This window comes from Pelecanus crispus, chromosome 9, assembly GCF_030463565.1.
Source record: "Pelecanus crispus isolate bPelCri1 chromosome 9, bPelCri1.pri, whole genome shotgun sequence".
NCBI classification, from domain to species: domain Eukaryota; kingdom Metazoa; phylum Chordata; class Aves; order Pelecaniformes; family Pelecanidae; genus Pelecanus; species Pelecanus crispus.
This window is the reverse complement of record NC_134651.1, coordinates 6,700,259-6,770,203: the sequence shown is the minus strand read 5'-3', so window position 1 is coordinate 6,770,203 and position 69,945 is coordinate 6,700,259. Positions and strand designations below refer to the sequence as shown.

At 47.9% G+C, this 69,945-nt stretch overlaps 1 protein-coding gene across 10 annotated transcripts; it reads left to right on the top strand.

Annotated features, from left to right (window-relative positions):
• The first annotated feature begins 17,425 nt into the window (after positions 1-17,425).
• On the top strand, positions 17,426-61,294 carry PLD1 (phospholipase D1). Of its 10 annotated transcripts, none has more exons than XM_009492352.2 (27): positions 17,426-17,579; positions 17,919-18,046; positions 18,342-18,487; positions 19,315-19,423; positions 21,002-21,067; positions 27,234-27,292; positions 27,822-27,914; positions 30,547-30,699; positions 31,473-31,622; positions 32,921-33,004; positions 34,761-34,842; positions 37,518-37,628; positions 38,979-39,152; positions 39,487-39,523; positions 39,884-40,093; positions 41,054-41,167; positions 43,233-43,361; positions 43,703-43,821; positions 43,980-44,093; positions 50,411-50,521; positions 51,187-51,275; positions 54,422-54,535; positions 55,945-55,994; positions 57,030-57,164; positions 59,586-59,739; positions 60,392-60,506; positions 61,070-61,294. In XM_009492352.2, exons 1-27 carry the CDS (start codon positions 17,426-17,428, stop codon positions 61,292-61,294), a joined length of 3,225 nt encoding a protein of 1,074 aa, XP_009490627.2. The 10 variants fall into 10 exon arrangements, with proteins under 10 accessions (XP_009490627.2, XP_009490631.1, XP_009490630.1 ...); XM_009492356.2 differs by lacking the exons at positions 39,487-39,523; positions 41,054-41,167 and adding exons at positions 17,708-17,710; positions 39,706-39,742 and having other exon boundaries at positions 38,979-39,197; positions 39,932-40,093; XM_009492355.2 differs by lacking the exon at positions 41,054-41,167.
• Positions 61,295-69,945: the final 8,651 nt, after the last annotated feature.

Below are 69,945 nucleotides of genomic sequence, written 5' to 3'. Positions count from 1 at the left end.
GAGGGAACTCTGTTTCCAGTGTCTTTAATTGCTCAAGAATGTGTGTTTTCCCTCCCGTGCCGTCTCTGGCATTTGATAGCGCGAGCTCATGCCAGAGGCTCGCAGGTAACTGGGGAGCTGAATTCCTGACCACCTCTTCTCATGGTGCTCGCAGGAGTGTTAGCTCTGCGGCTTGGGTCTCGTGGCCAAATCCTGCCCGGCTTTGCCAAAAGTTGGGAAGCCTCAAGTTTAAGCCCTTGGGCCTGGGCTACCCTTCCTTTTCAGCTTGCCATCAGTCTGCACTGTGTTTACTGTGAATATGCAGAAAGTCCCTTGCTTCGGGGTGAGTGTCACCATGTGATGCGGAGTGCCTGCCCAAGGGGTGCTGGGATCCCTGCTCAGGGGATGGGTGCTGAGCACCGGTGCGGTATGGCGTCCGCCAGCCCCCCTTCTGCCACTGCCCTGCGCTCACCTGCGGCTGAAAAGGGCCCTTCCTTCCGTCCTTTTGCTGTGAAATACCACCAAACCTGTAACATCAGGCGGGTTTTGGTTTTTTGTTTTGTGGTAGGAAAGTGTGCCTGGCCTTCCCCAGGGCTGAGGGTGCAGCGCGTGGGAGACCTGCAGTGCCTGCACCTCCACGGCGTCCCTGTCACCCATCTTTGGGCAGGGTTTAGCTGGCCGGGGGGGCTGAGCCCCGGTGCTGCCCTCCCCTCGGGAGAGGGGGCCAGCCAGAGCTTCCTGGGGGAGAGGGTCGAGGTTTATCAAAACAGCCTGGGGAAAACCCCAGATCCCTCTGAAAAAACAGAGATTCCTCTAGGTTGTGGTTCAGCTGTTTAAATGAAAGTTTGAGAGGTACATCTGTTTAATTTTTTTTTTTTTTTGCCAAGATTTAACTTTCCTACTTAGAGAATATCAAAGGGTCTCACTTAAATACCCATTAGCACATTTAATTTTGCCCAGATACATACCATCCTCCTTCTCAGGATTATTGGAAATTAATGCTGAGTCTCCGGTCTTACTGGAAAAGACTTAATAAAGTGATTGCTCCTGGGGGCCGCGATGCTTTTTTTATTTTGAGAGGCTTGAACTTCTGCCACAAATAACACTGTTGCTGGCAGGTGTCTCCTGAGCTCTCACAGCTGAGGAAGAGTTTGCTGGGATCAGAATTGCAGCTTCTTTAAACTGCTGAAGGCACTGTTTTACATACATATAAATAAAATTGTAAGCGCTAGGTAGGTAATCTTTGCTGGTGAAATCATTCTTTCACCAAGCGGGCTGAAATCCCATGCCTCACCTAGACATTTTTACTACTTTTCCTAACAGTAACAAAGCATAAAGGCTTGTGTCAGCTTGACACTGTTATCCCCTGAAATTTATGAAGTGCTCTTTAGACTGCAGGTGTGTCTGCAATAAAGGAAAGATCCCGTGTTTTACAGTGGGTCTGCTCTCCAGCAGTGATTTGAGAAATCTCTTCCTTGATAAACCACGCAGAGAAGTGCAGTTGTGTCTCCTCTGTTATGAACTGAACTTGGGTTTTTACAGTTATTACTTCTCTGGTAATTGGTTTAAAGCAAGTTAGCAAATCTTCAGGGAAAGAAATGTCAGGGGAATGCATTTAACTGCCAGTGTTGTCACAAATCTTATTCCCTTGAAATGAAATCATAAAGAAGGTTATCAGTTACTAATGTTCATACAGGCTTCTAGATTCATCTTGCCGATCTCTACCTAATGAACATACCGAAGGAGAAACTCGGTCTCTGAAATAACCGAAGCCCTGCAGCACTGCAGCAAGGCATACGTGCTGTTACGAGAAGCTGCCTGCCTTTGTTGCAAACAGGTGGTTCCTTAATTTCACATTGAAACAGCTATTTTGTAGCAAGACATGTAAAAAATAATAGTAAAAAAGTTTGGGTGGGAACGAAGATTGTACAGTGGCCCTAAATCTGTGTATAATGGAGCTGAGGAAGCAACTTGATTTTTCTTCTGGGTGTTGGGTTGATGGAGTGTCTGATGTGAGTAAGCTGAGGCTTGGAAGGGAGGGGGGTGAGAGCAAACACTTCATGCCTTTTCCTGCTATTGTCTGGCTGACAATTGATGATGTGTTTTTTAACTTGCTCTCGCATGCCCTGCACCCTGCAAACTCTCCTGCAGGGATGGAGAGAGATTCAATCCTGGCTATGTTGTCTGATTGAAGTTGCAGTTGGGTTCTTTTTTTCTTTCCCTTCACAAAACCTTGGCCAGTGTCCCATCCTCCTCCCCCACCCCCCTACCCCCCCACCCCCCCCAAAAAAAAAAAAAAAAAGGATTTTTTTGGTCCTTATTCAGGTGCTGCTTGCCATGCTTTTTCTGCACTCTGAGATGTGGGATGTGTGAGCAGCTGGCACGCAGCCTGGCTTCTTTGCAGCCGCCTATGCAGGGCCAGACCTCAGCCCTGCTGAGCTGCAGGATGGCGATACGTGTATAATATATTATCAATTTAATTCTTCTGTTTATATATAGCTATAAAAATAATTTTTTTAACAGATATTTAGCCAGATGCCCCTGCCCTGCCACTCACTTTCATGGACTCGTGAGCATCTGCCAGATGCACGCACCAGCTCCACATGTGCAGACACCCTGCAAAGCGGAGGGTGGTGGAGAGATCAAGGCAGGGAAAAAAACAAGAAGCTCTGCTTGCCAGCTTTTCTTCCCAAAATATTTGCCATGCTGCTTCCCCACCTGCTTGGCACAGGGTGTGCAGGGTGGCAGGAGGCAGCTGTGGCCCTTGGGGCAGGGGACATGCACCTTACCCTGGCTCCTGTGCCTGGGGTGAGCAAACAGGAGGGAAACACGTGGATTTGCAGATTATGAATTTTTTACATATATATATATATATATTTGTGTCTTCAGGGTTCAGAGTTTTCTCTGTTTCCATGCTGTATTAGTAGGAGGTATCTTATCGCTGGGGCCAGCATCGCGTGCCATCGCCACTGCCCTCAGCGCTGCATGCACCCCTCGCTGCTCCTGCCCATGCGCTTGGGTGGTATTGAATGCTTTTTTAGATCCTTAAAGCAGATAAACACAGCCGCAACCCTGGGGGTTTACATAATGAAGCGGGAGCGGGGCTGGTGTCTGTCAGACAGCTCGCCTGCGCCGGGGTGCCGCGTCCCCCGGGCACCCATCTGCTGGCGCGGGGACGGGGGGGAGAAGCCGTCTGGTGGGTGCTGCTCCCAAACTGGAGAGCCGGGACCCCAAGAGGAGCTGGGATGGTGCCGGGCACCCCCCCGGCACATGCTGCCTCCTCGCCAGGGGGGGAGAGGAAGCCACGTGCCCCGGCAGGGAAGCGGGTTTTGCCTCTGAGAATGAAAACTTGCAATTTAAAACCAGCTCCGGCTCGCAGGAGGCTAAATAGACACCCATGAGGCAAAACTTCCTAAAAAGAGGTCAGGGAGGGGAATGGAGCAACTACCAGAAGGACCCGCCGCTGCTCCGGCCAGCGAGCGTGGCGTGCCAGCACGGCAGGGAGGGTGACAGTGCAGCACATGGTCAAGGTTTATTGCCAAAAAGGCACGCAAGATTATAATATCAAGATAATCATCTCGAGATAGCACTCTTAGCAGGCTAATGTGCTTGCTTTGTTGCCAGGAAAACGTGTCTGAGAGTGGGGCTGGGTGGGAATGAACCCGGCCGCAGCCATTTGCGGTGCTTACACCTCCGTGCTCTTTGCCTGGTCGCGTTTCTGCAACTATTTTCCCTTAAAACTTCCCCTTTGTGCTCTGGGGATGCAGCGCTGACCATACTGAGCTCCAGCAAATAAAATTGTGTTACACCTCTAGTAGGATTCGACAGCGAAGTAGCCAGTCTGCGTGAGTTATCTTAGTGTAAGAACATTGTCTCTTCCTCCTCTATCCCCTTTTTTTCTGGCTGAGAAGACGCAAATAGAAATAGAAATGGTCCTCTGCCCTAAGGAATGACTCAGTAAGGAGAAAGGATGTAATAAGGCGATGTGAATAGTGATGGGGTGGGCATTTTGCAGAAGAGAAAGACCATCGCTCCGTTGCCTACCTGGGCAAGCTGGGGTGGGGTGTGGAAAGCCTCTGAGAGAGGAGGTGCAGAGCTGAGGATGAAAAACCTCGTCACTATTTGCAGGTTTACTCAACCAGAAGAGACTTTTTCCCTGGGTGTGGAGTCCTGTTTATCCTGACAGCAGTGAATATTCAGAATATTCATGGTGTTGGGAGTTATTTTGCTGGTTTACACCTCTGTTGGTGGAAGAAGGTTATTTCCTTGATTGCATTTTGCAGGGCAAGCTGTGAGTGGACCTGACTCCTCTCTTAGATTTTTATTTCTGCCAGTGCAATGAGCCCTCAGGTGTGCCCCCCTCACATGAGGGCTCTTTTTTTGGGGGGGGGGGCGGGGGTGTCAAATAGGATAAACCCGCTGATAAATGCTTGGTGCTTTCCAGGGCAGGGGTGGGAGGATCCCGGTGCTGCTCCCCAGCTCTGGGGGCTGTTTACAGCTCCCTCCCCGTGGCTGGGGACGGTGGTCCGGGCACAGAGGGACGGTGGTCCGGGCACAGAGGGGCTGCTCTTCTCCGGGACGAGCGTTCCAGTGCGCAGAGACGTCGGGCAGTACCGGGCAGGCAATATCCCACAGAGCACAGAATCATAGAATCGTTTAGGTTGGAAAAGACCTTGAAGATCATCCAGTCCAACCATTAACCTAACACTGCCAAGTCCACCACTAAACCAATTAAGGGTAGAGTAGCAATTTCATGTTTCCTGGCTTGGTGGCTGGATTATTTTTTAATGAAAGTAAAAACTAGGAATCATTAAGGTTGGAAAGGACCTCTAAGATCATCAGTCCAACCATCGACCCAACACCACCATGCCCACTAAACCATGTCCCCAAGTGCCACGTCTGCCCGTTTTTTGAACCCCTCCAGGGATGGTGACTCCACCGCCTCTCTGGGCAGCCTGTTCCAATGCTTGACCACCCTTTCAGTAAAGAAATTTTTCCCAATATCCAATCTAAACCTCCCCTGTTGCAGCTTGAGCCCCTTTCCTCTCGTCCTATCGCTAACTACTTGGGAGAAGAGACCAACACCCCCCTCGCTACACCCTCCTGTCAGGGAGCTGTAGAGAGCGATCAGGTCTCCCCTCAGCCTCCTCTTCTCCAGGCTGAACACCCCCAGCTCCCTCAGCCGCTCCCCATCAGCCCTGTGCTCCAGACCCTTCTCCAGCTTCGCTGCCCTTCTCTGGACACGCTCCAGCACCTCAATGTCCTTCTTGTATTGAGGGCCCCAAAACTGGACACAGCATTCCAGGTGTGGCCCCGCCAGCGCCGAGCGCTCCGTCAGAGCAGTGCTCCGACAGCCCCGTGCAGGCCTGCGCGGGCGGGCGATCCCCAGCCAGCTGGGGTTCCGGGTTGTCTTGCCATGCGGGAACTTGCCTCTTGGCTCTCCTCCCATCAGGGTCCCGCCGGTGGCATGTCCCGGGGCTCCTCCCTGCCACCGGCACTGGCACATCACCGAGCTGCTTCCCAGAAACTTCTCCCGTTTTACCGGCCGGACTTTTTGGGAGGACTTTTTTTTTTTTTTTAAATCAGAAATCCTCATTTCTTGCTCTTCCCCCTGGTCTTTATTTCCCTGCCCAGAACACGGCCCTCTCGTGAACATGCGCTGCTAGCTGCATTGCTCTCGATCAGATGCGCCTCGGCACGGCTTCGCGCCATCAGCCGGGCTGAGTCCTGCTCGCAGCCTCCGGAGATCCCCGGGGTAGAAATAAACCAGCAATAGTAATTAATTGCACGTTTCCGACGCTTTCAGTAACCTGGGATGTTGTGGCCGTGGCAGTACCTCATAACTGCACCCCACTACCTGGCTAAAGGCAACCTCACTGCCTTTTTTAATCTTAATTTAGAGGGGAGGAAAAAAAAAAAGTTTTCTCCCCCTCCCTCAACAAACTTTGAATGTGACACACGAGGTAAAAACAAGTGGATATTTTGGGCCTTCGTTTTCTCTTTTAATTCAAGTAAAATGCAGTTACATGATGCAGTTGGCTTTTCTGCGTGAAAAATGCAAATCTGCCTTGTTTGGTGTTTTCTTGGGGGCGGTGAGAAGCACCCGTGGGTGCTGGGGTCTCCCGGGAAGCTCAGCTCTGTCCTCTCTGTCACAGCTAAAGGGCTGCAGAAACAATTCGGAGAGCAGGCAGTGCATCATAGAGTCTTTTCAGAAAGAAATGCTTTGGTCTCTCATTCCTTTTTTTCTAAATGGCTATTTATGTAGTCCCCATGAGATGTTCTGAAGTGTATTTTTCCGTGACAGAGGTTTCCTGCAAATTGATATTTTCGCTTTTTTTTTTTTTTTTTCCAAGGGTCCCACCCAGCGTTAAGTCTTAGCAAGAAAGAATAGTAGATGACTCACGGTGCCTTTGAAATTTCTGCGGTTAGACCTGATTCTGCTGAGTTTTGGCAGCAATTATGGCAAACGAGCCATTTTGTTCACTGGGAGAAAGAACTAGTGAGATGGGAACTGCGTCTGAGCCTGTTCAGGTTTTTTCTTTCCCAGAGCTATCACTTTTCTTTCTGCCAAACAGCTTTTTTTTGTAGATGTAGAAAACTGTCTGCAGACACCTTTCTGAGCAGCAATTGCTTCAGAAGGTCGTGGCACTTGAGGGAAAAGTAATATTTAATTTTTGGCTCACTGTGTGCAGCTGCCCATCTCGCGCTGAGGTTGGGAGGGTTAGGCTCGTAAGTTGTAACCTTCACGCTCTGATTCCCTCTAGGAACGTGTGGAAAAATGCTGTACTGGAGTTTTCACAAAATGAGAAAGAGCTGCAGGGCGTCTCTGGCTTGTCCAGCCACCCGCGTTGCTTGTAAGGCGCTGGAGGTCTGGGTGCATGGGGAGGGGAGAGGAGCGCGGAGGCAGCTGAGGCTCGATTTGGGTTCAGACGTGAGCATCATCTGCCGCTGCCTGCCATCAGCGTGCTTCTGTGCTGGCTTGATGGCGGCATCTTTTCTTCCCCCCCGGGAGAGGAGGGGGGAAAAAAAATATATCCAAGGCATCTATTTTGTTCTAAGGAAGCTGTCAGTATTGTCAATGTGTGTAAATGAGCTATTTTGCATAAATTTGCAGGTGTTAAGTTGTATTTAAGCAAGAAACATAGGAGAGCTAATCTGTTTCTGCAAGTTACTTCTTTATAATGAGCAATTTTCTATTGAATTTACTTGGGTTTGATCCAATCTGAAACCTCAGTCCTTGTTGCAGAGTTGCTTGTGAAATCAGAACCAAACTTCCGTAATTATTCGCTCATCCTTAATTCTGATAATGAATCAAACACTTCTGGGTATAGAAAAATTAATTTTTCAGTAAATTGAGTAGCCTGTGTCCTGAGTGCTGTTACGATCCCATGGAGGGTCATACGGAGATCCCGTGGAGGGTCTCCATGGGAGGGGCTGATTCGCAAAGCCACCTGCAGCGCTCTGTAAAGTCTTGGGGACAAAGTCACCTTTGCCCTCTGAGCTCAGCTCATAGCTTCTCTTAAAATTACCTCTGGGACTTCCTCAAGCCAACCATTTTCTTGTATACTAGAAGTTCTCAATTATTTGTTTTAGCTGGCCAGGGAGAAGGAAAATGCAGTTCTTGGGAGGTCTTAATATTATCCTAGATCCACAGATGAAGCTGGTCGTGAGCTGGTGGGAGATTCCTGCACATGAGAGGGAGGCTGAGGGCTGATGTTTGCCCGTGTCGGTGCTTGCTGTTGGCCGTGGCTGAGGATAGGCAGCCGCTTTTGGAAATGCAGGACGGTAGCAGGCATGTGCCTGCCTGTCATCTCCTCTGGCACCTGTGGCTGCTGGCTCTTTGGGCACGATGCCGTACTCCACGATGGGCACGTGGTGCTGGGTGTCCCGGCTCGATGGTGGGAGCTGAGGCCAGTGAGCGCTGTAGCTTTACGGGTAGACTAAAGAATGGAAGTTGGCTGAGGAAGGAGATGTCAAATTCTTGCGGAGTTTATTAGTCAGAATGCATGAAACATCTTTAAAAGCATTGCTCAAAAAAACCCCAACCAACCAAAAAAAAACCCTCAAAACAACAAAAAAAGGCCACCAAAATCCCAAACCAACACCCTACTCCCCCTGCCCTCAAAGAAAAAAAAACAGTAAAACAAAACCAAACCCAAACAACAAAACATTAGGGAGCTTCAGTTTGGAAAGGTGCTAAAGCCAGGTTTGCAGGCAGGGGTATGGGAGCATTTCGGGGCGATGTGTGAGGCTGCACCATGTCATGGAGCTTTGCACCCATGGCTCCAGCCTGTCCCTGCCCTGGGCAGTGGGTGATGGTACTCTCGAGGTGGTGCAGGGTCCCATTTGGGATGGGGGGGCAGCGGGTGCTGGCCGAGGAGCAGAGAGAGGAGCTGCAACATACCCTCGCTGGGATGGCTGGAAGTGCATGGTGTCCCCAGGGTGCTGCAGCTCTTCCCACTCCCGTGAACCGGAGGTTCATCCCGTGTTTTGAGCTTACCAAGGTACGTCCCTGACACACTGCACACGCAGTAAGCAAACAGTTTGGCAGAGGTTAATGTTCAGCATGTGCGGTGGCAGGAAGCCACCTTCATGCCACCAGGAAGCATCCACATGGGACGGCACCGTGCAATCACCTGCAGGGCCCCGGGGGCTGCCCCGGGTGGGGTGGGCGTGCAGCGGCCGTCAGTACTGTGTGTGGGTCCCAGCTACGCACCCTGCACGCGGGGGGCTTTCTGTGAGAGGGACAAAAGCGGCAGCAGAGCCTAAGTGGTGGTCACCCTGCAGTGGTTGTCCTTGAAGCTGGTGGTGGCGCGGGGAAGCCACCCTGGGAGATGAGCCTGTGCCTTGAACCCCCCAAGCAGGGGACAGAGCTGGGCTTGGCTGCTGCTCGCACGGGAGCACTCCGAGTCTTGCTCTGCGGTGCTGCCTTCCTGCTCTGCCGTGGCCTTCTGCTCGTGCCAGCTGTTTTTATCCAATGAAAATTATTTGCGGAATTACATTAAAACTTTAAAAAAAAAAAAAAGGACAACAGAAACTGCATTTTATTAAAGCAATAAACTATTAGTAAAAATACGTGGTTTCAATCTGCTACTCCTTGTTGCTGCGATACCCACAGAAATTTCTCATTTCTTTGAGCAAGTCACATAAAGGGTCAACAGAAAGCACCTTTGTGTGCTTTCACATGCGGCTTTTAACAGCAGGAGGAGAAAAGAAAAATTGTGTTCCCACTTAATGGAAACTTGGCAATAAGCAGCAGTGTTGCATCTGGAGGGGAGATGGTGACCTCCTGACACGTACCTGTGCTCTCTGCCTTGATGTCGAGCAGCAGCCGCCGGGAGCGAGTGCCTGCGCAGGGAGATGAGAGCGGGAGAGGCTGGGGAGCGATGCCTGAGAGATCCTGCTTTCGGCGCCCAAATCCCTCCCCGAGCGCGGGCTGCAGTGCACTCCCCGGGTTTAGCTTGGCTGGCGGGAGTTATGTGAAGATCCGTAAGTGTTTGCATTTATCAGCTGCCACCTAGCCCCGCTGCGGGACGGAGGTGCCGGGCTGCCTTCCAGCGTGCCCGCTCGGCTCCGAGCCGCTAGAATTCCCTGCGGGAATGTGGCTTGGCAGGTGGCGGTCGCCGGAGCAGACGTGGCAGCGGGAGACACCAGAATAGCATTGAGTGATGTACAGGACATCAGCCGCGTAGGCATCTATACGTTTCGATCATGAAAATATGTCCTGTATTTATATGACGTGTTCAACTATATATAAGAGCGAGCAGCTTACCATCCCGCGGGCACCGCGGTGGTCCCTGTCACCTCCGATCGCTGTGGGGATGGTCACTCCAAGCGTTTGCATTACACTATCACCCTGGCAAGCTGCTTGGTTTTAAGATTTTATATAAAGCTTTTTCGGCCAAGCTCTGCGTGCCTGCCAGCACGCTGAAGCGCTGCATCCCTTGACCTTCCTACTGTTTGTGCTTTTTGAAGCAGGGACTTTTTCCAGCCCCCTTTTTTCCCCTCAGCTCAGGGCTCCCTTTGCCACCCTCTGCCGTGGGGTTTGGTGACGCTGCGGTGGTGCTGGTATCCAAGGTGTTGTCAACCGGTTCCCTTCTCCCGCTCGCGGGTCTCTGGGGGTAGATAACCGGGTGCTGGGGGCTCTGGGCTCTGGTCCTGGCTTTCAGGGGCGTAACGCGCAGTGCTCCTGGGTTTCGGAGTGCGGAGCGTGTGCGTGGCCACGTTAGAGAGCGGAGGGTTCGTGGTGAGCCAGGGGTGGAGCACGGCTCCCCGGAGGGTGCGCGGCACGAAGTGCGAGCGCTGTACTTCAACGCTCTGTGCCCGAGGAATCCAGAACATGGTGATGAGTACGTACGTCAAGGGCCGGCATTAATCACTGATAAATACCTAATGATCGGCTTCCCGGGGGAGTGGGGGCTGTGCTCCGGGTGTGCTGCCGGGCCGGGGAGAGCGGGAGCCGGAACAACCAGCACATCGGCGTGAGATCAGCAGCTGATGCTCATCTGTGGATGTTTGTGTTTTTCCTTTTGTGTCACGGTTCCGTAAAGCAAATAAAATGAGTCCTTGGGAAAGGCCTGGCACTTAGGCTGGTCCTGGGCGTGGGGAAGCGCGCAGCACGGAGGGGTTTTCTGCCTGCAGCGGTGGGTTAGTCACCGCGTAGTGACAGCGCTGCCCGTCACGATGGCCAGCGCCAGCGCCTTACCTCATCGTTTCCCTTGACCTGCCTGGTGTTTCTCTTGTCTCTTCTCCAGCACGAACGCTGTGGGACGGGAGCTGCGGGACCCGCTACGGGGGCAGAAGGGGCTCTGCCCCAGCGCAGGCAGCGCAGCGGGGAACTCCGTAGATTTCCCTCTTATTTCCAGGCAATCCCGGTCTTGAAGCATCTCATCCCCTATTGCAAACGGGCCGTGCGGATTCCCGTGACTTAGCTTTTCCTCCAGGCAGGCTGGTGGCTTCGCAGCGAGCCTGGCTTGGGAAGGACTGTGGAAGCCAATAAAGCAGAACCAGGGAACTCTGCTGCAGTCATTAAAGTGGGAAGTGCTAATTGGTTCCTGCATTTAGAGGTATTACTTTAAATGTAGGAACTTTGTGAGAATAATTGTTTTGGAAACAGTTTTTTAAAATGTTTTGGTTTTTATCAGGATTGGGCCAAAGATAAGAAATGTAGGTCAGGATGATGTCTGAACATGATGTTTATTGTTGATTTGGAATCGTATTTCAGTTCTTCTTCAGCTCTGGATCTTTCCAGGATGGGAGCAATGCCTTATTTATTATTCAAGGGTGGTTTTGTGGGTTTTTAAAAAATAAACCCTAATCCTCTTGGGCTGTCCCTGTAGTGTGAGCATCCAGAAGGGCAGATTTTCAGGAGGCGTCTCCATGTGCCATGCTGGCTGCTCGCTCATCTGGCTAAATGGCTTCCATGTACTGAACTTTAAGAGCGAGGTTAAGTCACTGCTGAGCATTTTTGAACCACCTTGACTTTTAATTTCTTACTTAGGGAATGTCACATGCCACCTGCCATCTACAAGAGCTCTTGGGTTTTGATTAAGTAGTGGAGGAGGTTATACCAAGAAATAAAAAAAGCGAGTGTCTTTTTTGCTTTGTATGGGTGCGTGGATTTTCTGGGCTGGAAAAGCAGGATCCTCTTCACAGGTGGGGACCCTGAGCCCGGGGGCCATTTCCCGTCTGTTTGATGGAGGTCTGATACCTGCCAAGGACTGTGGAAGGGAGGTGTGCCAGGGTGTAAATCTGGGGCCGGTGACAAGCCCGGCTCCTCCTGGGGAATGCAAATAACTCCTCAGAAAGGGCTCTTGTCAGTCAAGGGTATTTCTCCATGAGGGAGCGGTCCAAAGCTAATTTTAGGTTTAAAATGTGAGGAATCGGGGGAAATATTTACATGGAAAAGCTTCATCACCACCAGGCAGGGCAGATAGCTGTGGAGGGCATCGTGCGCAGGATTTCCTTGGCATCTCGTCTGGGCTCTCAGTGCCTGTGTGGCACCCGGGCTCCTGGCAGCAGCAGGAGGAGAGAGGAAATTCATGGCTCAAGTCATCTGGGTTTTGTTTTGGGTTTTCTTTTCTTTTCTTTTTAAAAACGCCGTCTCATTACCGTGTTTTAGCCCGAGCCCATCTGCTTTGAACAGTGGGGCCAGGGAGGCTGTCGTGGGTCCCGCCACCGGTGCTGCCTGCGGGACAAAACCAAGTATGGGAACAGAGGTTGCTTGTCACAGCCCTTGCCAAAAGGTCGCTGTACTGGGAGAGATGTCATGAGAACTGGAATGAGGGTAATTTTTCAGGGATTAAACTCAGGATAAATTTCAGTGTTTCTTGCCGTGGGGATGGGAGTTGATGTAGAGCATCAAAACCCTGGGAGGCATTAGCAGGAAATGCTTGTTTGTACTGGATGCAATTTCTCTTCCATCCTCCCCTCGTTCCCAAATGAAGGCTTTCTCGGTTTCATAGCTCTGCATGGTGCTTGTTGGCATCGTACCCTCGTTAAGGAGCAATGATTATCTGAGCTTGTTGCAGATCTGCCACGATACGTGCGAGAGAATAAACTTGGGCTGACCAAATTGTAGGTAGTCTGTGCTATTACCAGCTGCATACATTTTCACACCAGGACTTAAATGTCTTCAAAACACAGAACTGTTCATGAATATTTACTAAAATATGCATCTTGTGCTTTCCAGTTTCCATGCCTTTAAAGCCGTGCTTTTGTTGTCCTATGCAACAAGTAGAAAAACACAGTTTCTTTAGCGAAGGCTGAGTTTGTCATATGATCCATATGATCCCCTGAGTAATAACTTGGGGTTAAAGCATAACCAAAATGGCAAATAACAAAAATAGATATTGGGCTTGCAAAGTTCCAGGATTGAGCTAGGGGTTTGCAGTACATTCACAAGGGCTCAGGGATTAATGCAGTTAATTTTGATTTTTATAGCCATTTTTCCTGTAGTTGAAACCTTGATTGTTGGTGCAGTCACTGTTTCCAATGTATGCATTTTGCTAGTTCAAGAGGTTCGGGGCCCGTGTGCTGTGGGGACGGCCAGGCAAAGGGAGGCAGAGAGCTTAAGTTGTGCTTGGAAGAGGAAATAATTAATCTGAAAACTGGGCTGGACAAACATGGGTGTCAGCAGTGTTTGTGGGGTGGTTTTAGTATGTTTTTTCCCTTTTTCAATTTTTTACTGTCTCTCTTTTTCCTTGTTTGTTCATTCTTTCCAAAGTTTTCCTTCACTGCTGACTTTTTTAATTGTTTTTTTCCTCCTCGCTGCTTTTGCCCAGGCAGACTTTGAGCCGGATAAAGCCGGAGCAGCGCCTTCCCTCTGTTAATAGCAGGTCGCCGTGCCAGCTCCTGGCCGCCCAGGGCAGGTTTGGGTGCCGGGGGTCTCCAGGGGGAGCGGGGGTGACTGTTCCTCCTTCCCTGCCCCGGGAAGGTCAACAAGGGCAGCCTGCCCTTGCAGACCCCAGCCCTGGGGCCTCTGCAGACCCCTCCTCGGACAGTCCCGTGCCTTCGCCATTAGACGGGGTTTTTCTCCCTAGTCTCTGCTTTAAACGTGCAATTCAGAGCAATTATCTCTTGGCTGTCCTGCTCACAGCAGTCTTCTCCACGCTTGCAGACTGCTGTCATGTTTCATCCGAGTCTCTTCCTTCTCTCGGTCCTGACGCTGTGTTCTCATCAAGTGCTTTAGATCTGACTCTTCCTGTTTTCTGCACCCTCTCTTCCTTTTTTGGCTGGCAGGCAGTAACCCTGTTTGTGCATCTTGGCATATTTTGTGCCTTTGTTCGGATTGCTGGTTCTTGACCCACTGAAACCCTGGTCTTTGTTTTTCTTTCTCTTTTTTTTTTTTTTTCCCCCCTCTAACAAACTGCTTATTTTCTACCCTGGACGGCAACAGTCAAATACTGCAATGTAGCACTTGTTTCTAATAAATTTCATCCTATTATTTCCACCCTCCTGCAATTTGCCAGTATCATTTGGGTTCTCTCTCTGTCCTTCACGTAATTGCAGCCTCCGAAGCTGGCAACATCAGCAAGTTTTATAAGCCCGTCCTCTAGTCCATCGTTAGCGCAAGCAGTGAGTGGCACTGGATAGACGGGGCCTTCTTGATGCAGCCCTAATATTTTGCTGCTGCACCGCAGATAACTGCGCTTGGCACGTATTTGCACGCAGCCTGTTGCAGATTAACGCGGGCACATTCCTCAGCTTGCCTGTGGGAACGCAGACAGTATCCACATGGAGAGCTCTGGCCAAGAGGTTAAATAGCTCTTACTGAGCAGAGCCGTATAAAGCAATTTGGAGAAGCTTTGAGGGACGTGGTATGTCCCGTCTTTCCAGCCGACCTCCGTGCTGTCCTCCCTGCCCGGGGCTGCGTTTGCCGCGTGCCCTCCGGCTCTGCAGGAGCCGGCTGTGACGGGGATGCTCAGCCACTGCCCGGGTTCCTGGGGCTTCTGGCTGGGCGTAGGCAAGGCACGTTTTCCCCTCTCAAAGCCACAATCTGGCTCTAATCTTAATGGGGGGAATCTTGCTGCTGGGACTGACTCGGGTTCAACTGCATTCGGAGTCTGCTTTATCCCAGGACCTGTCTGTGCCAGCTGTGAAAACAGCTGTAGCTTAAAAAAAAAAAAGAAATAATAATAATAAAAAAATCCTGAGTTATGCAGCCCTGCTGTGGTCCTCAGCAAATAATCATTGCATACACTGGTTAATTGTTTATCCGTTAACCGACTGTGTCAATTAATGTGGCAAGAGGAGCCCGGCCGTACCTGGCACGGCGGGGTGGGGAGGAGGGAGGATGCGCATCCTTTCCGCCTTGGCCTCGGCCCGCCTGCTCGTCCTCCAGCCCTGCAGATGTGCTGTTTGTCTGCTGGTTTCCTTCAAGTGTAATTGCTGGCATGGCACGTAAAAAGTGTGTTTGGGCTTGTGTTCCCTTTGACCGTGCAAGCCTCCTGTTTTGGAAGGTGCATTACGTTTCCATGAAGCAAGAGCATCTCTTCAGACTAAAAAAAAACAAGCTGTGTTTTGTTTCTAAATGGGAATACAGACAGAAGAAATACAAAGCAAGATGCTGCTTTATTTCCAGCTAGAGTTGGCCAAAAAAAATTCTTTATGTGGAGTGGCAAGTGGGAAATAAAACAGGATTTTATTCTACGTGTCGGTGCAGAGCTGGGAAGCGCTGCTGCCCGGCGTGGGGCAGCTCTGGGCTCTGTGCTTTCCCCCGGAGTTATTTGGGAAAGCCTGGTGGCGTGGCCTCCCTCCCGGGAATGCTATTTATTTATGCCTGCTTTCTAGGGAGAAAATGAGAAAATCGAATATCCGAAGCCAACCTATATCTGGTGGAATGACTACACTGCTAAAAGAAAATAAAAATGAACCTCATGCTCTCTGAGTGATTGAAGTCCCTTGCAGTGTGTTGTTAGTAAAAGGTAAAGAGTAAAGCTTCTGGCACGGACAACTGGCTTTCCATCGAGCTCTGATGAAGGTGGTGTAGGGCAGTGCCAGTGCCGAATTCCCACTGCAGGGAGGCTGTGTAAACTGGGTAGAGGAGTGGGTAACGTCCGTGGCTTGATCGTCCCACGTTTCGGTGTATCTCCATCCACAAGGATTAGTGCAAATTCCTTTTTTGCCCTCCCTGGACAGAAGGGGAGTGAGGTCCCCGGGGGTGTACATGTGTGGGTTTGTGTTTGAATTATTCAGGTGGGTCTCTTGAAGCGACAGGCTGCTCCAGCGAGCCTCCACTCTGGTCCTGAAGCCTTCCGTGCTGTGGTGGCATTCCCAGCCACTGGTGGAAGGTGGCAGAGCCACCAAGACCCTTGGAGCCCTCGCTTCCGCAATGAAGCTGTTGTTTCTGCATTTACTTTGGTATAAGAGAAGAGATTGACCCAGTTTTTCTTGATTCAAGTCTGTGTGCAAATGGATTTTTTCTTTTTTTCCTGAAGGCAACTGATTTTAACATGTTTTTGGGCTTACATGATATCAGCCTTATGCGGTAATAAAATTATGTACTTATTTCAAGAGGAAACGATAATAAAGAACGTTCTTTCAAAAGCAGCTAAACACATGAATTACTGAAATGTTAAATTATTTCCAAATTACGGCATACCCAGCTTTTTCTATGGAGCTTGCTCAAGAATAATTGCACAGTGTTCTTTGCCGACCTTAACATCAGAAATGTTGCACTTTTTCTCTTCTTTTTTTTTTTTTTAAAAAAAAATCATTCTTGCGCACAGTGTAAGAGCTTCCATGGGTATAAATGGGCATCCTTGTGTTGGCTTCTGTAAAATATGGCCAGTTTGTCCTGTCCATATTTTTTCAGCATAGCTATCAAGCCGTGACATTTATAGCAGAGCAGAACAAAGATTGAAGGGACTTTTTATCATGTAGATGCTCAGGAGCTGGAGCTTGGCTGCGGGCAGGGACCAGCAGCCGGGTCTGCAGCCCCATGATGAGTTGCAGAGCGTGGAGGAGGGGGAAGGAGCAGCTTTGCAAGTACTCACAAGCCCTGAAGGATTGCACCAGCATTAGTGGATATGCCTTGCATCTTGATTTTTTTTTTTTTTTTAATACTTTTTTTTTCTTTTCTCCTTCCTTCCACGTTTTTGTCCTGACTCAGGCTCCTGGTATGGGTGGGTGGGGATAAAGGTGGGAAGTGCTGTAGTCGTCAGTGCCCAAACATCTCCAAGTGCTGCTGCCTGACCGCCCTGAGCAGACAACAGCCTTCCCCGTGCTCGCTGCCTACTGTTCCCATCATGGAGGGGCGGTGGGCTGCTCCCCTGCCCTCCCCAGGGCTGTATTAGGGGTACGAGCTCCCTGAGGGGCTGCTGGAGGGGTGAGGACAAGGTGCAGCATCCACCCGTGTTGCTCCCAGGCTTTCTGTGGGCATCGGGATGCCCTGACCCCGCTCTGCTCCCCAGACAGGAGCCCTCGCGGCTGTGACTTTTGAGGCTTCTGAGAGGATGGAGCCGTGGGAGAGCACGAGACACGCAGATACCATGGGCGATCGTGTAAGGTGTGTAGAAATAGAGGAAATATTAATAATGCCAGGAGTTCAATCAAAGAAAGAACACTTAACGAAGTGCTTACTGATTTTCTGAGTGAGCTTTTCCTCTGTCCAGACTAACCTGGGAAACAGCGTCATGTGAATTAGGTCTGGGATTTGGCCAGGCATTAATACAGTTTGTGCTTTTTTTCTGGTGTATCGTCATTATTACGGAGATAGCTGAGGTGACCAGCCGAGCTGATGGCAGAAGCTTCCTTGCTTTTCCTTTGTGTGTAGGATGGGGGTAGTTGGGATGAATGTGGGTAAGGGGCTGGAGGGAAGACGGGGCCACACGCTGCCAGGGGTTTCCCTCAGCCCCGCTGCGCCGGTGTTGCGGAGGGAGTGATGACAGCCCCGCTTCTTCCTCCCCCCACAGCGCCCCGTGGCTCTGGCGCGCAGGTCCGTGAGATGTCACTGAGAGCTGAAAGCCATGCAGCTACGTCGGCGCTGAAGAAGATCGCTGCAGACATGAGCAACATCATCGAGAGCCTGGACACCAGGGAGCTCCACTTCGAGGGGGAGGAGGTCGACTCAGAGGTGCTAAGTGACCCAAAAGGCACCGGTGAGTTGACACCCGTACATTCTCACCTTGCGTTGTGCCTGGATTTAATAACTGGTAATCTGTTGACAGATAGTGTACAACCTCAGTGGTTTTAGTAAGCCCAGCTGTTAGCCCTGTTTTAGGACCAGGAGGTCCTAAAGCACCTGAGCTCTTCAAGTCAAGTTCCTTCTGTGAAAGCTTGACTTTTAAGCTCCTTTAAAGAAAACTGGTACGTTTTAGTGGAATTACTGCTGCTGCATAAATGCTCCCATGTTAAAGTATTGCAACTGTCTGCTGACTTTCATGCCCTCGTTGATGGGTACAAGGCTGTTGAGCTAACGGGGTTTGTGGTCCTTCCAGCGTGCATTCCCTTCTCTGCCATCTATCACACCTGTGGGTTCAAAGAGCCGGGCACGCAGACGTACCTCACGGGATGTCCTGTTCAAGTGCGTGTGTTGGAAGTTGAACGCTTTACTTCCACAAAGAAGGTCAGAACTTCCAGAAATTTCATTTAATTTCCATAGAACCGTATTAAAATGCTGTTTGTGGGTTGATTTTGCTCATGCTTGTTCATGGGCTGAGGAAGCAGGAATGCCTGTGTCTCAGAAAACGCTTAAGAGAGAAGGTTACCTGTCTGTTTATAAAACCTAACAAAGCAGAACAAGAAATTGTGAGATGGAATGATCCTTAAGTAAAATCGAATGAGGGCTCTTTTGCTGAGCAGCTGCAGGAAAATGGCTTCTTTCAAAACTGCATCCCATGTGGTGATGTTCTCCTCTCCAGGTGCCAAGCCCCAATGTTTACACCATCGAGCTGACCCATGGAGAGTTCACATGGCAGGTGAAAAGGAAGTTCAAGCACTTCCAGGAATTACACAGGGAGCTGCTGAGGTACAAAGCCTTCGTGCACATCCCGATCCCTACCAGGAGGTGAGTGTGCAGCCCTGCGGGCATGGTGGGCTTTGGGAAGATGTGATCTTCTTTTCTTACTTAGTAGCATATTGGTTTGGCTTCACCGATCCCATTTACTTCGCTGTAAGGAGGAGAGGGCAGAAGAATTTAGACTCTACAAATATTTAGCAGCTAAAATAAAAAATACTTAATCTCCATGTATTTAGCAGCTGTAATCTAATTGGTGCAAGCATCTCTCTGCTGATGCAGAAAGCACATTGGGTCCCAGGTCATCAACTTTTGAGCTGAATTTGCCTTGAACTTGGGGAAAAGTTATGCTAATGGAAATCGTTGGTGCGCTGTGGCTTTCTGCCGGCATGGGCTGGATGTGGGAGGTACGGGTGTCCCTGGCATGGGTGGTCAGCCCTGCCTAGGCTGGCCTTGGCTGAAAGCATAAGGGGAAACAGAAAAGTGGTGTAGGTCAGCAAAAGCCACCTGATGTGGAGAAATGTGGGGAGATGATATTAGGAAAGGTGAAGTTATGAGGGGGTAAGGGCTGGGGGAGCATAATGCCCTAAAAATAGGGTTTAGGCTCCCTTTCTTTGTAAGGGCAAAAGGCGACTGTCAAAAACCAAACTCTGATATTTCTGTGTTGTATTTTTGTTTGTGAGCCAGTTGGAGCACGCTGGCCTCTTAAATGAATCCATGCTTGCTTTTTTTTTTTTTTTGCTTTCCTGCCCACCCATCTCAGTTTTTAAGAGCTTGGATAGGAAAAATAAAAGCATTATAGAAGAAGGGTTACGTATCGAGGCACGCATGCACTCGCAGCACTTGGACTCGACGTTGGGGTTTGTTTTTCCTTCCAGTCACACGGTGAGAAGACAATCCATCAAAAGGGGAGAACCGAGGCAGGTGCCGAGTCTGCCGCACACCGCGGAGAGCACGGTGCGGGAAGAGCACTTCTCCAGCAGGAGGGTAAGCGCCTGGCTCGGTGTGCAGGGGCCGGAGGGATGCTTTGGGGGGGGCTTCTGCGGTGCAGAGATGCCAGCCAAGTTGCTTGCAAAGCCACACGCTATCAAAGCCCTTGTTTTATTACCATTAAAGTCTTTTGCTTGACAAACTTGGCTTTGACAAGTCCAGCTTTAACGCCAAATTCTCCTCTGTGCAAAGAGGAGGATGCTGCTCTCGGGGTTCATACAGGCGAAGTTTTCCTCTGCGGTTGAGGAAAACCATGATGCCGAGAGTGGCGATTCCCCTCCTCCCACCTGCTCCAATTTAAAGATAGAAGAGGCAGTTCGCAGAGTCAAGTTGCGTGATGGAGGCAGCCCCGCGGCCATCAAAATCCGAGAGATTTCAGTCCTGTCCCCCTCTGAAAGAGGAGATGACAGTCAGGCTCTTGGTGCTGAAGTGGGTAATTTTAGCCGAGGCACATGTGTTCTGTGTAACTTCATCAGATGTTAACAGATGGGCCCTTCTATGAAGAGGGTGGATGTCTTCCTACCTCTTCATTGCAGCTTTGGTGTTTGCAAAAAAAAAAAAGTGTCTGTAAAAATCCATGTTTGTTCACCCTGTGCTTATCATTCTCTTTCTGCTCTTCACTCCCTCCCTGGGCTTTCTGCTGCTGAAGCCTCAAGTCCCAAAAGGTTGTGTCTTGTGGCTGTGCACTGCAGATAACCCTCCCTCCTTGTGCATGGCTTTGATGCTGTGCAGCAAGTTTCAGGAGAGAGATGTTCGTTTAAAAGAGGAAGAAGAATGTTTTCTGCATCCGTTTTTTTTCCCCACCCTTGGTTTCCTTGTGGTAATCCCACAGCTGTCAGCGTGGGGATGTATACCCCCGCTGCCCAGCTGGGTAGCTCAGTGCTGTGATGCTAACACTGAGAAGGGCAAAAGTCCCAGTGGCGTTTGGTTTTGGTTTATTTTCTGTCCTATAGGACTCTGCCCATTTTCCTATGCCCAAGCAGTTTAATCTCTTCTTTGCCCAGTTACCATGAGGATGGGAAGAGAGTCTTTCTCCTGTAATGGTTTCTTCTCTTCCCTGCTCCTGGCTGGGCAGGAGAGGCTCTCCAGCGCCCGGTGGCCCGGCCACTGCCCTCTCCGTGGCTTTGGGACAGGGCAGCGTGGTCACCGTGCTCCTCACCCCGTGAGCCTGCTGTTTTGGTTAAATAGGCTCTCTCGGTTGAGCCTGAGGCTGTGTTTTCTCACAAAGCTAATTCGTGTGGGTCAGAAACAGCGGGGGCTGATTTTTGTATTTAAAACTGTTCTGAAACTTGGGCTCAGTAAAGAAAGTTGACCTCTAAAATGACAGTGCCAAGCAACAGGTCTGCTGGTGGAAGGTACAAACACAGATCTGTGAACAGTAAACAACCTGTGAACTGTTTATGCTGCTGAGCTATAATCTTCTGCGAGCACATAATAATGTATTTATTTATCCATTCAAGCTGAAAACGTGTCTCATTTCTTGATTGCTTCCTTATGCCAAACAGTTGGATTGTGTTGGGTTTTTTTCTTGAAAATTCCTGCATCTTGTCTAAACTTTCGATGTTTTAATTGTAGAAACAGCTGGAAGACTACTTGACAAAGATCCTAAAAATGCCGATGTACAGGAACTACCATGGAACAGTAAGTAGAAATTAATTTGCTTAAATGCCTAAAGAATATTTGCTTTACAAACGTTGAATTAATTGGAAGAAGACATACAACTTATATAAGAAACATTTTACAGCTGTTTTGCAAGCATTTTGGCTTAGCTGATTTCTCCAACACGGATGGAATGTGATTAAAACCAAAGAAAGAGAGTGCATGGCTCACTCTTGCTGGTCACTATTGTAACACAGTGGTAACCTCCTCAAGGTAGTCCAGTCCAGACAGCTGATTGTACATGTATCATGTGCTGCGTTTCTGTTTAATTCCAGGGAGTGTCTAAGATGGTAAGTTGAATTTTTAAATACTTAAACAATTGGAGTCCAAACCATACCCCTTCAGTTTGGGTTTTGTTTGTGGTCCTGGGTGCAAATTTGTCTCAGGTTCCTATTCTGTGCAATTTCACTGGGCTTCGGTGACGTTGAGTTTGTGTGAGTGATACCCATTCACCTCTGCAGGTATTTGGTCACTCCCAAAGGGAGATGGTAATTGGCTTATTTCCCCAAGTTGACAGTCTTTTTGAAATGAGGAGAAATGTCAAATCCAACTTCAGGCCTATTTTAAGCAAAAATATTTCCTTTGAAAGCCATCCTTGAATGTTTCTTCAGTAGTCCTCTCCTGTCAGCTGCAGCTGTAACATCTCCCTGGGATGGTAATTTATTTCCCCCTTTTTTGGCTGCATAATGACTGTGTTACTCCATCTTTTGTATTATCAGCAAAACCTGATGCCTGGATTGAGTAGCTGCAGAGGTTAGTGACATTTCTGAGAAAGGGGTGATAACTGGGAACACTTGGTTTTCAAACAGCGCAGAAAGGTAGACTAAACTTAGGGGATCTGTAGCAGCCAGTTCTCTTCTTTGGCTTTTGTTGTTGTTGTTTGGTAGGAATTCTGCTCTTTTGCACGATTTCAGTTGTGTAGAGACGGTGGGCAGCTCGGAGCTGGATGTAATGCCCAAAAGCAGTGTGTGCTCTTGTTGCAGAGCTTGGTGTGTTGAGCACTGCTCGTTATGTGGGACTGAGTGTTTGTCCGGCATTGGCAATCGTGCTTTGGGTTGGCCAGGGTGCTTTGGGTTGCAAGAAGTCTTCAGGTCTGGGCGGAGAGGACCTGTGTTTCTTAGAGTGCTTCTTTTGGGGACAGGATGGGAGCTGCAGTCAAGAGCTGTGTTGGTCTGCATGTGGAGAATAGTCATCTTTTGTTCTAAAGGCAAGACTGGGATAAGTTGGCATCAGTAGCATATGTGAAGCGGGGGAGAGTTATTTTACAGTGCAGATCCATCTTGTCACTCTTCGGCAGGCGTTGCTTTTTTCAAATATTTTGGAGAATTTCTGCTCGTGTAAGAACGTGGGTGATGTTATGACCAGTCTGTGGTTTGAGGCGGGCTGCTGTGGTGGGGGCCGGGCGAGGAGATGAGCGGTCCTGCCTTGCCCGGGCAGCTGTGGGGTGCTCCCCTCCTGCGCTGAATCGCCCTTCTGTCCCCGGTCCCTGGAGCCAGATGTCACTTTGCGCATAAATTCTCAGTTCATTGTTGGCTTTCACTGGATTTGGCTGCAGCGAAGTGTTCAGTGAGGACTTTGCTGCTAATGGCGGCACCGCTAATTACAGCGGGTCCTGCAGGCGATGCTGGAAGAAAGCACAGGGAGAAAAACATTTCCTTTAAAAAAAACGCCAAAACAACCCCCACCATTCTCAGACTAGAGACTCAAGTGAAGACTTCTGGCATTTTCCTTGGAACTGTATTTGTTATCCTTAGAACAAAATGAGGGCTTTGCTCTTCCTGTGGTTGAGAAGTCTTTTGCCTGGGCGTTGACAAATGCTGTAACAGTCTTAATCTTGGAGCAAGTTTTGACTCCTGCATGTTCCTCTCGTCAAATCCATACACCAAGGTGTTTTTTAGAGTCCTAAATTCTTTGTAAAGTCAGACAAGGGGTTGCAATGGCAAGCTGCGACCTGAACCTGCTCGGAGATGTTTTTACATCTGACCCGCGCAATTTAATTAATTCACTTTTTTTACTTTTTTACTTTTTTATTTTGCATTTGTGGTTAATTTATCATTTGTCAGTGAGAAGGTCACTGCTCTATACACTGCCTTGAGGACGTGCCTGCAGGTCGAGCTTGTAGCAGCTTTGCAGACCTGAAGTCCCCGGTGGGTTGAGGATCAGGTCTGCGGTGACCACACGACATTACAGAGGTTGTACATCCTGTAGCCTTTCTAGGTCACGCTCCTGCAGGCTGCGGAAATAGAACCTACTGAAGCATCGTCATTTAGAGAAGTACCAAGTGTCCCTTGCTTTGACTGGGTAGCTCTAATAAAATTTACAGCCTTCTCACATTTCCCTTAATTTCTCAGCATTCATTGTAACAGAGTATTTTGTGTGGAGTTCACAAAAAGGTTGGTAGGTGCATTGTATTTTGTGATCAGATGCCAGACTTCATAGCCTTTCATTTTGGGTTTGGGTTTTTTCTTTTTTTCCTTTTGGCTATATGACATGATTAAATCTCATGTCTTCTAGTCCTTTCCAAAACCTTTTTATAGTACTTCTGGGCTGAAGTGCTTCAAGGCAATTACTGTTAAAATGAAAGTTGTGGGAATCTCAGTGTGTTAGTTGTCCACGCTTTTTTCTGGGAAATGGAAATTGGGGGAATATAGCCCAAAACCATTAGGAAACAGGGCCCATGGGCTTGATTGTATTGCATATAGAAAAAATTTATTAATTGGCCTTTGCATCATTTTTTTGTTTGAGCTGCAATAGTTGAAAGATGCCTAAGCAAAATAAAAAAAATAAGATTTGGTTGAACAAAAGTGTGTGTGTCTGTAACATTTTGCATGAGCTTTAGTAATTGAGTGTAAAAACCTTGTCTTAAGTGAAAGCAGTCCAATATAACAACAACTCAGGTATGTGAGAGTGGCTGCTGGTTTGCCTCTGGTATGGCACTTGGATCTGCAGACCATTGCAAAGGTCCACGCCCAACCCTTCAGGATTTTTAGTTATTGCACTTGAACTTTAGTATGTTTAATGGTTCTGGTTTGTTTGGTTTGTGTTTTTTTTTTTAATTTGGGGTTAGTATAAGCCAATTTTATGTGTAAGAAATAGGTGGCATCTTGCTCAAAAATATGCTTCTGAACAGTGGTGTAGTTTCATTTTATTGCTAGCCACTGCTGCTAATCAACTCTTTATGGTTTTTTTTAACCCACTAAATTAAAAACAGGAGTCAAATTGAAAACACAGTGTGGAGCTGCCGAATTCTTTCTGAGATGCAGATGCTCTATGAAATTTTTACTTACATAAATCATGCGTGCTCGACATTGCTGGCAGGACGGGACGGTTTAAAACCGTGGCTCGTGCACCTTGCAGCTGGTTCTCCACCTTTCATAGCTTGTCTTTCTGCAGCTGATCACTGCTGTCTGGTGTTTTTTTTTTTTTTCTTTTCATTGCTACAACAATGTCATCGAAACTGCATTCTCTAGGCCTGTAGCTCATGCTTAAAACATTCTGCTGCGGATCGCTCTGAAACCAGAGTGGGATGCCGGCTCCCCAGGGAGGCAGCTGGGCAGTGCAGGAATTCAGATGTGAAGGAGATGAAAGTGCCTCGCTGCTCTGCGTTCCGCTCTCGGTTTTTCTGTGAATGACGAGCCCCTCGGATGAAAGGCACTGTAACAGTAAAAATAGCTAATGCGACAATAATCATCATATTAAATCATTCCATCAGATATTTTCCACTGCACTGAGGAATTTTCCTTGTAACTGGTGGAATTTATTTGTGGTGTGTTTTTTTTAATTTTTTTTTTTTTTTTTTTTTTTACAAACCAATGCTGCTAATTGGAGCTGCTTGATCAACATTTTGGATGGGCTCCTGGCACCATCATTGCTATTTCAAATACTCCTTGGCTGAAGAGCAGGTTGCTGCGCTGCCAGACAATCTTTCTTTCGTTTTTACGTAGTAGTAGTTCTGTTTCTGCACATTAATTTTTCCTCCTGGTTTTTCTTTTTGCTTCTTCAAGGACAATTATTTCTATGCACACAGTGCTCTTCAAATTGCTGCCAGCTTTTTGGTCGCAGCCAACATTTTCAAAGGGTTTTGACATTTGTGTGTGTTGGGTTTTGTGTGCCCGCTGAGAGAGAGGGGTCTGGGTTTCTGCTTCATCTGATGGGCGACGCCGGCCATTTTCTCAAAAAGCGAAAATAGAATCCAGGGCAGAGAACTGGCCTGAGACTTCTCTTGGGACTCTCATCAGAGTAGGATACGCTGGGTTTTCAGCCGCTCCGAGTGTCACTGCAGGAACAGCCGAAACGTTCGTAGGTCACCGCTGGTGCTTTTCCAGAATGTGCAGTGAGAGCGGCGATGGCAAGACTGTTAGTAAAAGCATGGAATAACTTGTTCTAGCCACTTTGTGCAAACAGGCTGAAGTCACCCAAAAATGAGGGCATTAAATTTGCCTCTGCTGAATAGAGGTTACTCTCTGTCCTTGAGCTGCTCAGAGGAGAACAACAGATCCTTTCTTCTTCCCTGTGGCCTTACTGATGTGAGAAGCTTGGGAAGGAGCAGCAGAGCAGCAGAGCGTGAGGAGGAGGAAGGATCTTCTGGCCTGCTGCCGATTCTTTGGGGCAAAAATGATGGTGTTGGGAAGGGAGCCTGAGCCAGCCTCACCATAACTGCAAGATAGACTTTTGCCCCAAATTTACTTGATAAACTTTGTTATACTTAGTGTTTAAAAATACCTCTGAGACTTACGGGTCCACCCATGTAATTCCTGTGCAAAACTGGATTTTGCCAATGAGGGCCCTGAGGTTGGTTTGCCAAAGAGCAGGTGACAGTGGCCACCTTGGAGGAGAGCCCTTCCTTGGGTGCTGGCACCTGAGCTGCTGTGGGGCATGGGTGGGCATGGCCCGAAGCTGGCCCCGAGGCTGTCTCATGTCCGAGCTGTGTTGGGGAGCATGGGTTGAGTCCTGGGCTTCGGTCCCAGCAGGCTTCATGGCCAAAACACGTGGTTAGAGGGTTCCCTCCGGCTTGCTGCCTGACCAAAGGGGAGAGCACCTCCTGCCCTCACCCTGCCATGAGCACCTTTCTGCACTTGGACAATTAATTGTATGCGATAATAAATTGAAAGTGCCTGGGTGCAGACAAGCCTGCGCCATGCAAGGCAGCTCCTTCGCAGGGCTGCTCCTGCCCAAGCCCTGTCCTGCACGGGATGCCCGGGGCAGGCATTTCTCCTAGCTAATGGGGCCCAGGGCTAATAACCAGCAGACTGTCAGGAATGTCCTGCTGTGCCAAGAAAAGCCTGCTCGGTTGAAATCGCCTGGTGTCTTATTTTTAGAGGTGAACGTAATCATGCTGTGCTTTCTCACCGGCTTTGCTTGTCATTACGTTCCTCTGCAATCTCTGCTGAAGCCGGAGGAGCCGCAGGATGCTTGAATTTGAGATTTGGTGGTAAACTTGATAGTATGGCACATGGGTTTCCCAGGCTATGCCTGCTGTGGAGCTCTGTGCAGATCGGCAGAAGTCATGGAGAGCGTGCTTGAACTTGCTCTCCTCCTGCCCCACTGCGCCTTTCCTGTGGGTTTTCAGCTCCTGGGGCCAGCTGGGGCAGTGGAACGTGTACAGTGCTGAGCGGGAGCGACCTGCTGCAATGGTCCTGGAGGATGCTCGTGGGTTGAGGAGCTGAATCCCCATGTGGTGTGTGTCCGTGGGGTAGGGGACTCAAAGGGAATAGGTTGCTCCCAGCCCTGGGTATGTGTGCTCGTTCCCTTTCCAGCCTTTCTGTGAGGTGCACTGGAGGAAGGAGAGCATTCAGGCAGCCAGCCAAGTTCACGCAGACCCCCAAACAGTGTCAAACTTGAGTCCTTGTTTCAGCCAGTGATCCAGGAGGGAAGATACCGGTGGGTCCCTACGATACATTTGATCTTGATTGTCCTCATTACCTGAAATGTGTTCTCCAAAGCACATTTAAAATAAACAAGCAAACAAACAAAAAACCCAACCAAACTACTTTTCTTGGTCTTCTTGAAGATGCTTAAGCGACGGTGGGTAAGTTCTGCTCAGGATCTTCTGTAGGTTCTGTCTTGATGCCAAGTCACTTCCATTAAACAAAGTATTTTGTGGATTTCAGAATGTGAAAGATGGGGGAATATTTTTCTCTTTCCCCAGATGGAGTTCATTGGAGTAAGCCAGCTGTCGTTCATCCATGACCTGGGACCAAAGGGCATGTGAGTTGTGAGCTCTGTCTTTGTGAGTTATGGTTCACCAAGAGCAGGGCCTTATAAATAAATATTGTTCAAATTCATAGTTTTCCTTTCTCACAAATAACTGACTGGGCAATATTTTGCCATCCGAATAGGAAAAACTATTAATGTTGAGATAGAAACGCTACAAATTTAGGGAACAGTTTTGAGAGCGGGTTGCTTTGTGAGGCGCGGGCTGCAGCTCACGGCTGGCTCGTGGGGTTTCTCCCCTTCCCTCCCTGCAGTGCGTTGACCTGCTTGTTCTCATGCTTGTCCTATAAAACAGGGCCCTACGTTTCTTAAATCTGCATGATTTCCTTTTGCAGGGTTATTTTTGCCCTTTTTCCAGCTTTCAGGGCAGTGGCACAGAGGTTGCTCGGGCATGGCTGGAGGCACCAGGAGCCATCCCTGGGACCAGGGGCTGGGGGTTCAGGAGGCATCCTCCACCTGAGAGCCACCCTGCATCTCCAGGAGAGCCGTGCTGCCCGTCCTGACCGTGTTTCTGTCCTTGCAGAGAAGGGATGATCATGAAGCGCTCCGGGGGCCACCGCATACCTGGCCTGAACTGCTGCGGCCAAGGAAGGATGTGCTACCGATGGTCCAAAAGGTACTGCTGGGGTGGGCGAAGGTGGCGATGCTGTGTGCTCCTCGGGCACACATACAAAAATCCTCATTTGTTTTTTTCCTTCCAAAAGGTCTGTGAGGGAGATTCTTGCTCTTTAACAAAAGTCACAGATTTTGAGGCCAAAAGGGTGCGCAAGTTATTCCCCTCTCACCCTCCTGGGTGGAGGGTGGTGATTTTTTTCTTTTGCATTGGAGTTCATAGCAGAAGGGACATGTTGCTCCAGAGGAAAACTGGGATTTCCTACAGCCCCAGGCTGGCAGAAATGGCAATAATCCCCTGGTCTGTGCCCAGCTTTCCCTGCTGCAGGAGTGCCCGGGGGCTCCATGCCTTTGGGAGGGGATGCAGCTGGTGACACTGCCAGATTTCAGCCTGGTTTTCTGAACTTCCTGAGTTAATTGATTAATTGAAACACTATCTGGGCTGCTTTGGAGCTGGATTAAATCAGATGTGACCTGCAGCAGTAAGGAGCAATGTTTGGTGCAATTAACCTTGGAATTAAATACGTTGCCTCTTCCTTATTACTGCACGTGCTTCAATGCCAGTGTTTTCGTAGGAGTTTTCACAAGCCACCCTGTTCCCATGTCCCTTCCCGCTGCAGACAGATGTAACTTACTGTCCGCAGTCCTTTACCTTCTGTGTTAGATCTCGGTGTTTCCAGGGGCTGCAGCGCAGGGAGGCGTGTGCTATGGAGGAGTCTGTGTGTTACCAGCTAGCATCCAAAAAATGCAAGGGGTATTTCCTGGAGCTTGCCCTTCCAGGCAGATGTTTCCTTTTGAAAATGCAAATAGCACATATCTGCCTTCTAGAAACAATTTTCTTGGTCTGTGAGAGCTTCCCCAAGCGTTATCCACCTTTGGATTTCAGCATCACCAATGAGCTGTTGATAGTTTATCTTAAAAAAATTCTGTTTTCCAACAAAATCTTTCTGCATTCATGTGAAGGAAAGGTCCTATTTCTTCATAGTCTTTCCAACATTTCTTAATGTAATTTTACAGAAGAACTCTATAATGTGTGCACAAGGGACAAAGATGTGACCTTCTTTCAGGTCAAATCATTAAATTGTCTCCAATTCTTTTTTCTCTTTTATGGAAAAAAAAAATGCCTTTTCCTCTCGATACCCCTCGGTTAACTCTTCCCTGTGTTATGCAGAGCTCAAGCTTTAGTGGGGACAGTAGCACATACAGCTCCAATGGTTCTCACTTTTCCTTTAGAGCCTAAAAAGGGGATGGGAGAAGTGTTTGGGTGGGATTATGTGCAGAGTAACACCAGAGGGCACCGAATCCCTGCCACGGCCTGCCGGGACTGACAGCGTGTGCATCAACAAATAAGCAAATAACAGTAATGTTTCCCAGAGAGGGTTATTTAAGTGAAGGATTTTAGGACATGTCAAGCTGGGGGCAGAGCTCCCCCTGAGCGTGGGGCAGACCGTGGCCATCCTTTTCCCACAACAGCTTTGCCATAGGCATTGGGGGTTTTATACCCCAAATTCATTTCACTTCTTGTAGTAGGCTGGGTGTGTTGTGGTCACAGGGGTTGTGGAAAGGGACACGGAGAAGAACAGTGGGGTGATGCTGTAAACATGTGTGAGCAAGACTTCTCGTGCGTGGGGAATGCTTGAAAATGTCCTTTGTGGGTATGTCTGGGAGTGAAATTACGGGCCAAATGATGGGGGGAGGTATTTTGGCACCAAGTGAGAGGTGATGCTGGGATAGCTCTTTCAGGGCCCTGAAAGAAAAGAAAAATTATGGGATCTGGAAGTAGATGAGGAGCTGGGGCTGTTACTAAAGATACAAGAATGAACAGATTTCTGTGGTATTTTCTGTTGCTTTGTGTGTTTCTGAGTGTGCAGAAGAATGAGGCGAAGGTCTGGTGGTGGAGACCTGTGTGGGACAGAGGGGGCTGGTTACCCCAGCTACGCTGCAGGGGGAGAAAAAATTAGAAATGTCATTCACAGTAAAAAATGTGGGTTTTTTTCCCAGAGTTGCCTTCAGGCTACAGTATTTATGTAAAACCTGCCGGTCATCTCTCATCATGTGTTTCTAACAGGGTGCCTGTTGCTTGGCAATAAAAGCTTTCCAAAATGCCTCGTTCATATATTTTCATAGGAGTGAAAGTGATCCTAGCATCATAATTAATGTTAGAAATGTCAAGTAGTTCCTGTATTGCCTCTGTATAAGCAGGATACAAATCTAGGTACAAGCAGAATAAAAATCTGGGGTGGAGGGATCCTTCTTGCACCTTGCCCGGTGCGGGGGAACCTGGCTGGGTGGTTTGTAGGCAAGGAGGTTCGCACTGATTTCTTTAGACACAAGAACCTATATTTTCAAAGACTTCTGTAAAAAGGAGTCATGCAAATAACTCTACAAGTCTTATATTGAATTCAAACTCATTACCCAAGTTCATAAAACAGGCACTTCTCTGCTCAAGAAAAGCATACCCTGGACTAGCCCCTGAAAAGAAATTTTACCTTTTAGTTGAACGCTTTCCTTTCCCTGATAAATGATTTGCACTTGTTTTGAAGGAAACACCTTTTCGCTTTATTAGTCTTTTATGGCACACGTCTTGAAGACCGGCATGGGTGAAATACAATTTCTTGGTTGCTGTGCCCGTGCAGGTGGCTGGTGGTGAAGGACTCTTTCCTGCTGTACATGAAGCCAGACTCGGGTGCCATTGCCTTTGTCCTGCTGGTAGATAAGGAATTCAACATTAAGATAGGCCAGAAAGAAACGGAAACTAAATACGGGTTGCAGATCGACAATCTCTCTAGGTAAGAAATACAGTCTTTATTTAGACCCCCCCTTTTTTTTTTCTTTGCTTTTGCTTTTTTTAAGGAAGAATCAATGCTCCTCTCCAGGAGGGGTTAACTAGGTGTGTCGGGCTGACGTGGTGCAGCTCAGCATCCCGCAGGGCTCAGCACCTGGGCAGCTGCTGGTGTGTTTATACCTGCTGGGGATTTGGCCTGTGTAATGCTGATCATTTCCGATATCTTAATGAGGCATTTGGAGCCTCAGCCACCACTCATCCATCCTTATGGTTATTGTTCAGGCCTGAGGGGACGGTGCACGCTGAGTTGCACAGTCTGGTGTTGCAGCAATTGCTTACAGTAATTTTCTAGGCTCTCTGTTCCTCTATGCTGCAAGCAGGGACACGTTCCTCTACATCCCAACTGGAGTATTACCCAAAAGACATGCTAGTTGGGATAAAGAGGTATTTCGTATTTTTATGATAGCATGCAGTATAAATTAATCTTTTAAAAACAGAGCATTAGCTAGGTCCAACTCTCCTCCAAGTTAAACTGATGCTATTAATTTAAGTCTGGGGTATTTTTTCTTTTTTTATGCTTGGCAGTGCAATACGGCACTCGAAGTAGCTCAGTGCTGATGCATTCATTTGCAAACAAAATAGCAAAGTCCTTACTTTTTGCTTAAATAAAATGTGACCGATACAGGTGCATTTATCGACGTAGGTAGACAGCGAGGAGCAGCCCAATTAAACATACGTGGCTTCAGCATCCTGCCCCATGCGTCATCTGTTTTACAGGTCACTGATTTTGAGGTGTAACAGCTACAGACATGCCCAGTGGTGGAGGCAGGGCATAGACGAGTTCATTCGGAAGCACGGCAAGGACTTCCTCACGCAGCATCGCTTCGGCTCTTACGCAGCCGTGCAGGAGAACACGCTGGCCAAGTGGTAAGGACCAGGGCAAGCTGCGACTGGATCACCGTGTTGGGTGCTGTTACCTGCAGCTGCGATGGCACACGCCTGCCTGCGTTAGCCCGGGTCTGGTGGATAGAGCTGTTTGCGTTTGGTAGCTGTAGGGACTGATGATCATTAGAGAAGTTGCAAAAAATGAGGTTTTCTTCACTGGGAACAGAATAGCAGTACTGGTGACAGGAGTGCTTTGATCCTGCTATGGCTTTGCATCACAGCTAATAGCATTTTGAAACATCAGGTTTCATTTGAATTTGAACTCGTTGGGTATGTATTATCATAATGATAAAAACAGTATTTTGATGCACATACAATTGGCAGGATGCTTATGAGTTAAAACCAGAACTGCTCTTTCATTAAGATATTCCTGGCTTCAATTTTATCCCAGTTTCTGATTCTGGAGATGCTGTTCCCTAAGGGTTTAGGTCTTTGGCCCACAGTAATGCAGGTGCTATTGAAAATGTCTGCCTCTGGCTACTGCCTTCTCCATAGCTCCCTCCCAAAGTAGCTGTGCTGACCAAAGCAGTAGCTGACCAAACCAATGGTCTGGTCACGTCCTTCATGCTCTGAAATGCAAGATACTTCCTGCTGACCACGTTTGCAAGGCTGATTCTCATTCTGTAGCGCAGCATTACCCTTCCAGGCACCATGGATGTGTTCAGGTGCAAATGTCCCTCATCTGGTTGAAGAGCAGCATCGGATTCAGGCCTTGCAGATTGGCTTTGCAATGAAAGAGAATCAGCAAATGCAAATTTGGGTATAGTCTAAGGGTGACTGGGCTTTATGCACACAGCAGTCCCACAAGAAATCCTCCTGTCTGTAGTGTAACCCGATTGCACTAAGCCATTCCCAGAAGCACCTCAAAAATTTGATTTTAGCTGGAAGCAAACCCTCACAGTGCTCTCGCTGCAGCTTCTGCCTTGCAGCAACCACTGCCCAAGTAGTTTCCGTAAATCGAAGCAACCACCACTCCGCCGTCCTTTCCTGAGAGCAAAAATTAGCCCGCATGTCAAGCAAAACCCAAGAATACTGTGTGCATTTGGCAGAAGTACCAAGTGGCACTTAATAATCTCTTATTGTGCTGTTTCATTAGGCTACTAATAGCAGCATGAAATTCTCCCTGCATGTTGTCCTAATTCTTGAAATTAGGTTTGTGTTTGCTTTTGAGAAGAAAATGTACATGGCGTTAACACAGAACCCCGCTGGTCTTCAGCTACGGACTTTGTTTAATGAACAGGGAGGAAACCTAAATCTATGTGCTGTGTTTACTTTTACAGGTATGTAAATGCTAAGTGGTACTTTGAAGATGTTGCAAATGCCATGGAAGCTGCCAAGGAAGAAATTTTCATCACAGATTGGTGGTTCGTACTTAAATATTTGGATGTTGACCAGCCGTCTCTCTTGGGACGTTCGTGACAATGTGGCACTGTTCAGAGGCCCTACAGTATGGCAGCTAGCCGTGCAGCCAGATGGTTTGGCAGCACACCCAAACATCTCCTTGTGTTGTATTCAAAGGCCTTTTCAGGAGGGTTGGCAGCAAAAGCGCATGCTTGAAATCAACAGCTTGGTTGTCTCCTTCCAAGGAAAGGCCTGAAACTGCATGAAGGCACCACCTGAATTGCAAATGTTATGGCTCGAGGTGTCATCAGGAGTGTAAATCACTGCAAACCCAAGGGACAAGAATGTTTTTTAGTGTGTATGGGAACAGGGATACTCAGACACCTCTGATGGTGCTCTTCCCATGTGATCCTGCATGGGACCCTCCTTTCAGCTTCTCCGCACTGTTTTGGGAAGCCTTGTGCTGGTGATGAGAGCATCTTGGGGGAGGTGTAATTTTGTTCTGCTCTTAAATGGGCCAGACAATGGAAGGGGAGTTTTGTTGTCCCTTCCCTGAGCTGTGTGGCTGCCGAAGGACCTGGCTCTGCCCACTTCTTAACTAGTAATTCAATATGTTTATGCAGTGCTCTGGTTCCTGTTTGAGACAGAAAAAGGGTGCTCTCACAGACTTGGGGCAGAGTTTCTTGGCTGGATGCCGGTGGTGGCTGGCTGTGTCTTGCCTTTGTGGAGGTTAATCTGGCTGAGCCAGCCTGGACCCTGGGGACAGGATGGTAGGGCAGGCTCCCAAGCCACAGCTCAGATGTCCTCTTGAACCTTGGGCACATCTCTGTGCTCCTCTTTCTCCATCTGTAAAACGAACCTCTTGCTACTAATCCACTGTATGTAGGAACCGGGAGGATTAATTCTTAGGTGGCAATTATGAGAAAACTGAATACGATGTTAGCACTTACTGGGGTAAACCTGCTTCCTAACATGACCACAGATAAACCCAATGCTCCTGCATCCCTACATGCAACATCTGGTAGCAATGCAAGAGCATTGCATTTCAGGGCCATTGTCTCTTACTTAATGTTTTAGTCAGACAATTGTTAATGTATCTTGAATTGCAAAACTTACCTTAAACTCCAAGTTTCAGATAAAAATGCTGTTGTCAGAAGCATGCTTTTAGGATGTCTTTAATCAAGCACAAGTTCTCATGTTCAGTACAAAAGTAAAGGAATGAAATTCTGTCACCTTCCTTTGCAGGAGTTAGATGAGATTGCTTAATTATTTATTCCTTGTAATCCTTAAAGCTATGAATCAATAAAATGTCCTGTTGAGAGATCATATTGCTTTGTCTTTAGGCAGCAAGGAAAATTCAGCAAAAATCTATGCTACTCAGAGAGCCTAAGTACCAGGAAAACTGAAATTCCACTCTTATTTTTTTATGTCTACACATTTCTTTCAAATCTACCTTGGGGTTTTCTTTTGTTGCATCTTTCTTTCATAGATAGAGTCCAAGTTTCCCCATGTATACATCGCTGTTAAACTTGGATTTAAACTCATGGGTTGTTGAATGCCAAGATGCGTGTGCTGGATGCATCCCCTGCCCTCTGTAATATTCCATTATTAAAAAACAAAGAGCATGACGTTGGAGAATGCATCACCCTGGGACATGAGCCTTCACATCCACCTTATATAAACTTTTTTCTTTCTTTGCTTACCAAGTTGGTTATTTAGGCCAATGCTTTGTTTGCAGACTACACATGCTGTGTTTTTTCTGCCCCTTTATTTTCTTAGGCTGAGCCCAGAAATCTTCATGAAACGACCCGTTGTGGAAGGAAATCGCTGGCGGCTGGACTGCATCCTCAAGCGGAAAGCAGTAAGTGAGCTCCAGCTGCAACCTTCACCCTGCAGAAAGCCCCTTGTGCCCATCCAGTTACAGGGTGATACTGGGACCAGAGTGTTTGCACTGTTTATTTTGGTAGGGATGAGAGTTAAAGCTGGCCAAGACTCACCTCAGGTGGCCTCAGAAAACTACATCTTTTGATTTGCTCCCCCTGTTTGGGTTTGGAAGAGCTCGTAGGCAGAAGGGTAGACCCTCTGACTGCCCCTTCGAGTCCTCAGGTTTGGGTCACTTCAGCCTTGCATTACGACTGCCCCAGCTCCTGGTGGGGTCAAAGAGCAGTTGCTGTCTGGTGCTCTCCTTGTGGTAGATGTAATTTAGAGGTATGGGAAAGACTGAGCACTTTGTGGTGGCTCTTGGTAGTTGGTCTGTATGTTACTGTGTTGTGCAGATCCTGTCTGTCATTACCACGTATTGTGTCCCTGGGCTGCAGCTTTCAGAGCTGAAGCTGTGAAAGGTACCATCAGTCTGCCAAGAAAATCGGGATGTCATTAGCAAAAAGTCACTTGGTATCATCCAGAGGTTCATGGTAACTCACTATAGCCTTCTCATCTGGTTTTCCATGCTTGATACATTGCATAGGTCCTCGCTACAACTAAACGCCGAAGAACTGATGTTCTTGCTGTTCGCCTATCATTCCTTGCTATAGTAAAGAAGTGCCTGTTGACATTAAACGTCATCCTAGCGTCCTCCAGCCCCGCTACCCCTGGTACAGCCCCTCTTGCTTTCATCCTACCCAGACCAAGCTGCCCAAAGTTGCTCTTGCCATAGCTCTTTCACAGCTGCTACCATTGGTAATAACAAATTTTAGTGGAGCATAAGAAAGGCCAAAGCCTGAAAGGTTTTTGTGGTTTATTATTATTATTTTTATTTCCAAGGTTAACTTACATGATTAGAAAAAGCTTTATTTTTTTGGAGCTGCCTCTTATTACCTGTATGTCTCCTGGTTTTCTTTGTTCCTACCCACCCCTTTCTATATTCTTATGGCCATTCTCTTGTGGCCACTAAGAGGAGGAAGATCAGCTGTGCCCTCCCTGCCTGTCCCTTCTCAGGTGGAGACTCTAGCCATGAGGGTCCTGGTGCAACGCTGTGGAAAAGGAATTTGGGGAAAGGGTTTCAGTAAAGTGTGAAAAAAGTGTGCAAACACAAAGCAGCATCATGTTCCACAGAGCTGGGCTGTTGGTGTTCAGCTTGTTCACAAGGAGGTGATAAACATGACTCAGAGACTTGGGACTCCTATTTGCATTGCCATGTTATCTGAGTTAATAAATGGTCATGTTCGGTAAACAAATGCTTGTATAAACTTGATAAGGCTTTTTTTCCCCTTCTGTTTTAATTTCTTCTTTTCTGCTGTTTTCTTCTGAAGAGAAAAGCTCAGACCTGCTGTTGACTTGGTGCCTTTCCTGGCACTCCCAGCCAGGATTCCTGTGCAAAGCTCTGTGCTGTTGTGCACTCTCCTTTCTTGTGCAGCACTTGGAGATACGAGCAAGCAACCACAACTACTAGTTCTGTTTTTCTTTAAGCGTTTTCAGCTCAGAAAACAGTTTATTTTGTTGCTGGTTGTACTCTGCTTTCCAATAACATATCTGGATCCAGACTCTAGAGAACAGGTTTCATGGAGCCAAGCAAGCCAGACAGGGAAGTTGAGTGCGAGGTATTTATGGATGTGGACTGTACTTCAGTTGTTCACCCAACCCGAGATAACACCGGTGCTAGAAATGGTAGTTTGCCCCACGTGAGCAGTGAGTCGGGAAGGGAAGCATGGCCAGGGAAGTCTCTTGAACTCTTGATGTGGTAGAAGGGCAGGAGTCCAGGTGGACATGCTGAAATAGTCTTTGACTCCCTCCTCTTCCAAACCATTTCTTGTCACAGTCCTCACCCCTCCACATGCCTAGAAAAAAAAAATAGTTTTTTGTGTCTGACTGTTTTGATTTGGAAGTAGTCTTATTTTCTGGCAAAGGAAATGTGGCCACGGGGCATGCTCACTGGAAGAATTTGGCTTTGTTTGTCATGTTGACGTGTATTTTCCTATGGCTCTAAATACCTTGTAAGAGTGAGGAGTGTTTTAAGGTTAGTTCCTGGAAATACTTGCCTGGTCTTTCACTTGTGGTATTTCTTCAATTTGGCAGGGCGAGTTTTATTTGCTGGCGTTGGGTCGGTTGCATCCCCTTTAGGAGAGGGATGCCCGTATGATCATGCTGGTATCATTGCCCTGCAGATGCCTTAACTGTAGGGCATACCTCAGGGCAGCACGAAACGGCGGAAAACTGAACTTCAGTGGATGTGTGCAACACTATTGTATGTGGAGTGAGCCACATTTGCAAAATTTTACCTCAGAGGATGTTTAAAAGGGGCTGCTGTAAGAATGACCTGTTGATGGGCTTTGGTGTAGCTCAGCTCTTCGCACATGAATCCAGGTACTGAGCTCTTCTCTGGAAGCTGAAGAGCTTTCCTGAGCAGTGCGGGTCCTTGCGCGCTGTGGGGTCACCACGGTGGATCTGGAAGAGCGTAATCAAGAACAAGTAACCTCAGCCTGCATTTCTGTCTGCAGACACAACATGCTTACTGTCTCTTAGCTTTTCCTCGCTTCAGAAATGGACTGTATCCATTGAAATACCTGCATACCATTTGTTTCTTTTTATTTCTGACAGCAACAAGGAGTGAGAATTTTTGTTATGCTGTACAAAGAGGTGGAGCTTGCCCTAGGGATCAACAGTGAATATAGCAAGCGGACGCTCATGCACCTCCATCCAAACATTAAGGTAATTGTGCATTGGGCAGTTGTATGAAGGACACTTGCATTCATTTGCTCTCGACAGCTGGTGTTGACCCTCAGTGTATTTGGGTGTGAACTGGAAGAATGGAAGAACAGCGTTTCCCACCATTACAGTGGGAATAATCTGAGAAGACATAACCCATGCAGTGATTACCACATCTGGCAACTTCATTTCTTTAGGTTATAATTGAACATAAAATTGCTTAGTTTAAACTTGCCAAAGCAATTCTTCATCTAATTCACAGGAAACATATTTCATGTGACAAGTTAAAGGGGTTACATCAAATGGAAAATTACAGTTTGAGAATGTTGTCTCATTTCAGCATTTCTGTTCATACGTAGATGACGAGAATCAACACTGGATGTTTACGTTTCCATCGTAAATGAACAGCATTGTGCTGTCCTGTGCTGTTTCGCTGCTGCTCTGCCACCGAGCAGAAAATGAGTTGTGGCACACGAACGAGTAGTTAAGGCTAGATCCAGTCTCTTGACGTTAGAGACGTATAAATTTTAATGAGCAATAAGATACATATTATGCATAAGGGTGACTAACAAACTCCTAGAATAATAGATTTATTGTCACTTGACCAGTTGTCACAGTGAGGGGAAGCATCCATGCGCCATCATCTTCGCAACAAGACTGAAAGGTGTAACTGGAAGATACATGCTATGTGTGTAATGGATTTTGGGAGCAGCCAGGTGAAGCTCTCTAGCTTTTTCCCTGGGAAGCTAGTCTAATGGCTCTCCTCCAACATCAAAAAAAATTAAACTATATACTGATGCTTAGATATAGAAATTACTTTGCCATAAACAAATGTCAAAAAGAATCTCATAAACAAATGTCAAACAATTTGCTGATTTTAAATGGGGAAAAAAACCAGCCAACTTCTCGTTTCACTTACGTAGTGGCAACAACCAAAGAAGTGAATCAGATCATCAGTATGTTGTTTTCTTTTAGAGCAGGCTCTGTGTTTGAAAGCTCAGCTATTATAGGTCTGTTGAAAGCATGGGTTTATTTGTTCGAACAGATTCCTTGACTATAGTCCTCTTATGAACACAGTTGTTTTAAGTGTGACCTGTCCCAACATCAGTAACCGTCGCTGCTTGGGAATACCCTCATCATGGGGAAGCACCTGCCTGCCAGTAAAGCTGAGCCCAACTCAGGGGGAGTCACGTCGCTTCAGTAATTACAGCAGTCTGTGTGGAGGCATCTTCTAAAAACTCCTGTGTTTCCCCATTGTCCTGAGCAGCCAAAAAAATAAGCTGAGCAGCTCTCTGACTGGAGGGATGTAAATTGGGCAGTGAAGCTGAGCTTGGGTGCTGGTTCTCTCCCCAGGTGATGAGACACCCAGACCACGTGTCCTCCTCCGTGTACCTCTGGGCCCACCACGAGAAGCTCGTCATCGTTGACCAGTCCGTGGCATTTGTGGGTGGCATTGACTTGGCGTATGGCAGGTGGGATGATGACGAGCATCGCCTGACCGACGTGGGCAGTGTCAAACGAATGGCGGCAGTGAAGTCAGTGTCGACGACCAACCTGGCAGTAAGTGAGCTTGCTCCAGCTGATGTCCACCTTCAACATCTGTGCATCAGGTCTGCGGTGGGGATGAACAAGCCGTGTCCACTTCTAAGCGTAGGGTTGGGTTTAGGAGGTTTAAAGAGGAATGGTAATGGGAAGGCAGAATTATCGGAGTATCAAATGACTCTTTAGGGCTAGATCCTGACCAGCCCTTGCTAGGGCACGGAGATAGACAGCTGGGTTTCCTCTGGAGCTTGGAGCAGCAGTCACAATTTGGAGGCTATGTTCTTAATAAAACTTAGAAATGCACAGTAGGCACTCGCAGAGTGCCCCGAACTTCTGGATGCTCAGGCCCTCAGCAGGTGCCTTGCTTGCTGAGCTTTCCGCTAACCTGAGTCTGTATGCATCCAGAGATCTCTAAAAAATTTAGAGAGGTCTAAACTTCTGAGAATTTCAAGGGGAGTAATAATCCAGAGTAAATTTATGGGACTGAAGAATGTACTGCTAGCATTAATGGGTTTTTCTGTCAAGTGTCTCATTACAGACTCTCTCCCTCAAAGGCATTCGTAGTTCCCACCAAAGTGTGTCTTCGCCACGAAGCAAAGTTTGGCTTTTTTTGGGGGCTTTGTTACTGAGCACTGGTACATGTGATAATCTGTAATTAAAGGGGAATCTGTCTGTACGTCACCTGCAGCAATGTCTTGTGTCTTTTAAGTCTGCAGCGGAGTCATCTGAATGTGTGCCCCTGCAGTCTCAAGCTCTGTCCCCAGAAAGCTACTCTGGAACAAGAAATGCTGATGATGTCCCAGACATATCAAAAATGAAAGGAATAGGAAAAACCAAAAAGTTTTCAAGGTTCAGTATTTACAAGCATCTCCATAAACACAGCATGCACCATGCTGACAGCGTCAGCAGCATAGACAGTGAATCAAGTAAGTAATGTTTTTCAACTAAACAGCATATATAAAGTGTGTGTGGAGGTGGGTGGGTGTACATGCAGATTCACATAATTTCTAGGGTAATGTGTTCTTTGTAAGGAAGGAAAGTTGATGAATTTCTTAACTATCAGAATAATAACTGTGTGTAGTCCATATGTAAATTTGTGTCACTGCAAAATATACAAGAAAAGTTGTAAGTGGATTTGCATTTAGTTAATTAGCAATTATCATGAGCCATCAGATGGTGTGATACAGTGTACATGATACCTAACGTTTATATTGTTGGAAAATTTTTGTTCCTGCAAGGGAGAATTGAGTCTTAGACTTTTCAACTTGTATTTATTGTAACAAGCAAAACCATTTCTGAATGTGATTATCCCCTCTGAGAGGGTAGTGTTACCTAGATTTAAATCAGTTCACTTAAATGGACATATTCCCAATTTACCCACTTACTAGAGAGGAGAGACATTCAACAGCTGAATATTTGAATGCAGCTTTTAATTCCTCACATTTAAAACAGCTTCAAAGCTGAAATTACAAGGATCGGCTTGACATTTGTTGTAGCATGGAGTCCTTCCTGAAATCTGCTCCTGACGTCATCACCTCCTGAAGCTGTATATTGCTCGCGGTGGGAACTTACTTGAGTTTCCATCACTCCCTGCAGATCTTACTCTTGCCTCTGGCTGGAGGGAGCCTTGCTGGAGCATCGTTTGTGTTGGTTGCAGTCAGCTCAGGATACAGCCATGGCTTTGCTACTTCAATATATCTGTTTGGTTTAAAACCTGCCGGCTCTTGAATTTGGTCCTTTGCCTGTTGGTCACTTGTAGTTTCAGCAAATTTGACATCTCATTTGAGCTCCTGTCATGCAAGGTGTCTTCAGATAGGACCAGGCACCGGTGTAGCAGAAGTGGATGTGCGTTTTTGCCATAAATAGAGCATCTTGACTTTCTGCAGGTTACTGTAACCCCACTAGAAGTCAACCGAATATAATCCAGAGTTTAAAGCCCCATCTGAAAATGTTCCATCACCACAGTGAATCCAAACAGGGGCTCACTGAGCCTAAGGAGGGTAAGTGGAGGAAGGCAGAGGTGCAGACCCCTTCAGGCTTTAGCTGCTGATGTTTTTGCATTGTAACGATGGTGAGAGTTAGGTTGGGTGCCAGGATCAGCCTTTGCTGCTTGTTGTTCTCCCAGCATCCTTCGCACACCTCTGAGGACACCCTGGCAGAAGAGCCTTCTCCAGAAGCTACAAAAACTGCAGCATAAATAAATAATAATTTTTAAAAACCCCAAAACAATAACAACAAAAAGTAAAAAGCTCAAACAAATTTGCAATAACAAAAACAGGGAACTGTTGAGGAAATAGCTCTGATTCTGGTACATGATGATTTCAGCAGCTCTTATCTTGCAAAGGAAGGGCTCATTTACTAGAATTTAGGAACTTCTGCATTGGATATTTTCAAGTAAGCCTGATGCAGGAAGACATGCAGACAGAGAGGAAACAGCAAAGTGGCTGCTGCCAGACCTGTGCTTGGATGAAGACTTGGGGCTCCACTTTGCCCCTTATTAAAATCCATGAAAGCATACTCGATTGAGAAAGGAGTTGGGTGGTTATGAGCGCTGAGCTGTTCTGATCTCTGGACCGATGTTGAAAGGGCCTGTTTCAGTATGGTACCTCATCGAGGTGCCTTTGAGTTCTGGTACAGGGTGAGGAGCAGTTCTTCAACATCTTCCTCTTGCTAACGTCTTCCTCTAAGGCACTAATTGCCAATTATAAAATACTGGTTACAAAGTAGTGGCAGGTAACAAGGAAGAGATGCATTTGCTTCATGGAAATGAAGTGCGGTCTCCCCTGTGGTCACCTCATGCTCATTCATGAGTTGGTGTGCAGTCATCGAAGCTCAGTACGTGAAGTGTGTTTTGGCTGGACAGCGTGTCCCACCCATTCCCATTTGAGCATGCAGAGTCAGCGATTCCCCAGCTCCACCTGGACTCTCACTAGAAACTCATGCTTCCCAAGGCAGCTGTGGTGCATACCTGCTGCATGGCATTTTTGGCATGGCTTCGCTCGGCTCGGTGGGATTACAGCAGTGCTGGCAGGGCTTGCCTTGCGTAAACTGGTCTTGTTGCGCTGCTGCCAGTGTGTATTTTGCTGACTGTTGAAAGGGGTTTTTTGTAGTAAGGGGTTTTCATGGTTACCTGGTGATGTGGTTGGGTTAGGAGAAGGCTTCTGCTGTTGGCATGTTACTGTGTAATTACTGCAGTAATGTTTGGTACAGTAGATGAAGGCTGCTCTCAGGGTCAGGAAATAACACTAGTTAAACATTCATGGTCTAGGCCAACAGTTTTGGTTTTCTTAACAGTGAGGAAAAAGAGTTCACTCTGCACCAAGATACGTGCTCTAGAGAAGGGATCCTGTTAGGAGGGAATATCCCTGTCTATAATATTTTAGATCATTTTAATCACTGTCAATTTGGAATTCAGGGTCCATTTGTTCAACATGTAAAATTTTATCAAAAGATGACATTGTTATTTGGAAGAACAAAATAAAACAAACAAAACCCACAAAACTTAATGAGGGAACCTGAGCTTTTTAATCATCTCATTCTAGTTAATAAAGACTAGCTTCTGTTAGGAGATACACCCTGCTATAGAGGCAAAATCATAAACCCTCTAGCAGATAAGTTGGAATTAGTTCATTAGTATTGTAAAATATATTAAGTAGATGATATATGTGATGTTCCTGTACATATATCCACTACCGTCAGTCGCAGCTGGGAGTGGACTGCCACATGGTAATATTTAGGTGTCATAGGACTGGAAAAACAAATTATATTAGGCTGATGTTTTAGTCCAATGTAGAGAGAATTCAGCATCTGCTTTTTGTTTCCATAACAGATGCCTATGTATAACCTGTCCTGATTGTATAACAAATATTAAAATAGGGAAGAAAAAATACTAATATGCATCCTTTGAAAGCAACAGGAAGACTAGGGAGAAAACAGCTTCAGCCAGCTGGGACGGGCAAGCCCCACCAATGCTTTTCCGTGGCAGTGAGTCTGTCACCAGCGGTGCGTGATGGACAGATGTGATTTTGGAGCATGTGGTTTTGCTATTTTCTTTGCCTGTGACAGATAAAGGATCCATTCGCAGCTTGAAGACAGGTGTTGGTGAGCTGCTTGGGGAAACCAGGTTCTGGCATGGAAAAGACTATTGCAACTTCGTCTTTAAAGACTGGGTTCAACTTGACAAACCTTTTGCTGGTAGGTGCTTTTGTACCCTGGAAATCATTACTTTCCCCCAAACCCTGTTCTGCATCTTCTCAGTCTCAAACTGTATTTTTTCCTGCTTCTGAGCCAGAGGTAATGAGGCAATTTTGGTTTGGCTGCTAGGAAGAAGCAGCAAAATTCCCTTTGAGAGGTTCTAGGGCCAACTATGCTTTTACAGTCCGTGGACTTGGACTGCGGGCAATTGCATGATAATTCATCTGCACAGCCCTCGGTGCCGTGTCCCAGAAACTTCAGTTTGAGGAGGGGGACGCTGTGCTTTTCCACGTTCATGTCCTTTGTCTGAGGAGGTCCAAATGTACTTTTCTGTCTCGTAGACTTCATTGACAGATACACCACGCCGAGGATGCCCTGGCATGACATCTCCTCCGTGGTGCACGGCAAAGCTGCGCGTGATGTCGCCCGACATTTCATCCAGCGCTGGAACTTCACCAAGGTGGGGTGTGGGCATTGCTGCTGGGGGCATGGAAATAAATACAGACCTGCCTCATCCACATGCCCTCCCTAGGCATGCATTTTATTGTTTTTTTAATGTTACTCGGCTGTGTTGCAATCTCTTCAAGGATTTTTTTTTTTCTTTTTTCCCCTGAGCAGATTATGAAGCCCAAATACCGATCCCTGTCTTACCCATTCCTGTTGCCAAAATCTCAGCAAACTGCTAATGAGTTGAAGTATCAGGTGCCCGAGGCTGTTCATGCCACAGTCCAGGTGGGTGTTGATGGTCTCCTGCTCACCTACTCCCAAGAGAGCTTGTTTTGGATCTTTCCAGAAGGAAGTGTTGATGCCTGACAGACCCTCTGCAGAACTTGAAAATGTAAAATGAAAAACTCTTATTTAATTTAGCTCACGGCATAGATGGCTGGATCCTCAATTACAGTAAAATAACGCAACTCTTTCAGAAGAGATGCATTAGTTCATATCTCTGTCTTATCTCTAAGAGGACCAAGCTGTACGCAGTACTCAAGTTGTGGGAACACCGTGACTTTGTATAGCTGCGTAATTTTCCATTTTGTTTTCTGTTGCTTTTCTTGTAATGCCTAACGTTTGTGTTTTATGTTTTGGGAAGGCTGATGGGTTGAGGTTGCCCACTGAGTATTTATCCCAGATCTTAGAGCAGTCTACCAGGCCCCTGACGCCTTGCTCAGACGGGTAGTGGTCAGCTAGAGCCCAGCATTAAGTGGAGTCTTAGGGCTGTTGCTTTCTGCATTGAATTTCATCTGCGTTTTATTATGCAGCCACTCAGCCCTGTGGGTCCTCTGCAGTTCTGCACAGTCAGCCCACAGTCTCCTTTGTGACAATCATCCTCACAGGCATAATTGCCAAGATAGCTATATTTAAAACCCAGTTAGCTATAGTGAGTGCATATATTGAATACTACTGTTACCCAGCAGAAACATGGAGTTGTTGAAGAATACAAAGTCAAACAAGTTATGCTGAAGCAGCAAATCAATTGTGAGTCTTTGTGGATGAAAGATGTATGAAATAAGAGCAAATAGACCAAAACTGGGGAAAACGCATGCCTTTACTCTTCATGAAGCGTGGTCCACCCAGATGACAGCAACGCCTGGGGAAGCTTAGTGTAACAAGACGCATTTTTCTGGGCTTGTGGTTTGCCAGGGCATTGTCCGCTCCTCCCCACGTGGTGTGAGGGTTGGCTGGCACGGGGATCTTGTGTCATGGATCTTGGGCATTTACATCAGCCTCCAAAACAATGCTTACAGCTTGTGGAGAAACAGTCTCGCTTCAGGCATCATCATGCTTCCCTGTGGCTGTAAATGCCTCCCTGGCTGTGCCCGTGACATCAGCTTTTGGGAAATTTTGTTCTCATGGAAGTGAGGGGGCTTGTGTCCCCTGAGCGTGCTCTCACCGCAAGATAAGCCCCAACTTCTAAATCATGGGGTTTGCTGTAGCAAAAAGTTAAGCTCTACTGATTACAGAACTGGAAGCAGTTCCCAAAGGAGAAACTAAACTGAGCACAGTCTAGGTCCAGCTTTCCTTCAGTCCATACTGCAGAGCTGCTGGCTCAGGGCATCAGCCCATGGGAGAGGAGGACGAAGCTCAAATGGTGACTGCTAAATGCCACATACACCAATGCTGAGCGATGGGTGAGCTGTTTGAAACTAGCCTAGTCACGACGTTGTTGGGGCATTGCAAATAACTAATACATTCCAGGAAATAAGGGGCTGTTCCCAGTGATGCCATAAAGAGCAAAAAGAGAGCAGGTTTTTCTTGTAAATTATTAATTTGGTACTATCTTGCTCATTTCTAATTTATGTCAACTTGCAGCTTTTAGAAACCTGTCAGGGTAGCCCATCCCTGCATATAGCCAGATAAATAAAACTATATGATATTAGACTGAAAACATGTTGCCCTGCAATGTACCAGCCTTGCCCGTATGAGGGAAGACTATGAGGGAAAAGCATCTGCAGCACCAAGCGCGGTGGAAGCAGTGAGGTTGGCTCCTCTGCCCAGGCTGGTGCACCCTGCCTGGGTGCAGGTCCCTCGGTCCCAGGCTGCTTGCAGTTGGGTTGCGATCTCTGGATGATCTCCTCGAGCTCCGAGGCGTGGTTTTGCTGCACACACTGTAATTTTGGCTGTCTCCTCCATAATGCTCATGCTGGCCTGGTTTCCATCAATCCCTGGATGACACAAGTGCCCTGAGCATCCCTGAGGTCCCCGCTGTGGGTCAGTGAGCGGCTCGGGCTCTCCTCCTGACAAACGTTTCAGATTTGGCTGCTGCAGGAGGTGGGGAGAGGGGAGAACACCTGAAGCCTGGATCTGACACCCCCCCCACCCCGTTGCCTTTTTCTGGAGCTCCGGGCTGTGCGTTGGGGTGTCCCTGCGTGGCTTCTCCTTTCCTGCAGTCACAGGAATATCAGCCTCTTGCCTGTCCCATACATCAGTTTCAGACCAGAGGGCTGCAGGTGCTCACGTCTCCTGTCAGTGGTACAGTCCAGCGCAGAAATAAGCAGATACCCTAAAATCTTTCACCAACTTTTTTATCCAGAAAAACTAGAGCAATATTGTTGTTCTTGATACTGAATCCTTTGGCTGGCCACCAGCCAAACCCGCGTTATCCCTGTTTTGGTGCTGTGTAGGGACTTTATAGGCAGAAGTTACTGCCCCAAGTTAAAATCCAGCATCCGGTGACTGTCCTTGGCTGCGGGGTGATTGAAGAAATTCTGGCTGACGGTTTTCTTGTTTCTGAGCTTGTTTGCAAATCTGTCTTCAATTGTGGGCAGATCAGAGGAAGGGAAAACACAAAGGATCTGTGGGGACTGCAACGTTGCTGCAAGCCCGAGCTGCTGACCTGTCAGCAACAGATTTTGACCTCATTGTACCATCTGGTTTTTGCTCTCCTTTGTCAGAGGAGAGGAGCAGGAAAGCGTTTTCGGGAGGGTGGGGATAGCAGGAGTGGCACTGACAGGGGCTTTCCCCTGGGCAGGGAGGATGAATGCAGCGTGCATGGGAAACGATGTACAGGCTGGGAAAGAGGAAGGGAGCCTGTCAGCTCCATGGGTTAGTCAGACAGGGTCTCTCATCCTCTTTTGTTTGAACTTCTGGGCTTTGCTTGCAATAGCAATGTGATTGCATGTTGATTTTTGCAAGAGTCTAATAGCCGTCTGCCAAAGGCAGTGCCAGGTTTCTTCCATCTCTCTATTTCCATTCCAGAGTTTGCAGTTATCAGCCAAAGCCAGCGCTGCAAAAGATGTGGCGTGGTGAGGCAACATCCAGTTCTTGATGTAAATGCAATGAAAATTTAATGCTCTGGCAATGGCTAATGCCCTTACCTCTTTGAAGCCTGCGTGAGAGCTTGCATTGTTCAGGATTTATGCAATAGCCCACAGCAAACGTCAAATTTATTACTGTTGTATTGGTTAAAGAAGTTAAAGAGATGATAAGCCCAGCACAGCACTCAGCGCTGCTGTTGAGAGGTTTGAGGGAGAGGAGAGGAAGGAGCATGGAGACACCAGCTCTGGTTGATGGGTGCTGTGCTGGGCAGCTTGTGGCCTTTTCTCCCAGGAAAATAGGTTGGGTTTGAACCAGGTCACTTTAAATACCTTGACAGGAAAGGCGAGGTGTCCAGAAGCGTGAGATGAAACATCAGTGATAAGCGAAGGCCTGTGTAGGAAACTTCAGGGTGTGCATTTGTCTTTGAGTGCCACAGCTGCAGCTTCGGTCCCTCGGGGTGCGTGCTGCATCCATGCGATGCTGCCGTTGGTGGCCGTAGAGCCACCAACGTTGGTGGCCTTGTCCTGCCACCTCCTCACCTGTTGCTGTGGCTGCAGAGCTGTGATCCAGGTTAAAAATAACTTTATTTTGAGGAGGTCCAAGCTGGAACACCTTACACCTGTTCTGCTGCACCAGCCAGCATCTTCTGACACCTCTTCTTCCCTCCGCACGTGGATTCAAGGTTGTACCAGACATAAGCTTTTTGGGTGATGCTGAGGCAGCTTTTCAGGATGAGCCATGACACGTTGTTCTGGGGAGAGGGCAGAGGGATGATGGTCCTGTAACAGTGGGCAGCCTGGGGTACGGAGGGAGCTGGGGTGCTGACACGTGGAGGGGGGAAGATGAAGGCAGGGAAGGGCAGGTGGATGAAGCCATGGTGCTGGAAAGGGATGGTCCTGAGTGATGGTTCTGTTGTGTCAGGTGGCATCCCTGCTTTGGAATAAACTTATCTCCTGGCAGTAAAGTTGTCTTTCAAAGCAAGGCACCTTGGTGCTATCAAGCACCCAATTCAGAAAAGGTCATTTATTCCTCCTCCCCAGCAGTTTCAGCTATTGCTGCTGTAAATGAGGGTGTGGAAGTTACTTTGTTCAGTGCGGGGCTCAGCAGCTTATCTTAAAAAGAGAAGTGGCTCTTTGGAGCATGGACAAAGTTAACTAGCAAAAAAAAAAAAAAAGGATTAAATATCAGTACTCTGTACACTAAGAAGCTACAGTCTGCAGCTTTCTGAAGTGCAATTCCAGACTGCATTTGCAGGAGGTCCCCAGCCCGCAGGGATGTGCTTTGTGGCCCCAGGTTTTCAGGGCAGCAGGACAAAAGGCAGGGAAGGGGCAGCGTGGCTGCTCATCGCCGGCTGTGAAGGTAGAAGGGTTGCGAGCTCCTGTCCAGGCTGCAGCCTGAGCTGTGTGCATGGAAGAGGTAGGCTGCTTTCTACCCAGAAAAGCTGTTTTTCTCTCCTTATTAATGCAAATGGTGGAATTCTGTTCAGGAGCTTTGTCTGCCTTGGTGCTCGGTGGGGTTTCAGCAGTGCCCAGCCTGGGGCGTGTGGGAGCACGTGGCATTGGTTTTGCAAACCAAATGGGTGATTAAAACCACACGGGCATGAGTAGCATCGCCTTGAGGAGTTTTATGCAAGCAAAGGGCGGCTTTTTGGCACTGGTAGAGGCTGTGATGGCCCTTGCGTTCCCGCTGGCTCCCTCACTCAAGCATCTGTGACCCTGATGTTCAGTCTGGGAGGCTGCAGAGTGCTCCCTCCTGTTGGCCGAGCGGGCAGCCAGATAGGAGAGTTGCAGGATCTGTTCTTCAGTGGCCTGTGGGAGAAAGCTCCTTCTGTCCCGGTGAAGGAATTAGCTCAGGAGTCCTGTGCTACTGAACAGAAATACCCCTCAGTGCCACCTCCAGAGATGCTCTGGAGATGAGAGGATTGCTTTGGTTCAGGCATGCAGCACCTGGACCGAAGGGCCAAATCCTTATCTACTGGTATGCTACAGGTAATTAATGAGCCCTCGAAAGTCCTCAGCCACACCATGGCCAGCAGCCTGCTTTGGTGGTGGGTGGTGATGACAGTGTGACAGCAGAGCTCAGGGTATCAGGGGGACAGGGAGAGTAATGTGGAGCAAAGCAGAAGGTGGACACGGAGAATTAAAAGAAATCCATGGGAGGGATTTCCAGGGAAAGAAGTTGTTGAACCCCAAAAGGGATCGGAATTTTGCACGTACTGACGCACAGATTTCACAGATCCTCAGCATTTGGATCTTGTCCTGTGTGTGACTGGCCCTGAGTGCTGGTATAATGGCTGTATTGAGGTATTTTAAGGCTATTGTTTCAATGTTTTTGTCTTGACAATGTTTAAAGACAGAGACTAATCACGAGTAATTATTTCCCCTCAGCACGTACCCTGCCAACACTTAATTAAAAACTGCATTTCCATCTAGGAAAATGTCACTGGGGGCATAGCGTGGCTGTTTCTTGACTCAAAGCTCAGGAGTGGGAGATGCCACGGCATCTCTGGCTGTCGGGGATGCGAAGCTGCCCGCTGCGGGGATTGCTCAGCCTGGCTGAGAGCACGAACAGAGGTTGTTTCTCACGTTGGTTTGGCTCTCTTGCACAAGAACTGCAGGAGACGGGGACAGCGTGCCCCGGGGATCCCGCAGTATCTACTCTAAATGTGGATTTCCAGTAAAAATTAATAAATAAGTGTGGGCAGCCGAACTGCTATGAATTTTGAAAGTCGTATCATCACAAATCGGATGGCTTATGCAAGAATTTGGCAGAAGAAATAAATGACCTTGAGTGCTCAGGACAAAGTTGTGGCCTGCGTGAACGGACTGACTGTACAATGATGTACTGCCCGTTTTGTGGGAAAAACGCATTGCCCCAGCTTTAAACATTGCTAGAGCGGAGATCACTGATTGGATGTGTGGCCCTAAAGCTTGGAAATTTAGGTTGTTTTAAAAGCAGTTTATCATAAGACCTTTAAGCAAGAATGGAAATTCTGTGCTGCTGTTATTGCATCGAAAACTGCTCAGGTGGGAGAGGGCAGTAACGCAGCAGTGGGACAGGGCACTTATGTTTTTAACCAAAACGTTATTAAGCATTAATACTATTTCTGAGTATCCTTCCTCCTTACTACAAGCGCGGTATAAGTGGTGAATGTTGCCTGTATTGCCTTATTTAATGAAGTCCTGACAGGTGAACGGTGCCAGGGAAGAGCATTACCTCTTAAATAATTCAGTGGCGATGCTGTGCCATCCTGGATGGGAGAGAGCTGAAGGTGTTAATCTCTTGCTTTCCAGGTGATCCGTTCTGCTGCTGACTGGTCAGCCGGCATTAAATACCACGAGGAGTCCATCCACAGCGCCTACATCAGCGTGATAGAAAGCAGCAAGCACTACATCTATATAGAAGTGAGTGGCAAGGAGGGGAAGCAGGAGGGTCCTGATGCTCTGGGCATGGCTCGCAGCCATCAGGAGGGTAGTTCTTCTTGAGGTTTGGTCTTATTTTTATGAATTTAGACGCACGTGGATATTAATACAGCATCTGCTCTGAATTTTTGGGGCTGTTTCCATTGACTTCAGTGGTTTTCGGACCAGGCTGATGGGTGTGTATCCTGACAGCCTTCTGAGCACGGGGTGGAAAAAAGTAGACCTCTCCTTTATAAGCCTCTTTGCAAAATTGCCAGCAACTTTCATGGCTGATGTGATAGTCTTCCTGCCCGCTCCGTGGCTTTGCAGTGTCCCCTGTGCATGCCTAAACCTCCTGCGCACAGGGCTGGTCTCGCATACATACAGCCTGGAGCTGCAGGAATCTCCTGTGGTTTTTTTTTTTAGCCTCTTGTTAGGTTGCTCTTTACATGAACTTCCTAAGGAGCGTGATTAATAAGAACTAATTTGTTCCCGAAGTGAGCACAGACACACGCATCGTTTAATAATAATTAAAAAAAAGCACCAATTCAAATGGCACACAAAACCCAGCTATCTTTAGTTGCTGTTGGTCTGAAACAAAGCATGCAAATATTTTTTGTTCGTCACTGGCAGTGTCTGACAGTAGCTTTTGCTTGCTTTTCCTGCAGAACCAGTTTTTTATTAGCTGTGCTGATGACAAAGTTGTCTGGAACAAGATTGGCGATGCAATTGCTCAGAGGATTCTTAAAGCTCACAGGTAACCTGTTCTTAACAAGGCAATGAAAGTCTTCCAGGTGCATTTTTATGGTGTGGTGCAAAATAATATCTTAATGGACACAAATGTACAATAGCTTTTTCCAACACAGAACCAATGCGGTTGAATATCTGCTTGTGTTTGCAGCAGTGAGACTCTTTAGTGGTTTCTTTGCAGCCAGAAAGTGTCTTTCTGGACTTATGCTGATGCGAATGTATTTTATTTATGGAACTTGTTTAAAAGCAAGTCCTTTATACTCCGGTTCAGTGACACCCTTGCTCCATAGCCAACCAGTCTAGAACTGTGTGGTAGGGCAAGTTAATGAGCGAAAAGGTTGAACTGGGATTTGTGGCTTATTTAAATTATTTATTGAGAGGATCGGCTTCAAATAGGGGAAGCAAACACATTTCGAGGATTTGACTGCAGGGTTCGGGTATTGTTTGAACAACTTTTTTCTGGTAAGTGCTGGAGGGTATTTACAACCTCCAGCCGCTGCAAGGGGACCACCATTTGCTCCTGGATGGATCAAATCCAACCATGTTTTAGACAGTCCTTTTACTTAAGCATGCCTAACCCTGTGTTAACATGAATACTACAGGTAGGGGCTTGTCTTCACTTTGATCCTGGAGAGCCTTGCTTAAGGTTGCTCTCCTGGAGTGTCTCTAACATACATGTATGTCATCGTCTAAAATTGTATCCTGGTCTTGCTGGGCTGATATACAGAAAACTTTCCAAATGTCTTCCTTTAATCTCTTGTGCTTTCTCACCATGCGTCAAGAAGTTTCTTGCAATGATTATTTTTCCCCATATTGTAGTTATCCAGAGCCATGCAGGGGCTGCTTTCCCAGAGGTACTCTCTCTGGAGTTGCAGAAATTTCTCTCTCTTTGGCACTTGAGCTTGGAAATTTCCACTTGGGTAAAGGCAACCAAGCAGAGACAGACAGCAGCTCCGGCCTCGCAGACACTGAGCTATGGGTAATGTCTGCAAGGCCACAGGAGCTGCCATGAGACTGGCTTTGTTCAGAGGCACTGTGGAAAGAGGAGCACTGTTCAAACCTCAAACCGGCAGAGCATGGGTGTTACCTGCTACGCCATTAACAACAGGACAGAGTGACGGGGTGGAGTTGCTTGTAACCTGTGAGCTGCAGCGCGTAGCCCAAATAATGGAAAGTAGCTAAGGATGAAAAGATGGAGTGGATTTTCTCACCTGGGATAGGTGAGGAGTGGTGCCAGCGCTGCTGGAAATGGCGTTGCTGGTGTTTGCATTGCAACCTCGAGGCTCGCAGGCAGCCGGACGCGGTGTCTCTGTGCAGTGTCCCCCAGGAAAGCCGCTCTGGATTGCCTTTCCTGCCTTTGGGAACAGACTGCCACGGGCCCTTTGCATCGGTTGCCTGCTCTTAGCAATGCTCCTGAGGTAGCAGCCAGTTCTCCAGGTAATCTGTTAAGATTTTCCTGTTATGTAAAGTTTCTGTAAAGGGTGTCGTTCTGTCCAGACATCAAAAAGTCTAGCACAAAAGGGAGTCACGCAAATTCTTCAGTGACCCATTTTCAGATGTGATGCTTGATTCGCTTCTGTGTTACTCCAATTTTATGCCAATATTGCGCCAGCTTAACATCAGTGATTCCTAACTGAATATAAGATGGAAATTCTGCACGCTCCAGAGCGCTTGGCTTTATGTAAGATTAAAACTATATTCCTAAAGGAAAAGACCTAAATGGTTTGTATCGAGTGCTCGTGTTCCAAACTGCCCCAGGAAAACAGCGTAGGTGACACACAGATGTTTAATTGTAAATTAAGTTCTTTAGTTAAGCTTGCACACTTCTCACTCTCTAGACTAAATATTTTCTACCAGGGTAATTAATAACATTCTTTTCTTGGTTTCCTCTTCTTTTCATGGGTGGCTCTTTAACTAGTTTAATAAACACTGGGCTTAGACAAACAAGCTGCTCTTTTGGGAATGCTTTTGTTAGTAGATCTTTTTCATGGTACAAACAAGCTTCATTTCAAAGTCTCTTCTTGTTTACAGGTAAGACCTCATTAGCTGTTTCCGAGGTCTGCTGTCAGACTAAAGCTAGTTTACAGTGCATAGCACAGCTATGAGGAAGCGCTGGTTGAAATTAAAGACACACAGGACCTCAATGTCTCCCTCCCAGCTCAGACGAGACCCCAATTCTTCACGATTCCTGTGCCCTTAAACCCACAGGCACGACTTGCTCGAGGAAGGAATACTTGTAACAAAAACTGCAGGCTGGCTCATCTGCAGGCTGCTCCTGAAATGCTTTTTGTCCTGATTAAAGTGTGTTTGCCATCTAGTGGCAGCACCCTTCAATGGAGCATCCTCCTCCTCCTCGTCCTCCTCCTCCGCCGGGGTGCAGGCCAGGGGATTGCCAACACCCAGGGATGCCTGGGAAGCGCTGGCAGAGCAGATACGCCTGGCATTTGTCAGCAAAGAAAACCCAAAGGTGGGCTTTAAGAAAAGCCTCAGGCAGTGCTGTGAGTGCAGCTTTGGTAATCCTGGGTCAGATCATGGTTAGCGTGCGGTTTGGTTTGTGGATGTCCAGTGGAACTGAGTTTTTGTAGGTTGTGATGTATTGATCGCCTTCCTGAATGATCAATGTTTTGCTTGTACCCCGAGCTTTTTCCACCTTTTGTGATGTTTCTGACTTCTAAAAACCAGGATATAGTGGGAACGTCAGGTTAGATTTTGGGTTTCTGCCTGCCGTAGCTCTCTAATCTTTGCTGTGCTCTGCCAGGCAGTCGTACACACCAGTCTGCACCAGTGTCCATGTGACTGGGCTGTCGGGGTGCTAAATGAACTTCTATAGTGGCAGACACAATCTGCAAAATAATTAGCCTGCCCTTGAACTTCAGTGAAAATGTTTCTTTTCCTTTAGCTTCTTTTGTTGTCTGCTGAGGGTAAATTATTCCTTCTCCCCCTGAAGGTCTGAGCACTTGCTGAAGCACTGCTGACAGGTTATGAAGACCCGAAACTGGAAATACGCTTCACACTTTACTCCCCTAAAATTGGTATAGTAGCCTTGGATGGAAACCAAGTCGGTCAACACAGAGAAAGGGAAACGAAGTGGACTCACCTTGTACAAAGCTGTAACATTTGCAGGCTAATACTCACCCCAAACTATCATTTCAGGGAAAATAAGCGTTTCCGAGTATACGTGGTGATCCCGCTGCTGCCTGGGTTTGAAGGAGACATTTCGACCGGCGGGGGAAACGCGCTGCAGGCCATAATGCACTTCAACTACAGGTACCGCAGGCAGCCCCGCTGCGGGCAGGGCTGTCGGAGACCTCCCCGGTCACCTCCGCCTGCTGCGGCTGGTGCCCGAGGCTCTGGCTGCCATCGGTGTGGTGTCACGCTAGATGTTGTCCACACGAGCACACGGTGTTTGGAAAAGGAGAACTGTTTGTGTAGTTTTTCACTTAGTACTTTAGCTCATTTATTTGCTAGCCCTGGGGTTTGCATTAGGAGGTGAGACGATGCTAGCAGAGCAGGGAAGTACCGTGGGTAAAGCCTGGTGCTCTCTGCGGGGAAATCCCTGCCTCTTCCTTTTAGCTCATCAAACCAGAACTTCCTCACCCCTGAGGTCTCTGACCTCCTGCTCAGCAGTCGTGCTCTCCTTTAGACACTTACTGTGGCTTTATTGCGGTTCCTTCTGGCAGCATCCCCATTGCCGCTGCGGCTGGGAAGGAGCAGGCAGCCCTGCAGCTTCTTTAGCTCAGGGGATCTGCACCTGCTCTGTTGGGTGGAAGAGCTGGGCTTTGTCTCCAGAGCTGCCTTCGCAGCCGATACTTTGCCTGGCTCTGCCCGTCAGCCCCACGAAGGCAACGGCATCTTTCCCGATGCTGTCCCGCTGCTCCAGGATCAATGGTTTTGGGGGCACCCACAGCAGGTCTCGTGGGAGGGACTTACATGCAGCAGTGCCAGGTAGCCCTGCACTGAGAATGGGGCATAGAAGGCGGCAAAATGGCCCAAGACAAGGTGGTTTTACTGGAAAACTGCTGTGTTATGGTATGGCCAGGGCACAGTCAGTCTGCAGAGACTACTGCTACCTCTGGAGTGAGATCTCCCTTGTCTGCTGGTCTGCAGAGGTCCTACCACACCTCCATAAGGATGAGTGGGGTAGGAGACGCAAGCAGAAGGAAGGCAGCATCTCTGCCTAACCAGACCCTTCTGCCTGAGCTTTCTTCTGCAAGGGCAACCATAGGTCTTTAGAAATTGCCCACGTGTTGGTTTTTTTTGAATGAGATGCTGGCTGTGGCTTTTCCAACCCAGTGTAATCACACAAACTCCCCTGACCTGGTGTTCTGCACGTGTTGACTGACTTTCTTGATGTCACTTCACGTTCAAACCTGCAGCACAGACAGCAGCAGCCCTGTTTGTAATGTGTTGATCATCATTGCGGTGTGCTCTAGAAGGCAAAAATGCTCCCCAGCTCCTATGCGGATTGGTATGAGCTCCTTTAGGAAATGAGCAGTCCTTGATATATCAACAGTCGTTTGGGAAAAATGTGTGTTCTGGAAGTACCGTGTTTCCTCTGCTTGCACGGGGTATTTAAGAGGCATCTGTGTTTGCGGTTTACCTCGCCCGGTTCTGCTTCGGCATATGCTGCTACCTCAAGTCATGGTGGTGCTGACAGCTGCCTACCTTCTTTCCAGGACCATGTGCCGAGGAGAAAACTCAATCCTGGGCCAGCTGAAGGCAGAGGGTAAGAGCTTTATTCCTCTCCTCTACGTTGCTTTGTCTTGGTTGGGATGCTGCTGTTCGATGGACGCACATAAACCAGATTCTCCAGCTTCTTATTAACATGGGCTTGCTGTGGCTGAGGGGTTCAGGCGTGGACTGGGGCATCTCACAGCAATGTGTGCTATGGGCTCGAGGGGCTGGCGAGCGACCTCCTCCTCTGCCATCATTCCGTGGCAAGGTCTGTCGGGTCATGCGAGCCTTGGCCAGTTGTCAGACTTCACGCTCAGATGCAGCCCGGATCCGGAGGAGGGGAGGACCCCAGAGAGGAGCACGGCGCTGTTGCAGCTGCTGAGGATCGTGTTATTTGGAAAATGTCCTGAGTGGGGTCATGCTTCTGGGAGCAACAAGCCCTCTGCCTCCCCCCGTGCCCCCATGAATCCCATCCTGGGTTTGTTTCTGGCAGTTGTTGAACACGGAGAGGAAAAACCTGCCTAAACAGGACGCTCTTTCCGAGTTGCTTCCTCGCCATGAGGATGCCTGCTTGAATTTGCTCTGCTGGGAATCAGAGCACCACGAAAACCCACGTATCGTAAATACTAGGGGCGTACATAATGCCTCATTAGTTCTAGGTCTTTGTGTAAATCTGAACTGCGGACAAGTACGTTAGGACATATTTCCTGTACTGTGCATGAACGAAACACCTGCTTCCAGCCTCCTTTCTGCAGGATCTGCAGAAAAGCGGTCACACAGCCCAGTTATTTTAAGATGTTCATATCAATTGTGAGCACTTGCATGGTGCGCAAGGGAGATTTGGGTCATTTTTCACCAAAGTGGAAGTATCCGAGCAGGCAGCGGATCAGAGCAGCACAGAGAGCCCACAGGCAGCTTTTAAAGTCTGCTTTTAAAGAAACTTATTTCCATTATCTGTTTATTATTTTTTTAAAAAGCCAAAAGTGAACTGCTATTCATATGGGTCTTTATATATAGAGGGTCTTTTCTCTTTCTTCTTTCTTCCACTTCCCTCATGCCATCAGTTTTCTTCTCTTTTAATTTTCAGTTGGAGACAAGTGGATAAACTACATATCATTCTGTGGACTTCGAACATATGCAGAATTGGAAGGAAAACTAGTCACAGAGCTCATCTATGTTCACAGCAAACTGCTTATTGCTGATGACAACACAGTTATAATCGGTGAGCAGGGGGCTTGCGGGAGGGGTTTGGACCACTCCATTATACCTGGATTAGTCCCTTTGCTTCTCTGCCCTGTGCTCAGTACAGGCTGCGGTGCCGTGTGCTTTTCTGTGTTTTCTTTCTTGTGAAATATTTTGCTGTTAAAAAAAAAAAAACCAAAACAAACTCATAAATTCATCAGGAGGGTAGGTAGGAGGGAGGAAAGAATTTGGAGGGCTGTCATTTAATTTGTTTTTCTAAAATGGTTTTAAATCTCTGTGCAACACTGAAGAGAATCCCAGTGCAGGGAATATTGTCCATCTGTCTTGTATCAAACTCTGCTCTAGCAGGAAGACTTGTGAGACTTGTCATCTGTTCCTTAAAGAACAGAATGTGCTGTAAAATTTGGAAGGTTTGGACAACACGTGTCATTTATCAGCTCCATTTCCTAAGAATGGGGAAATATGTTATAACAAGTAATAGAAATCATTTCATCCGCTTCTCTTACCATATTTATTATGAGATTGCGAAGCAAAGACAAGGGACTTAAGGCTCGGAGTCCTACATCGCAGCAGAAAAGCAGAATTTTAGCCTGTTTCTTTAAAGAAACCCTTTCGGATCTGTTCTATCAGCAATGAAAACTTTGCCAAAGAATAACTTAATACCAGATTTTGCAAGATTCAAAGTACTCCCCTCCTTCAAAGCAGCAGTTCAGCGTGTAGTCTCGGATGACCTGTGCTTAGGTTTGCTCCCCTGTTACCCTCTCAGGGGTCAGATCCCGTCTCCAGCACGCAGAGCAGCCCAGAGGTGGTTTTAGTATTACAGCAGGAGCAGCGTTGTTGCAACTGTGGTGGTCTGGGGGCCTGAGACAGCTCTTAATTTCTATTTTCTGTACCTATAAGCCTGAGGAAGGATTTTATACAGCATGTGCATCTGCGCTGGCTGGTGAGGTGATGGGGGGAGCCTGTGTCATCCCTCTCCCACCCGAGAAAGAGGTGGTACATGGAAAGAAAATGCTAACGGGGCCGCTGTGCTGGAGAGAGAGGTGAAGGGACGGAGAGGGGTTTAGCTCATTTTGCCTCTGGAGGTGTTAGTTCCCCTTGAATTAATTCAGTCACTGGGAAGGCTGAATGGCTAACTACTGCCTGGGGGTCTCTTATGGAGCTGGGGGCCATGTCTGGAGATTTTTTTTTTATTGTTTGGTCATTTCTGTGGGTTAGTGACCTGATGACTCCTATCGCTGGCTGCATCTTGCTGTTCCCTTGGAGCCAACAAGTGCTGTGGTGTGTCCCCCCATCCCTTGCCTTCTGATGGCGGCGTCGGACAGAGAAACCTGTTTGGGGATAAAGCCTCAGCTGGTCTCGAGCAATGCTGCGGGTGCCAGACCCTGCGGGCCGGGGAGCTCCCACCGCAGTGCAGAGTCAGGGCTGGAGCGGCTGCGCGAGCCCAGCACCCAAACCCTTACATGCGCTGGGTGGTGCCTTTTGGAGAGGGACCCCGCCCCACAAAAGGCACGGCCAGAGCCGTGCAGTAGAAGTGCAATGGGGGGAGCCTTCTGCTGCCTTCCAGCAGCTTTGCTGGGGACTGAAGTGGTTATTTCCCAGGGTGCGAGCGGGGAGCTGTGCACAGGACGCCCATGGGTCCCACCACCGGGGAAGGCGTTCCCCCAGCACCCCTCTGGAAAGCACCCTTCTGCCTTCCGTGGTTTGGATTTTACACAGCGTGCGGTAGTGCTGCAGCAAGCACAGGGCAAGGAGTGGAAGAAACATTTCCCGTGGTTGGCAGGTCCCCCAGAGCCCTGTGCTCTGCTGCTGCCTTGCTGCGTTAGCAGGGACGGTGCCTGAGCTCCTGCGTCTGCAGACACAAAAGCGCGGTCCCGGCAGGACAGGAGGGGCTGGGTGTTGGTTACCCACAGCAAGGAGGTGACGTCCTTCTTCCTAGATCCCCCTCCTGAAAAAACCCTACCTCCCAAATGCAAATGAAAAACTTCCTCTCTTCACACTACTAAAGATAAAAGCGGATTTACCCTTGGAGCCCGTCCTGCATCAGGTCACTTGGTATCCAAACCAAATGCAGTAAAGACCTTTGAATGCTGTGGCATCCTTCAGCAAAAGCATCTGGGAAGTTAGAGAGGGAGTGAACTTTTGAAAATGTTGGCCTGGGCTTGGCTATGATTTATTTACCCTTCTTCCAAACCAGGAGCTTTTGAAGCCTTCAAAAATTTGGGTTTTTTTGCCTTCCCCCTCATCCTGGTTCTTGGGATCTGTGTTTCCATAAGGAAGCCCTCTGGGCAGGGTTTTACCTAGCAAAGCCATAGCTGGTCTCCCATGGAGACGAGGGATGCGGAGGCCCTCGGGGGTGGTGGGTGGTGACGGAGGGCGAGCAGGAGCATCTCCTGCAGCAGGTGATGTATTGCCGGGGCTTCATTTTCCCCCTCGCCAGGTTCTGCCAACATCAATGACCGCAGCATGCTGGGGAAGCGGGACAGCGAGATGGCCATCATCGTGCAGGACACCGAGACCGTCCCCTCTGTGATGGATGGGGAGGATTACAGCGCTGGGAAGTTTGCCCAGTCCCTCCGGCTGCGGTGCTTCAGGTGGGATGTGCGGGGCTGGCCAAGCACGGGCAGCGAGCAGGGATGCAGGCAGGGATTGCTCGGGCTTACGCCTGCGCGCAGCCTTTCAAACCAATGGGCCTGCTGCTGCCTGCTCAGATTTAGCATTGCCTGACCTGGATTTAGCCCAGAGTTTTGCTGCTATTTCACTGGCGTTAGCCTTTCTCACATCACTCCTGTCCTCAGTTTGGCAGCTTGACTTCAAAATTGTTTTGCTCAAGGATTTCGCTAGGAGAGCTCATAAACAAGACAGTGATATTTTGCCTCCAGATCCTGTTTTCACACTCTTAATTTTGGGTGGTGCTGTCTCTTTCTAATGGAAGTTTCCTCACTTGGAGCAGCCATCTGGCCCACAACATGGCTGTTTTTTCATTAAGACCTTTCTCTTTTTCCTTTTTTTTACCCTGTTTCCCATCTGGACAGTTATTGCACAGAGAAAAAAAAAAAAAAAAAAAGGAGAAACTCGGGCAGTGTTAAGGCTGACAGACTATTGCAGGGGACTGGAGCAGGAGGGTGCTGGGAGCACGCGGGGTTTGGCAAGTCCCAAGGAAACTTTTCCTCCCCTGGCACTTCTCAAGAGGGGGAGCGCCCGGCGCTTCAGCCTCCATGAGCATCGATCCCTTTGTCTTCTCAGGGTTGTGCTTGGCGGCTCCGATCTCAGTCCAGAACACCAGGATCCTGTCTGCGACAAATTCTTCAAAGAGGTGTGGATTTCTACGGCGGCTCGCAATGCCACCATCTTTGATAAGGTGAGGAGCGCGGCGCCTTTCCCCTCCCTCCCTCCTGCGGGGCGGCAGCAGATGCCAACGGGAGAAGTGGCACGGGGAGGGCAAGGGCAGCAGGTCTGATTCCTGGGGTTGGACCTTCAGAGATGCTTTGAAGGAATGACTAGTGTTGGATGCAAGAGCTGTGAACAAGAAACTGGAGTTTGTGCGTCCTCAAAGCGTGACGGCAGCCCAAGAAGGTGACAGTTGTCATTTCTCCTTTTATTTGTGTCAGCTGTAGCTCCAGTGAATCGCTGCAGTGTACTTATTGTTTCTAGTTGGCCATAGCCTAACTGGAGTAGAAGCAAATTTTACTCCTTGTTTCTAATGAGCTTTTGCGGTGATCAAAAAAAGCCCTGGAGCTTCTCCCTCTGCCTGCTCTAGCTGTATCACAGATAGGCTCATACCTCTTCCCTCCCCATTAGGCCATTAATTAAGTCACTCCCATCCCGAGGAATTTGTATTAGATGTTTTTTGGTCTTTCTTGGGAATTCTGCATTGCAGTAGTTCCCCCGCACTGACATGCCACTTCTTTCTGTTTTGATCAGGTTTTTCGATGCCTTCCCAGTGACCAGGTGAATAATTTAGTCCAACTGCGTGATTTCATCAACAAGCCCAAATTAGCGAATGATGATCCTGCAAAAGCAGCAGAAGAATTAAAAAAGATTCGTGGATTTTTAGTACAATTCCCCTTTCGTTTTCTGGAGGAAGAGTACTTGCTTCCCTCCGTCGGAACAAAGGAGTCCATGGTACCCATGGAGGTTTGGACTTAGAAGATGCAGACTGCTTTACATTTTAAAGTCTGGTTCTCTAGAGACAAGCTGATGAACAATATGGGATTTTGGAAAGCTTTTTATTGCTAAGGGAGGTGAAAAAGATCTCCACCAAGCTAATGTGCCTTTCTTAAGGATTTTGGTGGAAGAACCTGAAGCAAATCAACACTAGTGCAAAGGAGAGGAGCAGAAAGACTTGGAAATTATGGCAAATGAGGACTTTAACCTCTGAATGAGTTACTTCTTAAGACATGTTCTGAACACTTAAAGGACGCAAGCCACTTCCTAGGATAGGAAACAAATCCCAGTCGATGTTGTTACTACTGCCAGCTGTATACTGTGGTTGCATACGTACTGTGATCGTGCTGTGGCTGCGCAGGAGTCGTGGGCTGTGTGTGCTTCTAAGGCTTGCGGGTCTCCGTGCCTTGGCTCGCTGGAGTCCCCCCATTTCACCCCTTTGTACGCCATCGGAGCACGTCATGCAGCCCCGACGCTGTCGGAAGTGCTGCTTGGTGCTGCCTTGGGCTGTCCTACAGCTTGCCAAGTGCAGGTGTTTCACTTCTTAAATGGAAACAGACTATCAGAATCAACATTTCGGTCTCTTCTCCCCTCTGGGGGGAAAAAACCCTCTGTTTCTACCGCAGCTAGAGCAATCAGCATCCTCACGTGCAGCACGGTGCTGCCTAGGTCTTGGCAAAGGGCAGCCTCGATGGAGCCAGAGGTGCTGGAAATCACTGGAGTTTGCTGGCCTTTACAGAAATGCAGCACATCAGTTTGCTCAAACTGTGCATGAAGGCTTTCTCCAGGAGAGGATCAAGGTTTAAACTCAAGCTGTGGATCTCTGGAGCTGAAGGAAAGCGAGGCACTGCGTGTAATGGGACAGAAACTCGAAAGCCAGCATGGGCTGGACTAAGCTCTGCGCTCTGGGTCCTCCATTCATGCATTTAGATTGCAGTACGTAGGTAGACTTTTCTTTCCATCCCTTTGCTCCCTATTTAAAAGAAGGGAAAGACCATTAAGCTAGAGCTGAAGCCATGCTCAAACTAAGCTGACGTGTCGCTTTGTAGATGGGGTGAGTGCAAGGGGGAAGGGGAGCACTTAGCAAAGCCTTGTCCCTGGTCTACTTTGCTATTAGACCAGCCACAATCTTGAGCTCAGTCGTGCAGGACGTGTCTTCCCAGGCACAAGTAAAACACGGCGTGTCCAGTCCTGTTTTCTGTTTCCAAAGCTACTTTGCATCTCACTGCGCAGCGAAGCAGCAATTTGATTCAGCATCCCTGGGCAAAACACTCCCGGGTCGGGACCTCGCGTGGTGGGTGCCGTCCTGGGTCTTCACACCATCCTCCATCTCGCAATGAGCTGCGTCTCCTGATTTCACGTCCAGCTGCAGTTCTGGGAGAGGTGTTCCCCGGCGGGCGGCAATACTATGTTGAACACTAAGAGATCAGGCTGTTAGAAACACCTAAGGAGAGTCGGATCTGCTGAGCTCCTCTGCTGCCAGGAGTGTGGGGGTCCCCTTCACTAGCTGGGCTTAACCCTGTGCCCAACTCTGCTTGGTCAAAAGACTGGGTGAACTGGTATTTACTTTAGTTCACAAGCAGGTTTCTTTTTTTCCTTTTTTTTGGCTCTTCCAACAGTCTCACCTAGTTTTAACTGGAAAAGAATCACACCGGTCGCCTAGCTATCCCCAAAACATAGGTGGCCCCCACATTTTAGCTGCTTGCCTTCTGTGTCTTCAGAGCTGAAAATTGGCACCAGGTAATTCTGTACCTGCTGCATCACCCAAGTAAGTAACGACCCCAGACGTTCCTGCAGGGCAGCCCGAGTCTCAGCCCCTTCCTACAGTTTCCACTGTTTTACACTCGTGTTTTGTAGATGCAGTTGCCAAACTCCTTTCTGGTTGGTGCATCTGTGGTCTGGTTAGCCTGTTGGAAGTGCATGTGGAGTATTTTATGTGATAATCTTTGGTCCAGGGGGTCAATGCTTTTAGCTGGCACGCTGTAAGCAGATAAGTATGTTCCCTTGATTTTTTTTTTTTTTTTCCCCTTAAAAAAATTGACCTGGGATCACCCCTGCAGAGCCAGAGCAACATGTGTCCCAACCATTTGCAATCCAGAAAGATCAGAGGTGTCTTGTTATTTCATGTCAGTGCTAGTTCAGAACTCTTTATCTCTTGATATGTTTTTAGCTGTTTTAGTTTGAACAAAGCTGCTAACTTTAAACAATTACAGCCTGTCAGAGAATCACTGTCAGTCACACAGATCTGTATTCATAGTTGCAAAGGAAGCCTTCAACCCCGCCACCCATACACGTGAACCTTGGAAGAACTGCAAGGCTCCTGTCATCTTCTAAGTGCTCTTATTGTCCCTGTGCTCATATTAGCAAAGATTCTTGTAATTGTTAAATTATCCTTATATTGACTTTTAAGGTGGTAGGTAGCTAATTACTGGGGTTTCATAACTCCAGTGGCATTAAGCCCTCCTCTGCCAGGCTGCTTTGGGGAAAAACCACCCAGGTTCTGCAACACTCGGCCCGCCGTGTGATGGCCGCTGGTCCCAAGCAACACAGCAGAGCCACAGAGGAGAGATGTCGTTGACTGATTCTGTATGAAAAGGTGCTAATTAAGAAGGTGTTTTGTTATTGAAGTAAGCAGACGGGCCTCACATTGGCTCTCTGGGAGGAGGTTTCCCTCTGTGGGAACAGAGGAGCCACGCTCAACATCCCTTCCCTGCGTCGGTGCTAAATTCCCCATACCAGGAATTTAGTAGCGTTCAAATGCAAGCAAGGTGTGCAGGGCAGCCTCAGCAGAGTGCAGAGCCCCGCATCCCCAGGGGCTCGTGGGGCCACCCAGCCCCGCCGTGGATGCGGCACCGCTCGCCCCGAACAGCTGATGGGGCTGGAGCCGTTGCCAGCGAAGGCGCGACTCTTGTTCGCGCCCACGGGCTGTGCTGCTCCGAGCTGGCTTCTTGGGTCCTGTCAGCTGGAGGTTTATTTCTTATATTAAGAAGCCTGTGAGGTTGAACACCTTGAGAGAGTTAATTTCTGCACCTAAACAATCACTACTTCTTAGTCCGTAATACCAGCGTGGGTTTATTTTTAATACCTTCAAACTGGAGAGGATCGCTTGCCAATATACAGTACTGTAACAAATGACGTGGGTACAAGCACTAGCAAAGCCAGAAACACGACCTGTTTCTTGTGGCATTTATTTGTTAGAACGATAGGAAATGAGAACTTCTCCTAGGCTCAGGCTTTATTTTGTAGTTCAACCTGAGTAGAACACTTTTTTTTTTCCTTTAATTTATTCCTTAACGTGTGCCACTTTGAGAACGCACAGTCCTTTCCATATCTTTTTAATATTCTGATATTTTAAAATGTGTTTTATTGTATAGATGTTGGACTGGATAAATATTTCACTGTAAAATTAATGCATGGTGTAAACAAAATGAAGGAGAAAATGTCATTACATGTGAGAACTTTACTAAAAAATAATTTGTAGAACTACTCCAGTGCTCCATGGCAGATGCGAAGTGCTTGGCTCAGTTTCTGGTCTCTTGGTCTCAGTTTGTCACCTGATTTGCTGTGACCTTTGCTGGATTAAACCCCAAACACTCCATTTTCCTTTCCTTTGATCAGGTTTTACAACATGATTTTTCGCAATCCTGGTGCTATCCCTGGGGGAGACCTCAGTGTGGGTTTTGCCTAGCTGGGACCCTGGCAGTAATAATTTACAATATCTTCATTCCTTCCAAGGAAATATCCATATACAATCAAGCTCAGATGTGGTTTGCTGTTGTTATTTCAGTGTAACGAGTCTTTTGTGCGCTTGTAGTTCGGACAGGCAGGGGTTGTCATCTGTGCACAGAGGCTGCGTTTGGGGGACATTTAAATGAATGGTCCTTTAAGTTATGAAGGTCCTTTAGGTTATGAAGGAAGCGCCATTTCCTTCTCCTGCCGAATGTAAAGACCCAAATCCACGTTGGTCTAAACTGACACACCTCCATCAGCTGTGGAGCTGCTGCATTGGTTTTCTGGCAGAAGGGACTTGGTCTGTAGGACTCGGTGGTGGTCAAGGTGAAGAAAGCAAGTGGGCTCCGGGCCAGGTATATGGGTAGAGGTTGGCATCTCTTGGGTGGCCCACAAGCCGTGAATGCATTCTCACATTTTGTGGCGTTGTTTCAAATGGGCCATCCCTTCTGCATGGCTGAGATCCTACTGAAACCAGGAGCTTTGCAGAATCGAGGTTTAAACCAGGAGCGTAACATGATGGCAGTGAATCAAGTTAAGCTTGTAAAATTAAGGTAGATCAAAGTGGAGCTGACCCACAAATTGTACATCGACCACTGAATGCAAAGATCCTCTTGGGGTTTCTCTTCCCCCCCCCCCCCCATCTGCTTTCTTCTTGTATTTTCTAGTATTTGTGATTTATTCTATTTTTAACCTCCACTGTGTTCATAAAATCTCTTCCATGTAAATAGGTCCGACTTAACTGACTCTTTCTTGACACTCGGGAAGTGAGAAAAACTGTTGGAGGTCACAGTTCTGGGAATGCTTTTTTTTTTTTCCCTAAATCGTCTCTAGCTAAACTAATCAACAAAAGGAGAGCTTCCACTTTGAGTGTGAGTGCAGGTCTCCGTGCGTCTCTACCTTCCAACCTTGCAGTTGTGAACACTGAATATCCCTTCTGTGAAGGCTGCTGGAATGGAGTTTTGTATCCTTGTTTCTGCTAACAATCGCTTTCCTTTCCACTCTGTCTGTATCTGGTAAATGAACGTGTATTAATGGACTGAAAATACAACTGATCATCATGTGTCGAAACATTTGGCTTTGGTCTCGTTTCTGCTTGTTTTGGGGACTGTAGCCGCATCCCGCTTGTGGGCTGAGTTCTGCCCTTGCCTTGCATTGGCAGTGCTGCCACAGCAGCCGAGACGTGATGGAAAAGGCCCAGGGCTGCAATAAAAATGGCCAGACTTAAGTCATTTGGGTTTTCCTGGGAGAGAGAAACTGCTGAAGTGAAACAGCATAGAAAGAGAAAATTGGACTTCTTAAATAAATTTTAAAATCCTGTTTTAAAGGAGTTTTAATAATCCAAAGGCATAGACAAAAACAGTGTGTCTCCAAAACAGAATTAACTCGCCACTGTCCCTTTTAACTTTCAGTAAAGGAAATTCAGCATAGAGAGAAGAAAAAGCAGATTACTGTTGTCCTCCAGGGGCAGGAGAGATGAATAAAGCATCAGTGGCATTTTCAAGCTCTCTTGCAAACTGAAAACATATTAACTTCTCTCTTTCTTAGGTTTCAGCTCCTTCCTCAAATACCAAAGGGCTCTCCGCATCTTCAAAAGTTCTAGATCCAATCTGCACCCTTGATAAACACAATAAACCACGATAAGGGAGCCGGAGCTTCAGGGCGGGGGTGTGTTGGTAAAAGGCAGGCAGCTGCTGGTTGACACCGTCAGCTTCTGCCGCCGCTCCGACAGCTCGCAGCTAATTACGTGCTTGCTGCGTCACGCTTACGAGCTCTTGCAAGCAAAGATGACGGCAGGCAGGAGCGATGGGGAGAGCTGCCAGTCGGCGCTGGGCGCGGGGGTGCTGGCTGGCAGCGGGGCAGGCACGAGGGTGCGGCAGGGCGGCTGCAGCTGAGGCTGGCAGCCCTCGCTGGCTCCGTGTCGGGGTTTAACCCCGGCCAGCAGCTCAGCACCACGCAGCCGCTCGCCCACTGCCCCTGCCCCGCTGGGATGGGGGAGAGAATCGGGGGAGTAAGGGTGAGAAACACTCCTGGGGTGAGATAAGAACAGTTCAATAACTGAAACAAAATAAAGTACAATAATAGTAGTAATAATAACAATATAATAATAGTAGTAATAATAATATACAAAGCAAGTGATGCACAATGCAATTGCTCACCACCCACTGACTGATACCCAGACAGTTCCCACGCAGCAATCCCTGCCCCCCAGCCAACCCCCCCCAGTTTCTATACTGCCCATGACGCCGTATGCTATGGAATAGCCCTTGGGGCAGTTTGGATCAGCTTTCCTGGCTGTGCCCCCTCCCAGCTTCTTGTGCCCCTGGCAGAGCATGGGAAGCTGAAAAGTCCTTGACTGGCATAAGCAGTGCTGAGCAACACCTAAACCATCAGGGTGTGATCAGCATTCTGATCCTAAATCCAGAACACAGCACTATGCCCGCTGCTAGGAAGAAAATTAACTCTATCCCAGCCGAAACCAGGACACTCCATCATGCCGGCGTTGCTTGTTTTCTGTGCTAGCAGCGCAGGAGAGCCACGTTACCTCAATGCACGCTTCTCTCAGTGTGAAATTAATGTGAAACTAGAAGTGGGTCTGAATCTAGAGAGTTTAGGTATTGCTTTCGAGGAAGGATCCTTTCCTGCATGATGTAGGGACCCAACTTGAGGACACTGTTGCTGCTTTTGTCGTTTTCCCTGTCCTACACACAGGCACGCAATGCTTTTACTGGGCACAACTTCATCCGCCTCCATCAGCCCATTAAAAACACAAGTGAACGCCAGCTTACGGGCTATAGCTGGCGCAAGCTGTGCAGGGGAGGCAGGAATGCGCTGCCTCCAGCGAGGGCAATGGCAAAACTCCCTTCGGCTTTCCTACAGCCAAAGCCTTCGCTTGATGAATGACTTGCAAAACCTCTAATTTGACGGCTCCTCGCTGAGCAGAACTGCAGCCCACGCGTACCCTGAACACAAAGCGACGTTGCTGGTATGTTTAATAGACCTGTTCTTTCCAGCGTGGATTTCTCCAGCCTCTTTTGTACCGAGGCCGGTCCTGCCTCCTCTCACAGGTCAGCTCCTCCATCGCTGATGTGTCCACAGGCATCCCGCACTGCAGGCTGGAGAAATCCTCTCCTCCACCCCAGCACCCAGCAGATCTGCGCTTTGGGCCTTCATTAGCCATGCATTTATGCACAGAGCTCTCAATAATGTGTCAACTTTTCAATTAGTGCCAGCCTTTGGCGTGTATGAAATTACTAATACTCTTTGGTTATTTTTGTAGAGGAGGAAAGTAGGGAAGAAAGAAAGAAAGAAAAGGTTTTATGAGACGGGTCTAAAGGCACATGAAGAAACAGGTTTCTTCTCACTGCTAAAAATCAATCTGTTTTAGTTTCTCCGCAATTGTGCCGGCTCTTCAGATTTTCAAGTACGTACTCTGAAGCGCTGATGCGGTGGAGCGAAGGTTTTAAGAGCTGGAATCACAACAGCACTGTGAGTGAAATGCTCAATTTTTTTTATTGGAAAAATTAAAAGTGACGGTTTCAAAATTGATTCCTCTGCTTTGATTGATTGCTCAGAATATTTAGTTGAAAATGATTATGGCAAGATTTTCTACTGAGGCTCGTGGCTGGGATGAAAATTAATTGGGGGGGTGGGGGAAGTTCTTAAAAAAAGAAATTATTCTGTAAAGGAAACTGTTCATACCCAGAATCTGTGATGAGCAATCTCTCTATATTCAGCCTGATCTCAATAATTAAACATCCTGTGAGTTCCCATTTGAGGACAAAGGAGAGGAGGCCAGGGAGGGAGTGTTAGCATGGCTTCACAGGTTTATATTATCTGGAGATCACTGGCGCCCGGTGGAAGCGGAGGATCTGTCTGCATAAAATCATAGAATCGTTTAGGTTGGAAAAGACCTTGAAGATCATCCAGTCCAACCATTAACCTAACACTGCCAAGTCCACCACTAAACCAGTTAAGGGTAGAGTAGCAATTTCATGTTTCCTGGCTTGGTGGCTGGATTATTTTTTAATGAAAGTAAAAACTAGGAATCATTAAGGTTGGAAAGGACCTCTAAGATCATCAGTCCAACCATCATGGTTTAGTCTAGTTTAGTCTAGTCTACCCTTGATTGGCTTAGAGTAGACTTGGTAGTGTGGGTTAATGGTTGGACTGGATGATCTTAAAGGTCTTTTCCAACCTAAACGATTCTATGATTCTATGATTCTATGATCAACCCAACACCACCATGCCCACTAAACCATGTCCCAAAGTGCCACCTCTGCCTGTTTTTTGAACCCCTCCAGGGATGGTGACTCCACCGCCTCTCTGGGCAGCCTGTTCCAATGCTTGACCACCCTTTCCATGAAGAAATTTTTCCTAATATCCAATCTAAACCTCCCCTGGCACAGCTTGAGCCCATTTCCTCTTGTCCTATCGCTAACTACTTGGGAGAAGAGACCAACACCCCCCTCACTACACCCTCCTTTCAGGGAGCTGTAGAGAGCGATCAGGTCTCCCCTCAGCCTCCTCTTCTCCAGGCTGAACACCCCCAGTTCCCTCAGCCGCTCCCCATCAGCCCTGTGCTCCAGACCCTTCTCCAGCTTCCCTGCCCTTCTCTGGACACGCTCCAGCACCCCAATGTCCTTCTTGTATTGAGGGGCCCAAAACTGGACACAGCATTCCAGGTGCGGCCTCGCCAGCGCCGAGCACAGGGGCACAATCGCCTCCCTGCTCCTGCGGGCCACGCTGCTCCTGATAGAAAGCACGCTGCTCAGGAGCTCCGCAGTGCTCTGCTGCTGGCCTGGCCACACGGTCCGTCCCTACTGGGAAACCTGCCCTGGGCCAAGGGCTGTGCAGGCAACGCGGCAGAGGAGTGCTGGAGTCCTGCTGGAAGTCGCCCGTCG

Bases quoted from the DNA above. Each gene is read 5' to 3' on its own strand.
- PLD1 (XM_075716240.1), top strand. From the start codon at position 17,426: ATGTCACTGAGAGCTGAAAGCCATGCAGCTACGTCGGCGCTGAAGAAG. The intron at 21,068-27,233 runs GTAAGTAGAAAT...CTCTTTCCCCAG, and splicing joins ACAGGAACTACCATGGAACA to ATGGAGTTCATTGGAGTAAG. The intron at 51,276-54,421 runs GTAACCTGTTCT...CTATCATTTCAG, and splicing joins AGGATTCTTAAAGCTCACAG to GGAAAATAAGCGTTTCCGAG.